Here is a 71,271-nt window from a genome sequence, read left to right on the forward strand (position 1 = left end):
AACACTTGACGTGCAACATATTGGTGACGCACTTCTCCTTCTGGAATTCTGGAAGTAGGGACTTGAGACCTTGATCCTTTGCGAAGCCTGCAGAATGCTGGCAACGCCTTTGGAGATGGCGTTGGCTGGGCCTCAAAGTCATCTTCTTCTTATTGCCGGGGTGGTGTGACTTGTGGTTGCTGTGGGTGATCAGCCCATGTTGTATCCTGAGCGATTGGCGTCAAGGGACGACCAATGCTGATGAGTTCGCTGTGCGTAAGCATAGGCGATGATACCTGTTGGTGCTCGATCTGAGGAAGGACTACATTATCTTCAACATTGTCATGGTGACCAATGTCTTCAGCAGCGGTGGGATCAGCTGCTGGAATGTCTTCAGCTTCATAAGCCTCTATGGAAGCAGGCTCATGGACAGTCAGTTGGCGCTCTTGACGTTCAGCGTCAGGGTGAACCATGGAGATAGGTTCAACAATTAAGGGCTCTTTGGGAGCAGCCCGTTCCTTCTTGGTCTTCCGCTTCTTCTTGGAGGGAGCAGCATCAGAGGCTTCAGGATATTTCCTCTTTCTGGCTTCAGCCTCAGCAGTCCTCGTCTTCTTTAGTTCTGAAGCGGTAGACCTGGCTTTTGGCTTCAAGTCAGTCATGCTAGTTGGGAAGACAATGGGATCTGCTTCCTGCCTTGGTGCGTTGGGTTCGGCCACAGTGGGCTTCTTATTCTTCTTAGCAGCCATCCTGGGATCAATTCCCAGACGCCCAAGGGCCTTGCGCTTCTCAGCCTCGTTGTAGCCTTGCACACATTTGTCAGCCAGGCTCTTCATGCGCTCACGAGAACCCTGAGCTTCTGCACGTTTCTTGAGAAAGGCTTCTTTGAGCTCGTGCAGCATAATCTTGAAGTTCTTCACCTCTTGCACGCTGAGCGTGGCCATATGCTTCTTGAACTGAGTTTTCTCAAAGTCAATCTTCTGCTTCAGTTCAACAATGCGCTCGGCGATAGCTAACTCTGAAGCAATGGCACCATGGAAGGCGACACTGAGGCCAATTGGAAGTTGCAGATCTTCGAAGCTGAGGTTGGGCGTGTCAAACCACTCATCAATGAAGTTGTGGATGATTGCCACGTCAAAGAGAGGCAGATCATTGAAGATTTCTGCTTCTTCTTTGCTCTTGATCAGTTGCTCAAGAGAATCATCTGCCAGATCTTCATCACTGGACAGATCAATGGCATCATTGCGCAGAATGGCAGCAGCAGTCAGTTCTTGGCTGGTGTGTGGCAGAGGCATCTTGACTCTCTGGGGCTTAGAGATGCATGACAGATCTTCAGACTGCACACTATCTTTAGGAGGTGCAGTAGCCAGTGGCTTCGCCCGTGAAATTTTCGGTGGAGCAGCTGATCTTGAAGCCTTAGCCTTCTTTGGCTTCTGCGGCTTTGGAGTAGGAGTTGGGGCTTCATCAGTGTCAGCATCATTAACAGAATGATCCACTTTGGCACCTAGAACAGAAATGTGAGTAATGAGGCCATCCAGGTTGTAGAACGTGAAAGTGCGTTATATCGACTAGAGGGGGGGTGAATAGGCGATTTTTATGAAAGTCTTCAAAACGTGGAAGTTATGAAGACAAACGATGAAAATAAACCTATTACCATGCAGCGGAAGGTAGACTACACTAGGCAAGCCATAGTCAAGCATTCAATAGAGTGAAAGCACAATGACTTAATAGCAGCAATGTAGTAAGGATCAGGTAGGAAGATGTTGTGAAGCCAAATAGAACACGCAGTCACTTAGTGAAGACAATAGATAGTGCAAACATACAATGACTTCACAAGGAGTAACAGTAAGTAAAGGGAAGGGAAGATGAAACCAGTGACTCGTTGAAGACAATGATTTGTTGGACCAGTTCCAGTTGCTGTGACAACTGTATGTCTGGTTGGAGCGGCTAGGTATTTAAACCTTAGGACACACAGTCCCGGACACCCAGTCATGAACACGCAGCTCAGGACACCCAGTCCTCATCGTATTCTCCTTGAGCTAAGGTCACACAAACCTCGCCCAATCACTCTGGTAAGTCTTCAAGGTAGACTCCCAAACCTTCACAGACTTCGTTCACCGGCAATCCACAATGTCTCTTGGATGCTCAGAACGCGACGCCTAACCGGCTGGAGGATGCACAGTCCTCAAGTGTAATAAGTCATCAGATCACACAGACAAGAAGACTTAAGTGATGCCCAATTCTCTTTGGCTCTGGGTGGTTAGGGCTTTATCCTCGCAAGGAATTCTCTCTCAAAGGCTTAGAGGTGGGTTGCTCTCAAACGACAAAAGTCGTACTCTCAATCTGAGCAGCCAACCGTTTATGGGTGTAGGGGGTGGGCTATTTATAGCCACTTGGCAACCTGACCTGATTTGTCCGAAATGACCCTGGGTCACTAAGGAACTGACATGTGTTCCAACGGTCAGATTTCAAACTCACACGGCAACTTTACTTGGGCTACAAGTAAAGCTGACTTGTCCGACTCTGGACAAGATTCGCTCTCATAGTCTTCACTCGAAGACATAGGTTTATGTTTAGGCATCACTTCAGTCATTCTGACTGGTTCTCTTGGACCCCACTTAACAGTATGGTGGTTCCTATGACTCAACACAAAAGGAAAAGAACTACGAAAGATCTAAGTCTTCGAGCTCCATAGGCTTCATGTGGTGTCTTCTCTTGTCATAGTCTTCAATGTGAATATCTTCATATACCACCTTTGACTTCAATGTCTTCATACATTTTAGGGGTCATCTCTGGTAGGAAAACCGAATCAATGAGGGACTTCTACCTGTGTTATCCTGCAATTCTCACAAACACATTAGTCCCTCAACTAGGTTTGTCATCAATACTCCAAAACCAACTAGGGGTGGCACTAGATGCACTTACAATCTCCCCCTTTTTGGTGATTGATGACAAACTAGTTGAAGTTTTCAACGGGGAATATAATCTGTGTAACTGTAAAGGATAAGGAATTGTCTTCATAAGTTGCAAGGGCTCCCCCTGAAGATGTGCATATAAGTAATTTGCTTTTGGAATGCAAATGCATATGGCAGGTTGTACTTGTGGAGATCCACTTCAACTTATGATGACAATCCACTATGCATGTGAAAGTATATGAAGATAATGACAATGCATAATGGGAAATGGACGTCTGCAGAATGATCTAAGTGCAGAATTTATCTTCGCACATGCGGAATTTATCATCGCAAAACAAAGTGGCAGATAAGTAGCAGACGACCATCGATTTTAAGTGTTGCAACTCAAAGAACCAAATGTAGCAAAACGAGAGTTGTAAGCACGAAGCAAAATATAAAGCACCTACCCATATGGACCCGCTTGAAGACTATCAACCTCATATGCTTCTCCCCCTTTTGTCAGGAAGGACCAAAAAGGTTTGAAGACATAGAGCATCTACTCGTTCCCATGCGGAGTAGGTGAAGTAGCAGGGTCGTTGGTGGTGTTTGGCGGTGCTGATGAGTTTGGAGCAGAGTTGACGCGTGTTGAAGGAGGTGGCGGTGAAGTAGCATCGTCTTCATCTTCGATAACTCTAGCAGTCACTGTTGCAGCAGATGAAGAGAACTCAGAGTCTTCAAGGGATGGAGTTCCTAGCAGCACAGCTCTTTGAGGGGGTGTGGAGTCAAACTTGAATCGCTCAGTGAAGCCATCCTCTTGAAGATCATCTTCAGAACACATCATCGTTAGCCCTTTCCATGTGCGGTGACAGGTTTCATGGGCAATGAAAGCATTCTTGGTGGCAAGATTGCGAATGCGATTAACATCCACCAAGAGGCTTTTCATCTGATGCTTCAGCCAGTCATGATGCCTATCCTGTTTCTGATGAAGAGCCACAAGAAGCTCTCGGTCGTTGAGAACATGAGTGCGCTTCATTGGTCTTGGAGCAGTTGTACTAGCAGTGGCTTCAGTGGAAGCAGGGTGTGGTGCACGTGTAGTGCCAGCCAGAGGATACCCGAGTGACTGCTTCAACTCCTTCAATGTTCTGTGAGAAACTCTGATGCTCTGCATTCTGAAGACTTAGAGGTTCCTTTGTAGGCTCAGGATAGATGGCTTCAGTAGAGATATCCACATCAGGCAGAAAATTCCTATGATTGCGAGCAGATGGCTGATATGAGATATCGGAATGAAGTTTAATTAGCCGCATTACCCATGGGGCGTAGAACTTCAAGCCAAACAGATCAGATCCTGATGCAGCAAGTTGGCGAATGAAGAAGTCCTGTGCATTGAAGCATTTGCCATGAAGTATATAGAAGACCAAAGTCTTCATTGCACCCTCAAGCTTGGCATTTGGAGAGTGCCCTTTGATGGGCCAGAGAGTTCGCCTGATGATGTGATAGATGGTTCTTGGCAGATACTCAAGGTCTTCAACGAAGAACTCTGTGGGATAAGCAGCATCTTGGGGCAATGGCTTCATCATGCTAAGCATCTGACTCATATCAGGTTCAGTCCTCTGAAAGATGCTCTCAATAGCTTCACTGTGCAGCTGACAGCCATGCTCATAGGGATCGCCAGGAGTGGGCAAGCCAGTGAGCTCAATGATGTCAAATGCATTGGCTTTGTGATGGACGTTTCCGGTCATCCACTCCAGGACCCAAGTCTTCGGATCTCTGCTATACCCGCGGATGTGAAGTGTGGCATAGAATTGGAGCAGCAGCTCTTCATTCCAATGCTCTTGGTCAGTAATGAACGGTAGCAGTCCAACTTCCTTGAAGCAATCCAAAGCTTCTTCCAGACAGGGCAGACCAGCTATAGCTTCAATGTCAAGGCGCTTGTGTGGGAAGATGCGACCTTGGTTGTAAAGAATGCATGAGTAATAGCTTCGCTGAGGATGGCTCCAGAACCGATCAGATGATATCTTTTCCCTGGAGTAGGGGTTCCTGGAGCTATTGAAGAATGTGTTGTCTGCCCTGAAGCCATTGATGTTGAAGGAGCCAGGTGCTGATGCAGGACCTAGGAACCTTGGCAATCTTGGGATTGGCTTCTGTACCTAAGGCATGTGCTCAACATGATAGTCGAACTGGGGACCGGCAGCAGACTCAGGAACAGAAGTGGCGGGATCAGTGGCTTCGCTGTCTTCTGATGCCTTTGTTGGGAAGGGCTCCACATTAGCTTCATTGGTGGTTGTGGCAGCCTCAAGATTTTCATCCTCCACTCGACGAGCTGGAGGGTCGGACACAAGCACGTTCTCCTGGAGAACTGCTTCTTGGTGGGACAGGGGAGTGGGAACTTGTGGGACTTCTTCTTCCGCGGCTGATGCAGCCGGAATGTCTTCAGCAGAGACTTGAGGCCTTGGACCTTTGCGAAGCCTGCATAACGTGGGTGACGCCTGTGGAGTTTGAGTGGGCTGGGACTCATAGTCTTCTTCCTCTTGTGGGCGATCCGCCCATGAAGCATCCTGTGCAATTGGCGTCAGCGGATGACCAATGCTGATGAGTTCGCTATTTTCAAGCTGAGGACTGCACCATCTTCTACATTGTCATGTTGACCAATGTATTCAGCAGCGATGGGATCAGCTGCTGGAATGTCTTCAGCTTCATGAGCCTCTGTGGAAGCAGGCACATGGATTGTCAGTTGGCGTTCAACTTCAGGATAGACCATAGAAATAGGTTCAACTATCAAGGGCTCTGTGGGAGCAGCCCGATCTTTCTTGGTCTTCCTCTTCTTCTTGGAGGCGGCAGTAGGAGAGGCTTTAGAGTGTTTCCTCTTCCTGGCTTCAGCCTCAGCAATCCTTGTCTTCTTGAGCTCTAAAGCGGTTAACCGGCTTTTTGGCTTCGAGCCAGTCAGTCTAGTTGGGAAGACAATCGGAACTGCTTCCTGCCTGGGTGCATCAGGTTCAGCCGTAGCAGGCTTCTTCTTCTTCTTTGCGGCCATCCTGGGGTCGATGCCAGGATGCCCAAGGGCCTTGCGCTTCTCAGCCTCATTATAGGCTTGCACACATCGGTCAGCCAGAGTCTTCATGCGCTCACGCGAACCCTGAGCTTCTGCATGTTTCTTTACAAAGGCTTCCTTGAGCTCGTGCATCATACTCTTGAAGTTCTTCACTTCATGCACGCTGAGCTTGGCCATATGCTTCTTGAACTGAGCCTTTTCATAGTCAATCTTTTGCTTCAGTTCAACAATGCGTTGGGCAATAGCGAGCTCTGAAGCAATGGCGCCTTGGAAGGCGACACTGAGGCCAATTGGTAGTTGCAGATCTTCAAAGCTGATGTTTGGCGTGTCAAACCACTCGTCAATGAAGTTGTGGATGATGGTTACATCAAAGAGAGGCAGGTCATTGAAGATTTCTGCTTCTTCTTTGCTCTTGATGAGTTGCTCAAGAGCGTCATCTGCAAGATCTTTATCACTTGATAGATCAATGTAATCATTGCGCAGAATGGCAGCAGCTGTTAGCTCTTGGACGGTGTGTGGCAGAGGCATCTTGACCTTCTGGGGCTTGGAGATGCGAGATAAGTCTTTGGATTGCACACTGTCTTCAGGAGGTGTAGTTGCCAGTGGCTTCGCCTGTGAGATTTTTGGTGAAGGGGCGGGCTTTGAAGCTTTAGGCTTCTTCAGCTTCTTTGTCGTCAGCGCTGCAGGAGCTTCTTCTGATTTAGCTTCAGCTGCAGGCTCATTCACTGCAGTCCCTTGAACTAAGATGCGGGTGATGAGGCCTTCAAGGTTGTAGAAGGGGCCGATGACATTGGGTTCTGCATCACGTGTGCCATCTGCCCTTGGTGCTGAGGGACCAGGGTTGAAGTCTAACCCAAAAGTCTTCTTGTTCTACTTCGCTGAGTTCTGAGCAAACTGGAAGTTGCGCTTGAACAGATTATCGTCACGACACCATAGTAGTGACGATGGGTGTGCATCAGCAGGCTGTGGCTCACGGACCATGCAGGGATAGAAGCCTTGTTCAATGGCTTCATCTCTGGACCTGGGTATAAGATTCTTGTATAGGATGTCTCCCCATGGTCTCTTGATGGCATTTTTCTCAGCATACTCCTGGGCTACAAATCTGTATTTGAACCATTGTTCTGCCCAATATCTTCGAATCCATTGGATTCGGGTCTTGCGCTGATTGTAATCCTCTTCAGGATCTGTCTTGTACATTTCTAAGAGTTCATCTGGCAGATCTCTGGATGTTTCACCATGACGCTTTCTGGCACCCTTCCTTGCTGCTTTCTCAAAAGCCATAAACTTTAACTTGAAAGGCTTCAAGATGTTTAAAGGCTTCAAAGGTTTTCGCTTGCTGGACCAACAGGAACTGGCTTCGGGAGAATTTATGTGATGCTGTAAGAATTCTGCAAATGAATGCAGACTATGAGAACCAAAGGATTCTCCCACGGACATGTACCTGTGACAGCATTAAGGTGCGAGGGAAGGGGAAGAGGTCATATGCATTCTCAGAAGATTTTGAAGATAAATCAGTTTAGAAGACATTGACCTCATCGTGCGAAGACATTCACTCATAGATAAGGAGTTGGTTCCAGATTTGTACGAATCCATAGATCAGTACAAGTGAGGAATCTAACTACTTTGTGAAGCATAAGTGAATATACTAGGCATGTTATGAGATGCAGTATGAGAGAGATCTAACTTGTGTGAATAGAAACTGCTTGTGGTAGAAAGTGACAAATCCATAGGATTAACGGTGCTGTAAAAAGGAAGTTTTATTTACCACACTAAGAACTGCTAGACGGAGTGGAAGATGAAGATGAGGCCGAGCAGTTCGATCTTCCGTGCCCTAACTTGGCAACGGAGAACACCTACGGCGACGACGGAGAGGACGATGTCCGCGGTTGGCGTGAAGACGGTGTCGGAGAGGTTGCGGCAGCGAGCGCTTCGTCGCCGGCGTCGTCGAGGGCTAGCGGTGGCGCTAGGGTTCGTGCGAGAGTGGAAGAAAAGATAATGACCACTGTGAGGTGTGTATTTATAGGTACATGGGCGGCACTGTGCTATTACACAGGTGCCCCTGGTGATTCGCATCTGAGGAACACGTGGCCATTATGCGGAATTTTGGGGTTTGTTCCACTTCCCACACACGCCTGGATTTTCGGGTGGTCGTTCCTACTTCTCCGGATTTCATGTGGAGGAATGAGCATTGAAAACGGACTTAATGGTTGTCTCTGTATCTTCTGCTGACAAGGACGCAGAGAAGACATTCGACAGTTTCAATAGAATGCATATGACTTGGAGAGATAGAATTTGAGATAGAAAGCATAGAGAGGTTAGGGCCGATCACATTCACTTAGTTCAAAAGATTCAACAAGAAGACATAGCTATAAGTGAATGTTGTAGAGGACAGAACACGAGTATATATATATCTATATAATCAACATAGTGAAGATAATCATGAAGACATGTTGAGATTGAAGCCAAACCAAATGTGAAGACATAGAAAATGTAACGCCATGAGTGAAACACTTCAAAATAGAATGTTTGGTGGTGGCTTTACCCACCGTATAGGAAGTATTAGACCCAGACACGGCGCACAATTATCGTGGCGCTCCGAAGTCAAATTCCACATTAATGTATTCACACTTAGAATGTATATCTTCATTGATTGAAGGTATACTTTACTTCGTGTGTTGCACATCTAAGTCATCAATATGCATAAGGGTTAGGATGTGTGCCTGATAACAGGACATTTGAGGATTCCAGGATATTTAGCTCACACCGTAACTTGCAAAATCTCTTCTCATCCAAGGGCTTGGTGAAGATATCTGCCAATTGCTCTTCAGTGTTGACGTGTATGATCTCAATGTCTTCCTTCACAACATGATCTCTGAGAAAGTGATGATGAATTTCAATGTGCTTTTTCTTCGAGTGCTGAACTGGGTTGTTGGCAATCTTGATGGCGCTTTCGTTGTCGCAGTAAAGTGGCACTTGCTTCAGATGAATGCCATAGTCTTTGAGTGTTTGCTTCATCCATAGAAGCTGAGTGCAGCAAGATCCAGCAGCAATGTATTCAGATTCAGCAGTGGAGAGAGATACACAGTTCTGCTTCTTTGAAGACCAACATACTAGTGATCGTCCCAGAAAGTGACATGTGCCTGATGTAGACTTGCGATCAACTTTGTCACCAGCATAATCAACATCTGAAAATCTAACCAGATCAAACTCCGAGCCCTTTGGATACCATAATCCTAGAGTTGGGGTGTGAGCCAAATATCGAAGAATTCGCTTCACAGCTAAGTGATGCGACTCCTTTGGTGCCGCTTGAAATCGAGCACACATGCAAACACTAAGCATAATATCTGGCCTAGATGCACATAGATAAAGTAAAGAACCAATCATGGAGCGGTATACCTTTTGATCGAACTCTTTACCATTGTCGTCGGGACCCAGATGATGTTTGGCTGGCATTGGTGTTGTGAAGCCTTTGCAGTCTTGCATACCAAACTTCTTCAGGCAATCTTTGAGATATTTCTCTTGAGATATGAAGATGTCGTTGCGTTGTTGTCGTATTTGAAGACCGAGGAAGAACTTCAGCTCCCCCATCATGGACATCTGATATTTCTCTTGCATCATATATTCAAACTCTTCACTGTACTTCTGATTGGTGCAGCCGAAGATAATGTCATCCACATATATTTAGCACACAAATAGGTTCAACATCATATGTCTTCGTGAAGAGAGTGGGGTCTAGGGAACCAGGTATGAAGCCTTTGCTCTTCAAGAAGTATTTGAGTGTGTCATACCAGGCTCGAGGGGCTTGTTTGAGGCCATACAGTGCCTTGTTGAGCTTGTATACCATGTCAGGATGTTTTGGATCTTCAAAGCCAGGCGGTTGTGCAACATACACTTCTTCTTCAATCTTGCCATTGAGAAAAGCACTCTTCACATCCATTTGATATAGAAGTATGTTCTGATGATTTGCATAGGCCAGCAGTATGCGTATGGCTTCAAGTCTAGCCACAGGAGCAAATCTTTCATCAAAGTCAATGCCTTCCACTTGAGTATATCCTTGAGCAACGAGACGAGCTTTGTTTCTGACAACTTGACCATGCTCATCTTGCTTCTTGCGGTATATCCATTTGGTGCCTATTATATTGTGCTTCCGTGGATCAGGACGCTTAACTAGTTCCCATACATTATTCAGCTCAAACTGTTGAAGCTCTTCTTGCATAGCTTGAATCCATCCAGGTTCCATGAAAGCTTCTTCAACTTTCTTGGGTTCTGTTATTGAGATGAATGTGAAGTGCCCACAGAAATTTGCTAGCTGAGTTACCCTTGAACGAGTGAGTGGACCGGGTGCATTGATGCTATCAATTATTCTTTCAATCTGCACTTCATTGGCAACGCGAGGATGTACAGGGCGAAGTCTTTGCTCTTGCTGATCATTGTCGTTGTTAGAAGGAATGTCTTCAGGCTGAGCATTGTCTTCATGTTGATCAGGTGCTGAGATGATAAGTTCTTCTTCAGGATGAGCTTCAGAAGGTATAATTTCTCCAGTTCCCATTAGCTTGATTGATTCACTGGGTGGAACTTCATCTAGCACATTTGGCAGTTGCTCTCTTTGTGAACCATTGGTCTCATCAAACCGCACATCCACTGTTTCAACCACTTTGTAATGAAAGAGATTGAAGACTCTGTAGGAGTGCGAATCCTTTCCATATCCAAGCATAAAACCCTCATGTGCTTTTGGTGCATACTTTGAGGTGTGATGTGGGTCCTTGATCCAGCACCTTGCGCCAAACACTCTGAAGTAACTGACATTTGGCTTCTTGCCAGTAAGGAGCTCATAAGATGTCTTGTTCAGAAGCTTGTGAAGATAAACACGATTGATTGTATGGCATGCAGTATCAATGGCTTCAGGCCAAAATTTTCTTGGGGTCTTGTATTCATCTAGCATCGTTCTGGCCATCTCAATGAGTGTTCTGTTCTTGCGTTCGACGACGCCATTCTGCTGTGGCGTGTACGGGACTGAGAATTCATGTGTGATGCCCAAGGTATCAAGATATGTATCAAGGCCAGTGTTCTTGAATTCAGTGCCATTGTCACTTCTGATGTGCTTTATCTTGGCGCCATAATTGTTCATAGCTCGATTGGCGAAGCGTCTGAAGACATCCTGCACTTCAGTCTTGTAGAGGATTATGTGCACCCAAGTATATCTAGAATAATCATCAACAATGACAAAGCCATAGAGACAAGCAGTAGTAGTAAGAGTTGAGTAATGAGTGGGACCGAAAAGATCCATGTGGAGCAGTCCGAAGGGTCGAGTTGTTGTCATGATTGTCTTCGAGGGATGCTTGGCCCTCGTCATCTTTCCTGCTTCACAGGCACCGCATAAGTGATCTTTCTTGAACTTGACGCCCTCGATGCCTATGACATGCTTCTTCTTTGCAAGGGTGTGGAGGTTCCTCATGCCAGCATGCCCTAGCCTCCGATGCCAGAGCCAACATTCTGAAGCTTTTGCCAGAAGACATACGGCAAGCTGTGGTCCTGCTGAGAAATCTACCACGTACAAATCATCTTTCCTATACCCTTCAAACACTAGAGACTTGTCAGATTCCATTAGAACAAGGCAACGATATTTTCCAAACATCACGATCATGTTTAAATCGCAAAGCATTGAGACAAACATTAAGTTGAAACCAAGGGATTCAACAAGCATGACTTTATCCATGTGTTGATCCTTTGAGATTGCAACTCTACCTAGACCCAATACCTTACTTTTACCAGTGTCAGCAAATGTGATGTGGCTCTTGTCGGATGGACGTAAGGTTTGAGTCCATGAGAAGACTTCTTTTGCCAGTCATGTGATTTGTACACCCACTATCAATAATCCATTCTGAAGACGCTGGTGTCGTACCCTACAGTGCAGTTAGGGGGATAGGCTTCACCAAGAGCATTGTGAAACAAAAACATTTGACGAACCAATGGGTTATGAAAGCTTAGATCCAGATTAGGACTAATAGGGAGAGTAGCAAGCGATTCAGGAACGAAGTACATAGTAAGACCATTCGGGCATTTGATCTTGCGCCCTACAAGATGTTTAAGGTCCCCAGCAATAGCGTCAGACGATTTTGGTTTTCTACTGGAGACCTTTCCTTGCAAAAGAGAGTTAAGCTTTCTTAGCCACCCACATCTTCAAGGGTGGCTTAGAAGCAATAAGTCTAAGTGCAGCATCTGAGAACTTTGGCTTTGGAGCCCTGGCAAAAAGTCTTGCAGGAGGACAATAGTACTCATAAGAATAAGCAGAGTAGTTCTTGGTCTTATGAACATGGCGGTTTGATGAACCGCTCTCATATTCATAGGCCTGAGTATGGCTTCCCTGCAAAACATTTGCGTTAGTGCGACTCAGGTGAGTCCTCTGTCTGTATGAAGCCTTTGGACCGTATGAAGCCTGTGGTCTGGGGTTTATCTTCTTCACCTGTGGTGTCATGATGACATTCACAGGAAGATTCTCCAAACACCTTTTCGGCACCCATATCTTCTTCATAGGCGGTCCATTCCTGCAGTTAGTACCAATATACCTGGCAAACACTTCACCATTCTGATTCTTAAACAGTTTATAGTTTGCATCAAAGGATTCATCAATAACGATGGGATTAGCACAAGTGAAGCCAGATAGGGTGGATGGATCCGCTGAGGGTTCCTTTGCAGCAACCCATGTGGTTTTGGGGTATTGCTCAGGTTTCCAGTAAGAGCCATCAGCATTCATTTTCCTTTCGAACCCAACACCCTCTTTCCTAGGGTTTTGGTTCAGGATCTGCCTTTTGAGGACATCACATAGTGTCTGATGCCCTTTGAGACTTTTGTACATCCCTGTTTCAAGCAGTGTCTTCAACCTAGCATTCTCATCAGCAATAGCAGTGGTATCCTCAGCGGAGGGGTTAGTTACCACATCAATAGTTGAAGATATTGCAATAGTAGCAGCAGCAGAACATTCAGCAACAGAGGTAGCGTTATCACGCTCAATGCATTTAAGACATGGTGGTTCAAATCCTTCCTAAGCGGAACTGATTTGTTTGGCGCGAAGTGACTCGTTTTCCTTTTGAAGATCTTCATGAGCCGCTCTCAATTTCTCAAGATCTTGCTTCCTTTGAAGATAATCATAGGAAAGCCTTTCATGAGTTGTTGAGAGCATTTCATGACGACTTTCAAGTTCCTCAAACTTAACATGAAGATTTTTTATGTCTTCAATTAAGGACTGAGATCGAGTCATTTCAGCGTCTAGCAGATCATCGCTTTTGTCTAACAGTTTTTGAATATGTTCCATAGTTTTCTGTTGTTCAGTTGCAATTTTAGCAAGTGTTTTGTAGCTGGTTTTGGAATCACAATCAGAGTCATCGTCACTAGATGTTTGATAGTGAGTAGTGTGTGTGTTTACCTTGGCACCGCGTGCCATGAAGCAGTAGGTAGAAGCGGAGTAGTCCTTGTCATTTGCATCGGTGTCGGTGATGAAGTCATTGTCTTCAGTGTTGAAGATGGACTTGGCAACGTATGCTGTAGCCAGACTTGCGACGCCTGAGTCGGACTCCTCCTCAGACTCCACCTCCGCCTCCTCAGAAGCAGACTCCTCCTCTGAATCCATTTCCTTGCCAACAAACGCACGTGCCTTGCCAGATGAGCTCTTCTTGTGTGATGAAGACTTTGAGGAAGACTTGGAAGAAGACTTTGAGTATTTCTTCTTCTTCTTCTTGTCGTCAGAGTCATATTCCTTGCTCTTCTTCTTCTTTTTGTTCTCATTGTCCCACTGTGGACACTCAGAGATGAAGTGGCCAAGTTTCTTGCACTTGTGACATGTTTTCTTCTTGTAGTCATGAGCAGAAGCTTCATCATTCCTTGAGCTTGATCGGGAAGACTTTCTGAAGCCTTTCTTCTTGGTGAATTTTTGGAACTTCTTCACAAGCATAGCAAGTTCCCTTCCAATGTCTTCAGGATCATCAGAACTGCTGTTAGATTCTTCTTTAGATGAGGAGACAGCTTTTTCCTTCAAGGCACGAGTTCGCCCATAGTTTGGACCGTAGATATCTCTTTTCTCAGAAAGCTGGAACTCATGTGTGTTGAGCCTCTCAAGTATGTCAGACAGATCCAGTGTCTTGAAATTAGGACGTTCTTGAATCATCAGGGCTACGATGTCAAACGAACTATCAAGTGATCTCAGCAGCGTCTTGACGACTTCATGTTTGGGGATCTCAGTAGCGCCGAGGGCTTGAAGCTCCTTTGTGATGTCGGTGAGTCGGTAAAATGTGTGTTGGACATTCTCATTGTCATTTCGCTTGAAGCGGTTGAAGAGGTTGCGAAGGACACTGATTCTCTGATCTCTCTGGGTTGAGATGCCTTCATTGACCTTGGAGAGCCAGTCCCAGCCCAGCTTAGATGTCTTCAAAGCACTCACACGGCCATACTGTCCTTTGGTCAGATGACCACAGATGATATTCTTGGCAGTAGAGTCCAGTTGAACGAATTTCTTGACATCAGCAGCAGTGACACCTTCTCCAGCCTTGGGAACGTTGTTTTCGACGACATACCATAGGTCGACGTCAATGGCTTCAAGATGCATGCGCATCTTATTCTTCCAGTAGGGATATTCAGTTCCATCGAAGACGGGGCATGCAGCGGAGACTTTAATTATCCCTGCAGTCGACATAGCTAAAACTCCAGGTGGTTAAACTGAATCACACAAAACAAGGGAGCACCTTGCTCTGATACCAATTGAAAGTGCATTATATCGACTAGAGGGGGGTGAATAGGCGATATTTATGAAAGTCTTCAAAACATGGAAGTTATGAAGTCAAACGATAGAAATAAACCTATTACCATGCAGCGGAAGGTAGACTACACTAGGCAAGCCATAGTCAAGTATTCAATAGAGTGAAAGCACAATGACTTAATAGCAGCAATGTAGTAAGGATCAGGTAGGAAGATGTTGTGAAGCCAAACAGAACACGCAGTCACTTAGTGAAGACAAAAGATAGTGCAAACATACAATGACTTCACAAGGAGTAACAGTAAGTAAAGGGAAGGGAAGATGAAACCAGTGACTCGTTGAAAACAATGATTTGTTGGACCAGTTCCAGTTGCTGTGACAACTGTACGTCTGGTTGGAGCGGCTAGGTATTTAAACCTTAGGACACACGGTCCCGGACACCCAGTCATGAACACGCAGCTCAGGACACCCAGTCCTCACCGTATTCTCCTTGAGCTAAGGTCACACAGACCTCGCCCAATCACTCTGGTAAGTCTTCAAGGTAGACTCCCAAACCTTCACATACTTCGTTCACCGGCAATCCACAATGTCTCTTGGATGCTCAGAACGCGACGCCTAACCGGCTGGAGGATGCACAGTCCTCAAGTGTAATAAGTCATCAGATCACACAGACAAGAAGACTTAAGTGATGCCCAATTCTCTTTGGCTCTGGGTGGTTAGGGCTTTATCCTCGCAAGGAATTCTCTCTCAAAGGCTTCGAGGTGGGTTGCTCTCAAACGACAAAAGTCGTACTCTCAATCTAAGTAGCCAACCGTTTATGGTTGTAGGGGGTGGGCTATTTATAGCCACTTGGCAACCCGACCTGATTTGTCCGAAATGACCCTGGGTCACTAAGGAACTGACACGTGATTTCAAACTCACACGGCAACTTTACTTGGGCTACAAGTAAAGCTGACTTGTCCGACTCTAGACAAGATTCACTCTCATAGTCTTCACTCGAAGACATAGGTTTATGTTTAGGCATCACTTAAGTCATTCTGAATGGTTCTCTTGGACCCCACTTAACAGTACGGTGGTTCCTATGACTCAACACAAAAGAAAAAGAACTACGAAAGATCTAAGTCTTCGAGCTCCATAGGCTTCATGTGGTGTCTTCTCTTGTCATAGTCTTCAATGTGAATATCTTCATATACCACCTTTGACTTCAATGTCTTCATACATTTTAGGGGTCATCTCTGGTAGGAAAATCGAATCAATGAGGGACTTCTACCTGTGTTATCCTGCAATTCTCACAAACACATTAGTCCCTCAACTAGGTTTGCCGTCAATACTCCAAAACCAACTAGGGGTGGCACTAGATGCACTTACAGAACGAACCGATGACATTGGGTTCTGCATCACGTGTGCCGTCAGTACAGGGAGCAGAGGGACCAGGGTTGAAGTCTAGTCCCAAAGACTTCTTGTTCTGCTTTGCTGAGTTCTTGGCAAACTGGAAGTTGCGCTTGAACAAATTGTCGTCACGACACCATAGTAGTGACGATGGGTGTGCATCTGCAGGCTGTGGTCCACGGACCATGCAGGGATAGAAGCCTTGTTCAATGGCTTCAGCTCTGGACCTGGGTTGAAGATTTTTGTATAGGATGTCTCCCCAAGGTTGCTTGATGGCATTTTTCTCAGCATATTCATGGGTCACAAACCGGTATTTGAACCATTGTTCTGCCCAATATCTTCGAATCCATTGGATTCGGGTCTTGCGCTGATTGTAATCCTCTTTAGGATCTGTCTTGTAAAGATCTGAGAGGTCATCAGGCAAATCTCTTGATGTTCCCCCACGATGCTGTCTGCCTCCCTTCCTTGCAGATATCTCTGTAGCCATGAACTTTAAACTGAATGGCTTCAACACGTTCAAAGGCTTCAGAGGCTTTCGCTTGCTGGACAAACAAGAACTGGCTTCGGGAGAATTTATATGATGCTGTAAGAATTCTGCAAATGAATGCAGACTATGAGAACCAAGGGATTCTCCCACGGACATGTACCTGTGACAGCATTAAGGTGCGAGGGAAGGGGAAGAGGTCATATGCATTCTCAGAACATTTTGAAGATAAATCAGTTTAGAAGACATTGACCTCATCGTGCGAAGACATTCACTCATAGATAAGGAGTTGGTTCCAGATTTGTACGAATCCAGAGATCAGTACAAGTGAGGAATCTAACTACTTTGTGAAGCATAAGTGAACATACTAGGCATAATATGAGATGCAGTATGAAGTGGATCCAACATGTGTGAACAGAAACTACTTGTGGTAGAAAGTGACGAATCTGTAGGATCAAAGGGGCCGTAAAAAGGAGGTTTTTATTTACCACACAAGGAACTGCTAGACGGAGTGGAAGAGGAGGGCGAGCAGTTCGATCGTCCGTGCCCTAACTTGGCGACGGAGGACACCTACGGCGACGGCGGAAAGGACGATGTCCGCGGTCGGCGTGAAGACGGCGTCAGAGAGGTTGCGGCAGCTAAGCGCTTCGTCGCCGGCGTCATCGAGGGCTAGCGGTGGCGCTAGGGTTCATGCGAGAGTGGAAGAAGAGATAATGACTATGGTGAGGCATGTATTTATAGGGACAGGGGCGGCTCAGTGTTATTATACAGGTGCCCCTGGCGATTTACATCTGAGGAACACGTGGCCATCATGCAGCATATCGGAGGTTGTTCCACGTCCCACGCACGCCTGGATTGTCGGGTGGTCGTTCCCACTTCTTCGGGTTTCAGGTGAAGGAATTAGCATTGAAAGCGGACTTAATGTTTGTCTCTGTATCTTCTGCTGACAAGGACGCAGAGAAGACATTTGACAGTTTCAAGAGAATGCATATGATTTGGAGAGTTAGAGTTTGAGATAGAAAGCATAGAGAGGTTAGGGTCCGATCACATTCACTTAGTTCAAAAGATTCAACAAGAAGACATAGCTATAAGTGAATGTTGTAGAGGACAGAACACTAGTATATATATATATATATATATAAACAACATAGTGAAGATAATCATGAAGACATGTTGAGATTGAAGCCAAACCGAATATGAAGACATAGCAAATGTAACACCGTGAGTGAAACACTTCAAACAGAACATTTGGTGGTGGCATTACCCACCGTATAGGAAGTGTTAGACCCAGACACGCCGCACAATTATCGTGGCGCTCCGAGGTCAAATTCCTCATTAATGTATTCACACTTAGAATGCATGTCTTCATTGATTGAAGATATACTTTGCTTCGTGTGTTGCACATCTAAGTCATCAATATGCATAAGTGTTAGGACGTGTGCCTGATCACAGGACATTTGAGGATTCCAAGATATTTAGCTCACACCGTAACTTGCAAAATCTCTTCTAATCCAAGGGCATGGTGAAGATATCTGCCAATTGCTCTTCAGTGTTGACGTGTATGATATCAATATCTTCCTTCACAACATGATCTCTGAGAAAGTGATGACGAATCTCAATGTGCTTTGTCTTCGAGTGCTGAACTGGGTTGTTGGCAATCTTGATGGCGCTTTCATTGTCGCAGTAGAGTGGCACTTGCTTCAGATGAATGCCATAGTCTTTGAGTGTTTGCTTCATCCACAGAAGCTGAGCGCAGCAAGATCCAGCAGCAATGTATTCAGATTCAGCAGTGGAGAGAGATACACAGTTCTGCTTCTTTGAAGACCAACATACAAGTGATCGTCCTAGAAAATGACATGTGCCTGATGTAGACTTGCAATCAACCTTGTCACCAGCATAATCAGCATCCGAGAATCCAACTAGATCAAACTCTGAGCCCTTTGGATACCATAATCCTAGAGTTGGGGTGTAAGCCAAATATCAAAGAATTTGCTTCACAACTAAGTGATGCGATTCCTTTGGTGCCGCTTGGAATCGAGCACACATGCAAACACCAAGCATAATATATGGCCTAGATGCACATAGAAAAAGTAAAGAACCAATCATGGAGCGGTATACCTTTTGATCAAACTCTTTACCATTGTCGTCGGGACCCAGATGATGTTTGGCTGGCATTGGCGTCGTGAAGCCTTTGCAGTCTTGCATACCGAACTTCTTCAGGCAATATTTGAGATACTTCTCTTGAGATATAAAGATGTCGTTGCGTTGCTGTCGTATTTGAAGACCAAGGAAGAACTTCGGCTCTCCCATCATGGACATCTGGTATTGCTCTTGCATCATATATCCAAACTCTTCACTGTATTTCTGTTTGGTGCAGCCGAAGATAATGTCATCACATATATTTGGCACACAAATAGTTCACCATAATATGTCTTCGTGAAGAGAGTGGGGTCGAGGGAACCAGGTGTGAAGCCTTTGCTTTTCAGGAAGTATTTGAGTGTGTCATACCAAGCCCGAGGGGCTTGTTTGAGGCCATACAGTGCCTTGTTGAGTTTGTATACCATGTCAGGATGCTTTGGATCTTCAAAGCCAGGCGGTTGTGCAACATACACTTCTTCTTCAATCTTGCCATTGAGAAAAGCGCTCTTCACATCCATTTGATATAGAAGTATGTTATGATGATTTGCATAGGCCAGCAGTATGCGTATGGCTTCAAGTCGAGCCACGGGAGCAAATGTTTCATCGAAGTCAATCCCTTCCACTTGAGTATATCCTTGAGCAACGAGACGAGCTTTGTTTCTGACAACTTGACCATGCTCATCTTGCTTGTTGCGGTATATCCATTTGGTGCCTATTATATTGTGCTTCCGAGGATCAGGATGCTTAACCAGTTCCCATACATTATTCAGCTCAAACTATTGAAGCTCTTCTTGCATAGCTTGAATCCATTCAGGTTCCATGAAGGCTTCTTCAACTTTCTTGGGTTCTGTTATTGAGACGAATGCGAAGTGCCCACGGAAATTTGCTAGCTGTGTTGCCCTTGAACGAGTGAGCGGACCGGGTGCATTGATGCTATCAATTATTCTCTCAATTTGCACTTCATTGGCAACACGAGGATGTACAGGGCGAAGATTTTGCTCTTGCTGATCATTCTCATTGTTAGAGGGATTGTCTTTAGGCTGAGCATTGTCTTCAGGTTGATCAGGTGCGGAGATGATAAGTTCCTCTTCAGGTTGAGCTTCAGAGGGTATGATTTCTATAGTTCCCATAAGTTTGATTGATTCACTGGATGGAACTTCATCTAGCACATTTGGCAGGTGCTCTCTTTGTGAATCGTTAGTCTCATCGAACCGCACATCCACTGTTTCAACCACTTTATAATGAAAGAGATTGAAGACTCTGTAGGAGTGTGAATCCTTTCCATATCCAAGCATAAAACCCTCATGTGCTTTTGGTGCAAATTTTGAAGTGTGATGTGGATCCTTGATCCAGCACCTGGCGCCAAATACTCTGAAGTAACTGACATTTGGCTTCTTGCCAGTAAGGAGCTCATAAGATGTCTTGTTCAGAAGCTTGTGAAGATAAACACGGTTGATTGTATGGCATGCAGTATCAATGGCTTTAGGCCAGAATTTTCTTGGAGTCTTGTATTCATCAAGCATCGTTTGGGCCATCTTAATGAGTGTTCTGTTCTTGCGTTCGACGACGCCATTCTGCTGTGGCGTGTATGGAGCTGAGAATTCATGTGTGATGTCCAAAGTATCAAGATATGTATCAAGGCCAGTGTTCTTGAATTCAGTGCCATTGTCACTTCTGATGTGCTTTATCTTGGTGCCATAGTTGTTCATTGCTCAATTGGCGAAGCGTCTGAAGACATCCTGCACTTCAGTCTTGTAGAGGATTATGTGCACCCAAGTATATCTAGAATAATCATCAACAATGACAAAGCCATAGAGACAAGCAGTAGTAGTAAGAGTTGAGTAATGAGTGGGACCGAAAAGATCCATGTGGAGCAGTCCGAAGGGTCGAGTTGTTGTCATGATTGTCTTTGAGGGATGCTTGGCCCTCGTCATCTTTCCTGCTTCACAGGCACCGCATAAGTGATCTTTCTTGAACTTGACGCCCTTGATGCCTATGACATGCTTCTTCTTTGCAAGGGTGTGGAGGTTCCTCATGCCAGCATGCCCTAGCCTCCGATGCCAGAGCCAACATTCTGAAGCTTTTGCCAGAAGACATACGGCAAGCTGTGGTCCTGCTGAGAAATCTACCACGTACAAATCATCTTTCCTATACCCTTCAAACACTAGAGACTTGTCAGATTCCATTAGAACAAGGCAACGATATTTTCCAAACATCACGATCATGTTTAAATCGCAAAGCATTGAGACAGACATTAAGTTGAAACCAAGGGATTCAACAAGCATGACTTTATCCATGTGTTGATCCTTTGAGATTGCAACTCTACCTAGACCCAATACCTTACTTTTACCAGTGTCACCAAATGTGATGTGACTCTTGTCGGATCGATGTAAGGTTGAGTCCATAAGAAGGCTTCTCTTGCCAGTCATGTGATTGGTACACCCACTATCAATAATCCATTCTAAAGCTGCTGGTGTCGTACCCTACAGTGCAGTTAGGGGGATAGGCTTCATGAAGAGAATTGTGAAGCAAAAACATTTGACGAACCAGTGGGTTATGAAAGCTTAGATCGAGATTTGGACTGATAGGGCGAGTAGCAAACGATTCAGGAACAAAGTACATAATAAGACCATTCGGGCATTTGATCTTGCGCCCTACAAGATGTTTAAGGTCCCCAGCAATAGCGTCAGACGATTTTGGTTTTCTGCTGGTGACCCTTCCCTGCAAAAGAGAGTTAAGCTTTCTTAGCCACCCACATCTTCAAGGGTGGCTTAGAAGCAATAAGTCTAAGTGCAGCATCTGAGAACTTTGGCTTTGGAGCCCTAGCAAAAAGTCTTGCAGGAGGACAATAGTACTCATAAGAATAAGCAGAATAGTTCTTGGTCTTATGAACATGGCGGTTTGATGAACCGCGCTCATATTCATAGGCCTGAGTATGGCTTCCCTGCAAAACATTTGCGTTAGTGCGACTCAGGTGAGTCCTCTGTCTGTATGAAGCCTTTGGACCGTATGAAGCCTGTGGTCTGGGGTTTATCTTCTTCACCTGTTGTGTCATGATGACATTCACGGGAAGATTCTCCAAACACCTTTTCGGCACCCAGATCTTCTTCATAGGCGGTCCATTCCTGCAGTTAGTACCAATATACCTGGCAAATACTTCACCATTTTGATTCTTAAACAGTTTATAGTTTGCATCAAAGGATTCATCAATAACGATGGGATTAGCACAAGTGAAGCCAGATAGGGTGGATGGATCCGCTGAGGGTTCCTTTGCAGCAACCCATGTGGTTTTGGGGTACTGCTCAGGTTTCCAGTAAGAGCCATCAGCATTCATTTTCCTTTCGAACCCAACACCCTCTTTCCTAGGGTTTTGGTTCAGGATCTACCTTTTGAGGACATCACATAGTGTCTGATGCCCTTTGAGACTTTTGTACATCCCTGTTTCAAGCAGTGTCTTCAACCTAGCATTCTCATCAGCAATAGCAGTGGTATCCTCAGCGGAGGGGTTAGTTACCACATCAATAGTTGAAGATATTGCAATAGTAGCAGCAGCAGAACATTCAACAACAGAGGTAGCGTTATCACGCTCAATGCATTTAAGACATGGTGGTTCAAATCCTTCCTGAGCGGAACTGATTTGTTTGGTGCGAAGTGACTCATTTTCCTTTTGAAGATCTTCATGAGCCGCTCTCAATTTCTCAAGATCTTGCTTCCTTTGAAGATAATCATAGGAAAGCCTTTCATGAGTTGTTGAGAGCGTTTCATGACGACTTTCAAGTTCCTCAAACTTAACATGAAGATTTTTTATGTCTTCAATTAAGGACTGAGATCGAGTCATTTCAGCGTCTAGCAGATCATCGCTTTTGTCTAACAATTTTTGAATATGTTCCATAGCTTTCTGTTGTTTAGTTGCAATTTTAGCAAGTGTTTTGTAGCTGGGTTTGGAATCACAATCAGAGTCATCTTCACTAGATGTTTGATAGTGAGTAGTGTGTGTGTTTACCTTGGCACTGCGTGCCATGAAGCAGTAGGTAGGAGCGGAGTAGTCCTTGTCATTTGCATCGGTGTCGGTGATGAAGTTGTTGTCTTCAGTGTTGAAGATGGACTTGGCAATGTATGTTGTAGCCAGACTCGCAACGCCAGAATCGGACTCCTCCTCAGACTCCACCTCCGCCTTCTCAGAAGCAGACTCCTCCTCTGAATCCATTTCCTTGCCAACAAACACACGTGCCTTGCCAGATGAGCTCTTCTTGTGTGATGAAGACTTGGAGGAAGACTTGGAAGAAGACTTTGAGTATTTCTTCTTGTTGTTGTTGTCGGAGTGATACTCCTTGCTCTTCTTCTTCTTGTTGTTCTCATTGTCCTACTGCGGACACTCAGAGATGTAGTGGCCAGGTTTCTTCCACTTGTGGCATGATCTTTTCTTGTAGTCATAAGTAGAAGCTTCATCATTCCTTGAGCTTGATCGTGAAGACTTTCTGAAGCCTTTCTTCTTGGTGAATTTTTGGAACTTCTTCACAAGCATAGCAAGCTCCTTTCCAATGTCTTCAGGATCATCAGAACTTCTGTCGGATTCTTCTTCAGATGTGGAGACAACTTTTGCCTTCAAGGCACGAGTTCGCCCATAGTTGGGACCGTAGATGTCTCTTTTCTCAGAAAGCTGAAACTCGTGTGTGTTGAGCCTCTCAAGTATGTCAGACAGATCGAGTGTCTTGAAGTCAGGACGTTCTTCAATCATCAGGGCTAGGGTGTCAAACGAGCTGTCAAGTGATCTCAGGAGTGTCTTGACGACTTCATGCTTGGTGATCTCAGTGGCGCCGAGAGCTTGAAGCTCATTTGTGATATCAGTGAGTCGATCAAATGTGAGCTGGACATTCTCATTGTCATTTCTCTTGAAGCAGTTGAAGAGGTTGCGAAGGACGCTGATTCTCTGATCTCTCTAGGTTGAGACGCCTTCATTGACCTTGGAGAGCCAGTCTCATACTAGCTTAGATATTTCCAAAGCACTTACACGGCCATACTGTCCTTTGGTCAGATGACCATAGATGATGTTCTTGGCAGTGGAGTCCAGTTGAACGAACTTCTTGACATCAGCAGCGGTGACACCTTCACCAGCCTTAGGAACGCCATTCTTGACGACATACCATAGGTCGACATCAATGGCTTCAAGATGCATGCGCATCTTATTCTTCCAGTAGGGATATTCAGTTCCATCGAAGACGGGACATGCAGTGGAGACTTTAATTATCCCTGTAGTTGACATAGCTAAAACTCCAGGTGGTTAAACCGAATCACATAAAACAAGGGAGTACCTTGCTCTGATACCAATTGAAAGTGCGTTATATCGACTAGAGGGGGGTGAATAGGCGATTTTTATGAAAGTCTTCAAAACGTGGAAGTTTCGAAGACAAACAATAGAAATAGACCTATTACCATGCAGCGGAAGGTAGACTACACTAGGAAAACCATAGTCAAGTATTCAATAGAGTGAAAGCACAATGACTTAATAGCAGCAATGTAGTAAGGATCAGGTAGGAAGATGTTGTGAAGCCAAACAGAACACGCAGTCACTTAGTGAAGACAAAAGATAGTGCAAACATACAATGACTTCACAAGGAGTAACAGTAAGTAAAGGGAAGGGAAGATGAAACCAGTGACTCATTGAAGACAATGATTTGTTGGACCAGTTCCAGTTGCTGTGACAACTGTACGTCTGGTTGGAGCGGCTAGGTATTTAAACCTTAGGACACACAGTCCCGAACACCCAGTCCTGAACACGCAGCTCAGGACACCCAGTCCTCACCGTATTCCCCTTGAGCTAAGGTCACACAGACCTCGCCCAACCACTCTGGTAAGTCTTCAAGGTAGACTCCCAAACCTTCACAGACTTCGTTCACCGGCGATCCACAATGACTCTTGGATGCTCAGAACGCGACGCCTAACCGGCTAGAGGATTCACAGTCCTCAAGTGTAATAAGTCTTCAGATCACACAGACAGGAAGACTTAAGTGATGCCTAACACTCTTTGGATCTGGGTGGTTAGGGCTTTATCCTCGCAAGGAATTCTCTCTCAAAGGCTTCGAGGTGGGTTGCTCTCAAACGACAAAAGTCGTACTCTAACTCTGAGCAGCCAACCGTTTATGGTTGTAGGTGGTGGGCTATTTATAGCCACTAGGCAACCCGACCTGATTTGTCCGAAATGACCCTGGGTCACTAAGGAACTAACACGTGTTCTAATGGTTATATTTCAAACACACACGACAACTTTACTTGGGATACAAGCAAAGCTGACTTGTCCGACTCTGGACAAGATTCGCTCTCATAGTCTTCACTCGAAGACATAGGTTTTGGTTAAGCATCACTTCAGTCATTCTGACTGGTTCTCTTGGACCCCACTTAACAGTACGGTGGTTCCTATGACTCAACAAAGAAGAAAAAGAACTACGAAAGATCTAAGTCTTCTAGCTCCATAAGCTTCATGCGATGTCTTCTCTTGTCATAGTCTTCAATGTGAATATATTCACATACCACCTTTGACATCAATGTCTTCATACATTTTTAGGGGTCATCTCTGGTAGGAAAATCGAATCAATGAGGGACTTCTACATGTGTTATCCTGCAATTCTCACAAACACATTAGTCCCTCAACTAGGTTTGTCATCAATACTCCAAAACCAACTAGGGGTGAGACTAGATGCACTTACAGAGGGGTTGAATGAATCTGTTCACGGTTGTACGAATAAGCTGCCTGTTGAGCCACTGCGGTCAGAAGAAGCTCGTCGGCCCTCCGCGTCTCCATTGCAGCTGGAGACTCGCCTTCAACGCGGAGAGCCGCCAATCATGTAGCTGCGGCAATCATATTGTCCAGAGGGTTAGAATAATGACCCAGTGGTGTTGGAACATGCTGAGGCGGAGTCAAATTCAAACGAGGCGGGTCTGCAACCCATGGTTGAACCGTCGCTCCGGTCCCGGGTGCATCGACAACCCGGTTTACCACGGGCGGGTCACTGGTTCCTGCCCCAGGTGTGTTGAAAAGGTTCCTAGCCTCAAACTTGTGGGTATACGGGTCTGGTGCCTCCTCCTCATAAAGGCATTTGAAGCGTTTTGATCCAAGGTAAGCCAGAAGGACTCTGCCTGAATCTGTCGTGTCTCAGCGTCCAAAGCAGCTCGTTCCGTTGCCATCCTAGCATTCTCAGCATTGAATTCCTCCTTGGCTTGAACTACCTCATCTCGCAATTTTGAAACATCCAACCTATGTTGTGCTTCATTCTCTGGTGTCACCTCCGCAGCCAATAAGGTCGCCAAAGCCTCCAAGAGCTCAGATAAGACTTGAGCCGGCGGGCGCAGAGCCGCTTGCACCAGCCGTCGCTGCAACCGTTGAACTGGAGATCATAGCCGCAGCAGTCGTCGATCCGAGCACCGGTTGCGTGCCGGCCATGAAGATCGTAACCCTGTTCGGCGTCTCATAGGGGTCCGGAATACTGTCACCATTGGAACCGTCCCCAAGCATGTCGTCCTGCAGTTCATACATTGAATCGGTCTCACCAGTTGAAGACTCACCATCAGAATATATTACCGTCTCTCCCCTGGACACAGATCATTCCTCAAGATCTGCCCCATGGATGAAACCAACAAAGGCATGCTTCGCGGTGGCTTGAACCTTGACAGGTCATGTGCGCTGAGCCGTCTCGACGATGTCGGTGCAGGTGTCCGGCTCAGGCTCTGACTCGCCGATCTTGCCGATGAAGACATGGATTCCGCTGAAGGGGACCCGGTACCTGTACTCGATTGAGTCGGCCTCGGGGCCCCAGCCTGCATCGTCGATGTAGAGCTTGCCCCCGCGGCTTTTAGTTATCCGGTCGATGGCGTATCCCTTGATCCCTGTGAAGTTGCCCTTCAAGAACTCGAAACCACCGTGCGCTGGCCCCACGGTGGGCGCCAACTGTCGTGGACTTAACACGGTAGATGCCCTAGCGAAAGGACTTAGGTGTGGAGCCATAGCAGCTAGGTTAGCTTGAAGGGGTTAAATGGAACAAAGGACACAGAGAGTTTACCCAGGTTCAACCCCTCTCAACGAGGTAAAAGCCTGCTCCTGCTTTAGGTTGTATTGTATGCGTTTCGATTACCAGGGAGCGAATACGCTTGACCTAATTCTCAATGAGTTGTTTCTTGAGTTAACCCGTCACCGGGTCACCCCTTTATATATAGGTTGATGCCCGGCGGCTTACAAAGTCCCGACCGGCTCATACAAAACTTGTCCGGCTCGGTATCTAATTAAGCTTGCCTTACAATACAAGTTAAACATATGGCTACTCACTCCCGTAGGCCTCAAGCCGTCCCCGGGTCTTGGGCCCTCAATAAGCTTGCTCTATGAACTGCCATCTTCATATATTCTTGGGCCTCTTCATCTTAAGCCGCCAGTGGCATGACCCGGCCCCTCCTGAGCGGGTCATAACCAGTAGTTATATCCTCAACAAGTGTGCTTATCGAAAACAAAAAAACACGTGTTTTCTATTTTTTTTCCTTTCGCGAGAGTCACGGTTTTGCTTCTGCGAGAGGCACGGTATGCTTTAGCGAGAGTCACAGTCGTGCTTCTTGGAAACAGAAAAAATGTGTTTTCTAATTATTTTTCTTTCGCGAGAGTCACGGTTTTGCTTCCGGGAGAGGCACGGTTGTGCTTCCGCGAGAGTCACAGCAGTGCCTCTAGGAAACGGAAAAAAGCATTTTATGTTTTTTTCTTTCGTGAGAGTCACGGTTTTTCTTCCGCGAGAGGCACGGTTGTGCTTTCACGAGAGTCACGGCCGTGCCTCCTCGAAAACGAAAAAAATGTGTTTTCTCTTCTTTTCCTTTCGCGAGAGTCACGGTTTTGCTTCCGTGAGAGGCACGGTTGTGATTTCATGAGAGGCATGGGTGTGCCTCTTTCGAAAAGGGAAAAAATCCGTGCTCCCAGTTCGCTTTTTTTGTCCAATTTTTTTGCGTGAAGAAAATTTTCATCAAAACCTATCAACATGGGATCTAGTTTTGAAGATCTCGATGCGAGGAATCCAACAGTGAAAGCGGTTTGAGATTTGGACGCACGATTTGAGAGATAAAATGTTTTGAATAAACGGATCTACGAAAAAAAGGAAAACTCCCAGGTTGCGACAAGTGACGCGTTGCATGTGCGCCACTTGTTGCAGCCTGGGGAGTTGGAGTAATCTTTGCAACAAGTACTCCGTAACTAGTGATTTCGCCATTTATAGCTCTTCCCGCAAACTGGCGCAAACCCCCTTTTCATCTTAGGCTTGGCCCATTTAGCTTTATTTCTTTCTCGATTGCAACATATCGCGCTTCCAGATCGAGCAGTCCGTTTTTTTTCTCACTTGTTTCAGGGATAGCAACTAATTGAGGAGCGTCTGTTCGGAAGCCTCCTCAAAGGTAACTTGGGATGGCCTAAGAGTGTGCTGCTCTCAGCCACCATCACGTGTCACGCTCTGGGCGCTTCCTTTGAATTTTTTTTCTATTTATTTTCATGTGCTTTTGGCTTTTAAAATGGGCTTTTTCGGTTTTTCGGTTTTCAGTGGTCTTTCTTAGCTTTTGAAAAAAAGAAAAAAAATGTGTGAAAAAATGCGTTTTCTTTTTTTCTTCCGCGAAAGGCATGGTTTTTCTTCGACGAGAGGCACGAATTTGCTACCACCAAAGGTCGTCCCTCTCGAAAATAATAATAAAAGTGTTTTCTTTTTTCCTTCCGCGAGAGGCACGCTCGAAAACGGAAAAAATACGCGTTTTCTCCTTTTTCCTTCTGCAAGAGGCACGGTTGTGCCTCTCGTAAGCAGAAAAAAAAATGTTTTTTTGCTTCGCGAGAGCCACGGCCATGCCTCTCGAAAACGGAAAAGACATGATTTCTTTTTTATTTTCACGAGAGGCACGGTATTGCTTCTGCGAGAGGTCCGGATTAGCTTCCATGAGAGACACAGCCGTGCCTCTCGGAAACAGGAAAAAAACATGATTTTTTTTTGCTTCCGCGAGAGGCATGGGTTTACGTCTCATGAGGGCATGGATTTGTTTTCGCGATAGGGACAGTCATGTCTCTTTCATAAAGGGAAAAAGCGTGCTCCTGGTTTGGTTTTCTCGTGAAAAAACAGTTTGTTAAAACTTATCAACATGGGGTCTACTTTTGAAAATGTTGACACGGGGAATCCAATGGTGAAAACGGTTCAAGATTTGAACGCATGCTTTAAGGGATAAAATATTTTGAACAAACGGATCTAAAAAAACTCCCAGGTTACGACAAGTGATGAGCAACCCGAGGAGATGAGAGTGACCTTTACAAGAAGTGCTCCTTAATTAGCGATTTCGTGTTTTAGAAACTTTCTAAAAGGTTCCACCGGGTTTTTTTGAGTAGTTGTCCCTCATGTTTTTCCATGACAATTTTTGCACGATTTTTCTCCTTTTTTATTTTATAAAATTCGTGAACTTTTTTCAAATTTGTGAACTTTTTCCAAATAACAAGCTTTATAAAAATATTTTGTGAACTTTTTCCAAATTCATCAAAAAAAATCATTTTTGCGAACTTTCTTCAAATTACGAATTTTCCAAGTCTTCAATTTTTTTCAAATTCATTAAATTTTCTCACATTAACAAACTTTTCCCCATGTTGCATAAACCTTTTCCAGATTTGTTGAACACTTCCACAAAAAATTGAACTTTTTTCATTTTTGTGATTTTCCTCCTTTTCAGAAAAGTCAACAACCAACTCTTTGTTGTTAATGGTTGACTGGTCAACGATCAATGGTCGCCATTTAACTAAAATGCAGTTGGGACAGCCCATAAGCTTTCACGCATGAGCGTCAGTTAGCTTAGCTGGCGCTCTATAGGAGTTATAAAAATGTGTAATGTATTTTCTCTTTTTTCTGTTTTCTAGCGTACCGTGGAGCATCGCGTGTGTGTGTATTAGAGCTTCTATAGTCGGACCTATCTAATCTAGGCCCCCAAACATTTGCGGATGTGTTCGCGAACAATGATCGATCACCCCTCGTTTAGTTGTCTCCACGGTCGTCACCCTCGTATCCGGCCCTTCAAAATTATGCTACACATGCAACATACTAGTGACTACGTAGATTAACACACTTAGCAACAAAGATATCTTAGTCTTCTCAAAAATTATGCTACACATGCAACATACTAGTGACTACGTAGATTAACATACTAGTGACTAAATGGACATAGTTCATATTAGCAAACAGACATAGTTCATACAACCAAAAGATATCTTAGTCGTGATCGCATAGGACAAGACGTGATTAGTTTCATAAAAGAAGCTAAAGATAAAGTGATACAAACAAGGGCGGAGGATATCACCATTTCCTTGCCAGAACCTTCCTCTTGCGGTCACCGGTGTGGTTGTACCTCTCCGTATAGTCATCGACAGCTGGAGGGACGGAGTCACCGTCGTCACACCCATCAGAGACATCGGAGGAGGAGATGATTTCAGCCACCGCATCCTCCACTGCCTCGAGCTCTGACAGCTTGATAGCGAGCCGGAGCGCCCTTGGCGTTCTTGCGGTGGAGACTCCATGAGTTGGTTTGCGATGTGGTGAGCGAGCAGCGGAGGACAACCACGAGGAGCTGGTTGTCCCGATCAACCCGTGCGGACATGCGAGACTGATATTGATGACTAGTTTGTTAGGTTTTATGTAATATTTGGCTTAGCTTCTTTTAATGTTATGTAAAATAATTTATGCTAGTGGTTGCATCGAATTTGTGTTTACTTTTTTTAACGAGTTAAGTTTAGGGGTTCAGTTAGAAGTTTTAAGAGGAGCAAATATACTCCTCTAGAATGTAATATAATGTTGTACTTCTCAAAATTAAGCAATGATTAAAGATACTCTTAATATCTTCTACTCTTCCTGGACGCCACGTGTAGTTCCTCCAGCCACCTAGCGTCATTGTTGTACATATAGATTATTAGCATCTGCATCAATTAGTGTTGGACATTTTTTTTTCTTTTCTTTTTGCTAGCAACAGCTTCATGCTTTCTGCGACGCTGTTCCGGATAATTGTGTGTGCTAGCACTAGTGCCGGACGTCCTGAAAAACAGTCCTTTTTGCTAGCCACGGTTTCAGGCTTTTCAGGCCATCAATTGGATGATTAGCTTTTGAGAGCAAGTACAATAGAGCTGAGTCAGCGAGCTATAAAGAATAAACTAGTATATTTGTGCTTAGTTGGAGGAAAGAGAAAAGGAGAGAGAAGGCAAGCGGGCTTTTCGTGAAGAAGAGTCAGCTCTAGCACGTGCTCTTAGACACTTTGTGAGAATGAAAGGTGGGTCACATAACAAAAAAGTAGTACACTCTTTTGATCTACTATTGTACATGTTGGATGTAAGATGGGTTGTAGATGACATGGCACTAGCTTATAGCCAGCAGCTGGCTATAAGTAGATTCTGAGAAGACGTAGATCCATTTCTTCGCTTGCCTTGTTGATTAGTACAGGCGAAATACCGAGACCGAGACGGCGGTAGTAGTTTTTTTTCAAACAAGAGTATCGTCCTAGCCTCTGCATCGAAACGATGCATACGGCCAATATTATTAATAAACAAAAGGTTTAACAAAAGTCTCCAAGTCTCGAACAAAGAAATACAAAAAAAGGCTCACGAAGAGCTAAGCAGTAAAAGAAAGGCCACAACCGGCTGGCAAAAGGTAGGAGCACTACATGCCTATCCTATTAGATGACCGTCATCCAAACCGATTGAAAATATTCCGTGCTGCCATCTCTCATCGGGTAGACCCAGTAACCAAACACTCCCTGGCCTCCATCGAGTGAGTAGCGACCACATACGGATCAATGCAGTGGTTCTGAAGATAACCTGCAAAAAATGAATGTTTGTTGTTCTGTTAAAGACCAAATCATTTCTGCAGTTCCAGACTGCCCACAATAAAGCACATACTCCCACATGAATGTGTCTCGCTGTAGCAGTATCTATCCCATCAAGCCACGTCCCAAATAACGTGTTGATAGAAGTCGGTGGAGTAATGTTGAAAGTTATGTGAACCGACCGTCACATAATTTTTGCCAGAGGACAATCGAGAAAGAGGTGTTTGATTGATTCATGTTGGTCACAAAAACTACATCTTGTAGATCATGTCCAATTGCGTTTTACCAAATTATTCTTTATTAAAATAACTTGTTTATGCACAAACCACATAAACACTTTGATTTTCAAAGGTACTTTAACTTTCCAAACATGTTTCGATCTAGGAATCACGCTAGAGTTAATCACATCCAAATACATGGATTTAACCAAGAACTCTCCATTCTTAGTTAGTTTTCAGTATAATTTATCGGGTTGTTGAGACAACTGGATGTCCATCAATCTTCTCACAAGATTGAGCCAGGCTTCCCAACGGTTTCCCACTAGCGCCCTTCAAAATTGAATATTGAGTGGAGTGGATTGAAGTACTGTTGGAACATAAGTGTCTTTAGCTGAACAATGTTATACAAAGAAGGATATTGGAGTGCGAGGGGCGTCTCCCCCAGCCACGTATCGTCCCAGAATCTCGTAGCAGTACTGTTTCCAACGATGAACCTTGTCCTATTAAAAAAGAGTGACTTAACTCTCATTAGTATTTTCCAAAAAGGCGAATCAGTCGGCCTCACTGTCACCTGGGCCAGGGTTCTAGAGTGGGGGTATTTGTTTCGCAAAATTTGAGCCCACGTGGCCTCCGTTTCGACAGAAAGCTTAAACAGCCACTTGCTAAGGAGACATCTGTTCTTCACTTCCAGGTTCTCAATACCTAGACCCCCTTGGTCTTTTGGCCTACAAATGATATCACATTTAGCAAGTCTGTATTTTCGCTTCAGTTCATCACTCTGCCAGAAGAAGTGTGATCGATAAAAGTCTAACCTCTTCTGGACTCCAACCGGTACCTCAAAAAAGGAGAGAAAAAACATGGGCATACTCGTGAGGACCGAATTAATAAGAATTAGTCGTCCTCCGTATGACATCAGATTGCCTTTCCAGCAACTCAATTTCTTCTCAAAATGGTCCTCAATGCACTTCCATTCTCTGTTGGTCAGCTTACGATGGTGAATTGGTATACCTAGATACGTGAAAGGTAAAGCCCCCAATTCACATCCGAACAATTGTTTGTACGCATCTTGGTCATCATTAGCTCTCCCGAAACAGAACAGTTCGCTCTTATGGAAATTAATCTTTAACCCGGTCAATTGTTCGAATAAGCATAACACTAGCTTCATGTTTTGCGCTTTTGCTAAATCGTGCTCCATGAAGATGATAGTATCATCGGCATACTGTAGAATGGATACACCTCCATCAACTAAGTGCGGGACGAGGCCACCTACCTGACCCGCATCCTTAGCCCTTCCTATGAGAATTGTCAACATATCGACCACTATGTTGAAGAGGATAGGTGACATCAGATCTCCTTGCCTCAACCCTTTGTGTGTTTGGAAATAGTGACCTATATCATCATTCACTTTAATCTCAACACTCCCTTTTTGCGTAAAAGAGTCTACCTGGTGTCTTCAGGCCTGATCAAAACCTTTCATACACAAAGCCTGTTGAAGGAAGGCCCATTTGACCTTATCGTATGCTTTCTCAAAGTCCACTTTGAAAACAACTCTGTCCAGTTTTTTCGTGTGGATTTCATGGGGTGTTTCATGCAGGATGACAACCCCTTCTAGGATGCTTCTGTCCGACATGAAAGTGGTTTGGGACGGCTGCACCACAGAGTGCGCAATTTGCGTAAACCTATTAGTCCCAACCTTGGTGAAAATTTTGAAACTGACATTAGGAAGACATATGGGCCGGAACTGCTCAATACGAACGGCCTCTGTTTTCTTAGGGAGTAGAGTTACCGTTCCAAAATTAAGTTGAAACAACTGAAGCTGTCCAGAGAATAGATCATGGAACATCGGAAGCAAATCCCCTTTGATAATATGCCAGCATTATTTATAAAACTCCGCCGGAAAACCATCCGGCCCTGGAGCCTTATTTTTTTCATTTGTAAAATGGCCTCAAACACCTCTTTCTCCGTAAATGGGGCAGTCAAAATCTCATTCTCGTCTGATGCAAGTTGAGGGACATCCTCAACCCTGGACTCATCTAAGGACACAAAGTTATCCTCCGGAGGCCCAGGCAGCTGCTTATAGTAATTGGTGATATGCACTTTCAGATTCTCTTGTCCTAAAATCGTCCCCTCGTCCCGCTCTAGCTGAAATATCCTCTTCTTGTGGTGTTTTCCATTTGCAATCATATGGAAGAACTAAGTGTTATCATCCCCTTGGACGATTTTGCGAACCTTAGCTCGCAACACCCACTTCAATTCCTCCTCCCGAAGAGGTTCTTTCAGTCTCAACTCCGCCTCCACCTTAGTTTCCAGCTCTCCGGTATCTAAGATAGTGGACTCGGCTTTTAAATCTAGGGATCGAAAAAGAAAAAGGAGCCTTTCCTTCTCAGCCTTATAAATCCCATGCGTGTGTTTAGCCCATCCATGAAGGTATCTTCGCAAATGCCTAATCTTATTCTGCCACCTTTCAACAGGAGACCTTCCTCCTGAATTTTTTTCCCATTCTCTAGCAATCAAATCAAGGAACCCTTCTCTATCAAACCACGATAATTCGAAAGAAAAGGTGTCCTTATTTCCCACATGGGTAGGATCTCCAGAGTTAACAAGCAACGGGGTGTGGTCCGAAATTGCGCGTGATAACGCCTGGACTGTTACGAGGGGGAACTTCTGTTCCCATTCAACTGTAGCAAGGACATGGTCCAGCTTCTCAAAAGTCGGATTAGGTAGCGAATTGGCCCAAGTGAATTTCCTACCAGACAGCTCGATCTCTCTAAGATCCAAGCTTTCAATTATATATTGAACATAAACGGCCATCTGCCATCAAAATTCTCATTATTCTTTTCCTCCTTCCTTCGAATAATGTTGAAATCGCCCCCAACGAGGATAGGGAGCTGTTCGCTACCACAGATGCGGACAAGATCGGTCAAAAAATCTGGCTTGAGTTCTGGCTGTGCGGCACCATATACCGCCACCAAAGCCCAATTAAACCCATCGGCCTTTGATTTGACCCGAAACTTAACCACAAACTCTCCCATGACCACACTCCGAACTTCCAACGAGTCACACTTAACCCCGAGTAGAACCCCTCCTTACCTTCCTCTCAGAGGTAGGCAGTGCCAGTCGAAGTCGATACCCCCCGATAACATGCTAAGAAATTGGGGGGTGAAATTATCCCTTCCAGTCTCGGACAGGCCAATAAAATCCGGCTGATATTCAATAGATGCTTCCGCTAGAAACCTTGTTTTAGCCAAGTCTTTAAGACCTCTGCTATTCGAAAAAATTCCTCTCATATTTCATCATGAAATTTTTTAGAGGTACGGATCCTATCACTTCTACGCACAGCCGAAACTGGATAAACCTTCTGTTTCCATTTCCGCTTAGGCTTATTCTGATCCTCCCGCCGGTCCTTAGAAACGGGCTCTGGGGAGGTAACCTCTGGAATATCAACATGGCTCGAGGCCGTAGGGGACCCGACTCCCTCTACTTCCTCTGTCTCAGGAAGTGAAGGGGCAAGATCCGCACAAAAACTATCAAGAGCCCTGACACCCAACGCATCTATCTCAGCATCATTCATGGGTTTAACAGCTGCTATGTTGCGAATCATTTCCAAAGCGCGCTCCGCTTCAAGATCAAGAATATCATTAACTGATTTAGTGATTTCACTACCATTATTACCTAGTGAAACCCCTAATTGATTTGCATTGTGAATAATCTCATCATTGGAAAAATGAAGAATGGAATTTGATGTATTGACTGACATACCAATAGTGACCTCAATGTCACAAAGCTTGGCCGCCCGCATAGCGCACCTTAGCTGCATGTCATCCACATCTGGCTGCTCCTGGAGACGACTACTCACTCGCCGCCCCTGAGAAACAGGATCCGGTATCCCTCCATAAGCAATGACCTCCTCCCACGTAGCCCTGTTTGGGGTAGGGCCTCCTGCCCGCCCCCAACCGAGCTCAACTGAATTGGAGCAACCGAAGAGTCACCAAGAGGCCTCGAAGCCTCCCGCGGCATCAGCCGATGCCCGGATCCCGGGGACGCCACGGGAGCCCCACCAGCCACGGGCGGAACCGTAGCACCTGAGATGTAGTGCAAGCAGGGCCCCTGGCTGCCAACCCCAGGCAACCATCCCACCAGGGTTGTCGTCACCGGTGTCGGTGCCACCAGAGGCGTCAGCGGGTGCATCGCCTGAGGGGTAGAAAGGGGTGCGCAGGCCTCCTGCCCGCATGCCCCTGCGAGGTCCTCCGGTCCCCCGCGGGAACCCATGGCCGCCGATCCTTCCTTGGGCCCCTTCAGCGGAGATGAAGAAGTCGAGGAAGAGGGCCGGGCCATCTGCCCACCTCCTCCCGACACGGCGTCCAAAGCAGGTGCCACCTCCATCGTACACAATGGTGAAGATGGGGCAATGGCGTCCTCCTGTCCACCGACTCAAGCCTGTCCATCTAGCACAAACAAAGACTCACACCGCACAACCATCGGTGGAAGATGTTCAGTCGGATCGTCCAAATTAACTCGATCACTCCAAAGACGAGGAGGCGCGGAGAACGCCCCCAAGGATCCTAGCTGCAGCATGTTGGTCGAAGTAGAAACCGGAGACTTGTCATTACCCGGCTCTCCTGCTTTACATGAAGTGGAAGGCCCTCTAGCCTTGTCAACATTTTTCTGTGCATTATCCTCCTGGTTCCTGGAGTCATCTCCACCCTCAGAAGTATCCATATGTTGTACCTCCTCAAAGTCCTGAAACAAGTTTGGATCCTCATACTCAACATCCAACAAGTACACCATGCCCTCATGAGTCCATCTTACCACATCCGGCAAGAACTCGATGTTAGCCACACTAACAAGCAAACGTGCCACCCCATGAGCGCGTGTGAAGGGCATATCCACCTGTTCCGTCTTGCCAAGCAGGGATCCCAGGCTCCATGTGACCAAGAAATTATCCAGTGGTTCAGATGGCGCCCTCGAGAAACGGACCCAAATCTAATTCAACAGCATACCCTGAGGCTCCTTCTTTTTCCACGCATCAAATTGCAACACAAAACTTGTTCCAGTGACTCTACACATACCAAATTTGAGGATTCTCAACTGATCCTCTTTAGAAGGAAACTCCACTTTGTAAGTCTGATCTGATAACTGAAGGAAATATGCCCTAGAGGCAATAATAAAGTTATTATTTATTTCCTTATAATCATGATAAATGTTTATTATTCATGCTAGAATTGTATTAACCGGAAACATAATACATGTGTGAATACATAGACAAACAAAGTGTCACTAGTATGCCTCTACTTGACTAGCTCGTTAATCAAAGATGGTTATGTTTCCTGACCATAAACAATGAGTTGTTATTTGATTAACGAGGTCACATCATTAGTAGAATGATCTGATTGACATGACCCATTCCATTAGCTTAGCACCCGATCGTTTAGTATGCTGCTATTGCTTTCTTCATGACTTATACATGTTCCTATGACTATGAGATTATGCAACTCCCGTTTGCCGGAGGAACATTTTGGGTGCTACCAAACGTCACAACGTAACTGGGTGATTATAAAGGAGCATTACAGGTGTCTCCAAAGGTAGATGTTGGGTTGGCGTATTTCGAGATTAGGATTTGTCACTCCGATTGTCGGAGAGGTATCTCTGGGCCCTCTCGGTAATACACATCACATAAGCCTTGCAAGCATTACAATTAATATGTTAGTTGTGAGATGATGTATTACGGAACGAGTAAAGAGACTTGCCGGTAACGAGATTGAACTAGGTATTGGATACCGACGATCGAATCTCGTTCAAGTAACATACCGATGACAAAGGGAACAACGTATGTTGTTATGCGGTCTGACCGATAAAGATCTTCGTAGAATATATAGGAGCCAATATGGGCATCCAGGTCCCGCTATTGGTTATTGACCGGAGACGTGTCTCGGTCATGTCTACATTGTTCTCGAACCCGTAGGGTCCGCACGCTTAAGGTTACGATGACAGTTACATTATGAGTTTATGCATTTTGATGTACCGAAGGTTGTTCGGAGTCCCGGATGTGATCACGGACATGACGAGGAGTCTCGAAATGGTCGAGACGTAAAGATTGATATATTGGAAGCCTATGTTTGGACATCGAAAGTGTTCCGGGTGAAATCGGGATTTTACCGGGTTACCGGGAGGTTACCGGAACCCCCCGGGAGCCATATGGGCCTTCATGGGCCTTAGTGGAAAGATGAAAGGGCTGCCCACAAGGGCTGCGCGCCTCCCCCCTTCCCCTAGTCCTATTAGGACTAGGAGAAGGTGGCCGGCCCCCCTCTCTCTCTTTCCCCCCTTGGGGAATCCTAGTTGGAATAGGATTGGGGGGGGGAGTCCTACTCCCAGAAGGAGTAGGACTCCTCCTGCGCCTCTCTCCCTGGCCGGCGCCCCTCTCCCCCCTTGGCTCCTTTATATACTGAGGTAGAGGCACTCTAGAACACACAAGTTGATCCACGTGATCTATTCCTTAGCCGTGTGCGGTGCCCCCTGCCACCATATTCCTCAATAATACTGTAGCGGAGTTTAGGCGAAGCCCTGCTGCTGTAGTACATCAAGATCGTCACCACGCCGTCGTGCTGACGGAACTCTTCCCCGACACTTTGCTGGATCGGAGTCCGGGGATCGTCATCGAGCTGAACGTGTGCTCGAACTCAGAGGTGCCGTAGTTTCGGTGCTTGATCGGTTGGATCGTGAAGACGTACGACTACTTCCTCTACGTCGTGTCAGTGCTTCCGCAGTCGGTCTGCGTTGGGTACGTAGACAACGCGCTCCCCTCTCGTTGCTATGCATCACATGATCTTGCGTGTGCGTAGGAAATTTTTTGAAATTACTACGAAACCCAACAATAACTGCAGCAAAGACCACTAAAAATTACCCAGTGCCAACTCCCGTAACTGCTGAATAATCTGAGCTTCAGTCAGAGGGCCATGAACCACCTTCACCACACCTGGGAAGGAGGTTTCAATCACGGGTGTCACAGGAGCCACATTTGGTGACTCGAAGAACATCAACTCTGAGCAACAGACCCCATAGATGTTAACCGAGGGCTTGGGCCCTAAAAGAAGCGGACACTCAGTCGCCGTATGCTTCAGTTTCCGGCATAAATCACATAACTCAGCAGAGCATTCAGCCATAATGTGTCCCGGTTCACCGCAACGAAAACAGGTCAACTTTTTCTTCTTAACCGCCCACTTGGACGGTTTGTCACCATCGGACTTTTTCATACCTTTGTCAGACGCAGTATCACCATGCTGAATGGGCTCCGGCACCGTCACATCGGCCAAGGCCCGAACAGTCTCCACCGCAACCGTGGGTAATACCGAACCATGAGTAGGCATCTCCTCTAGGCTCGTCTCTGAACCTGTAGCAGCGGGCAGAGGACGCGGAGGAGGAGGGCGCCAGTAGCCGCCACGACCTCCACGGAAGTGGCCCCGGAAACGGTTATTGGGGCCAACCGCTCCCTCCACAAAGTTTCCCGGCGGTTCTTGAAAACCTCTACCACCAGCCCCGCGAACTGTCCAAGCATAGCCGCGCCCACCACCGGTAGACGACGAACCTCAATGAAGGCCTTTTCCGTAGCATTAAAACCATCGTCTCCCCACTGTCCACGAGGAGTATTACGGCTGTCTCCCGCGAAAGCTCCCGTACCGCGGCCACCCGCCCCATGATCAGAACCACCCCGCCCACCGGCCATCTGCCTAGGCCAAGTGTGTTGCGGCGGGGGGGCGCAGCCCTGGGGGCACCGCGGCCCGCGCGTGCGCCGGCGCGGCCGGAGCCGAAGCATGCACCGGAACAGCTGCCGAAGCCCTGGCAGCAGGCACCGCGGCCCGCGCGGGCACCAGCGCGGCCGGACCATGCATCGGAGCAGCTCCAGCAGCCCCCGAGGCCGTCTTCATCACAGGCGCAGTCTTTGCCGGTGGCGGAGCCTTTGCCGCATCACGAACCCGCCGACCGGCAACACCGCGAAATCGCCGGACGGGCCAGGAATCTTCCTCGCACGCCCAACGGCAATAGCAAGGAAGCCTTGTCTCTCGCGGCGGCGAACCCTAGAAAAAGCGCCGCTGCAGAATAGAGGAGACGCTCGTGCATGCGACTGGACTCGATCTGATGCCTCCTCATGCACGTCGGCCTCCTCAGGCAGATCGCAGGGAGCCGGTTTTGCCTGGGCCACAGACCCCACTAATCCAAGCCCACCCGCCAACATCTCTCCCAGGCCCAACGGCCCAAGCGCAGGCACGGCCACGTCGCGGCCCGCCGCTTCCATCCCATCAGAGCCCAGCAACATATTCAAACGTGTGGTCCGCTTCGCTCGGATCACGCACGATCGATCGATCGCCGGCGCCGGCGCCTGCGCCGCCGACGGCCGCCGTTGCTTCTTCCTCTTCACTATCTTCCACGACCCTTCCGTAATGAAATCTGATAAAATCGGTTTTGGAAGACTCACCTTAGGGCCCCTTCCACGGCGATATAGCCGCCGTCCGTCGATGAACCACGCGTCTAACGATTTCGATCTTGTCCTCTGCCCGCAAGCCACTCCTCGCCGGATCGTCGGACGGAATCGCCATGTCCACCAGCAGAGCCACCTCTTCCTCAGGATATCCCACCCGCAGGGCTTGCAAATCGCATCAGATGGGGTGGGGGACGACGTGCCCTCAGGCCCGCCATCCGAATCGCCATCGTCGTCGTCAGAGTCGCCGGTGCCAGCCTCGGCCAGCGCCCAAAACCGGCCGGCGGAGTTAGCAGCGGCGATCCCCGGAGTCAGCCCCGAAGTCGCCCCCCGAGTCGCCATCCCTCCGACGATCTCGCCACCTGAACACGTTTCTGCCTATACGCTTCAGACGGCGGTAGTAGGTTGCCGACCAAATTCTAACCCTGACCTCCAACAACCACGACTCCATTCCTCCAACGTACCAATGCAATTCAATTAGGCTCCACAAATAATCCGCTCTAATTCGTCGACACCTGCTATATCTCGTGGCAAGAATACAGCGACAACGATGGCCAGAAAGAACAAAAGAAGAGGAGAAAAAGATGTGATAGTGCCCTTAAACTAATTCGAACCAGTGGTTTCGATTTCTTTAGTTCCCCGTTGATTACAGATTAGACGAAAATTATGCTCTGATTAATCCGTTGTCGTCTTCAACAGCCGACCGCTGCGCTAAACATGCCGGCCTCACTGCAACTAACCCGGCAGGGCCCGAGAAGCAATCGTCGGCAGATCGAAGATGGATCGGTCTCTCTCCATCCAAATGGCACTTTTTTGGACTTGCAATCCAAGGATGGATTACTTCGGCCTGCTGCAGTTAGTTAGGGTTTCAAAATGCCCCCGGAAAAAAGACAAAGGATATAGGATAGAACTTTATGTTGTATGGTCAGAGCGTACTGCGTAGAGCACACAACACGCCTGGGCACCATTTTGGAACTGCAAAATATTTTTGGGAAGGATCAAAGTTGGCACAAGAAATTCATATGTTCAAATTCGAAACAAAATGTAGAACTTTGGTTGGCTGGTTCCGAACCTAACCATCAAAGCTAGGGATATGAGTTGCCATCTGTCTTTTTCAATCAACTAGTCGGATGATTGAAAATCAACCTTTTGAAAAACAATAAACTCAACTACCTTGGTTTCATATTTCTAACACAAAAGTATTCCCACGTATTGACATATGGTGCTACAAATGGTGGCATACGGACGGACATCGACATTGAAAGGGTATGGTAGATATTTGTCCCATCTCGTCCAATCACACGTCTCCGGCATTGAACAGGCGCAGACATCGGAGACGCGTCGCGGACGGGTCCTCGACCGGTGCGCCGCTTCAATGGCAGAGGCAGTGAGAGGTCGCGTTCGCCCTGAGCCGTCTTCAAACGTTGAGCGGCACGCACTACAGCGGCATGATTGCGGGGAGCTGTCACCGGACGGGCACGTGCGTGGGCGAGGGAGGAGGGGTTTTGGTGGGCCAAGGGTGTCAAAAGTTGACGTGGAATTGGTCCAAACTCCGGTAAAGCACCTCGTGTTTGTCTCCAGTTTGCGAGAGAAATCGCGTCCGGACCATTTTGAATGACTTTTGCTGTCCGGACAGCACGGTCCGGACACATGCGGGAGGTTTGCGGGTTGGCATTGAAGATGCCCTTAGTCCACATATGATACTACAAATATGATGATTTCTTAAAAAGATCATAATACGCTAGGCTTACCACTGGTCAAATTATGATATTGCAGTCCAATAGAAACTTACGAGAGCCGTGGGTTTATGTCTGACTAATTTAGATGCGGCTGTCAAAGAGATGCACCCGCAATGTGTTTATGTCTTGGTCTCGCCCTGGTACCTGGATTGAACTTTGGTTTAAGCACCAACGACAGGCTCCGTCTCTGCTCGGGCGAGTCGCCAAAATCCGGGCGTCCACTACGAGCCATTTTAATACTACTACTGACCAGCCACCGTCCGCTCCTCCGGTACGCCTCGCCGTAGATTGCTCGCCTCACTCTCTCTCGCACACACCTGCGCGTCGTCTCCCTCTCCCTGATCGTCTCGGAAAAAAATACTTTTGTTTAGCGTTTCTGCGTGGCAGACTGGCAGGCAGCGCCCGTTATGCGGCCTCGTGCTCCTCACGATCATGGGGGTTGGATCAACGAGTCGTGTTCGTAAATTTGCCACCTAGGACAAAGTGATGATGTGGCATGTAATAAATGTGGAGAGAGAGCAAAATTGTATATAGAATAATCAACAACCTTTGCACAAACTCTAAGATGAAATAGAGAGCAATCACATTTATTTTCTCATCATCTATTGGATACCTTAGATACAACCCATTGAAGTAGTTGTATGATAGCTTATTGGTTGATGACTGGACATTTTATCAATAAGACTAACATACAACCTGTTGAAGATGCCCTAAACAACGGTTTGACCCCACCCCGTATAGATTGAAGGCGCTGGCTAGGTTATTCTTTCGAGTTCAAGCCGTTGAAAAAAGTTGAGGCATTGGGATGATCCATATAGTGAAGGGCTAGAGGCTAATTAAAGATGAGTTTAGTTTACCCGCAAAAGAAGAGAAGATGATGAGTTTAGTTGACACTAGCCCGGCCCTCGTTTTGCATTTGAATATATGAGTTTTCATTCTGGATTAAGATATTACCATTTTGCGAAAAAAATCTCCAAACTTTTCATATAAGTGTAACAATGGTTGTACACAGATTCTCATTGGTAACAAAAATTACAACTAGGTTCTTAGACCATCTAGCGACGACTTCATGCAGTGGGATGATCTGAAGGCGTCATCGTCATCATCCCTTCTTTATCAAAGCCGTGCAATCTTTGTTGTAATAAACAATCGAAATATTATTGTGTTAAAATCTTAAAGAACCGACGCATAAGAACATTAACCGCCCCTGACGATGAGAAGCATGGATTGGAATAGCCATACTTGCAAACACACCAATGAAAACAAGGGTTAGCCGAATCCAGGCAGGCCCGCTAGAGATGGATGTCAATCGGACCCATGAAGATTCACTGGGGACCAGCACTGACCGGATGATCGCGGAGGGCAAGGAATTCGTCGAATTCTACCGCCGAGAGTTCTTGTGGTCATGGGAGAGCACTGGTGCATATTTTTCATGCTTTGCCTATATGGCTTCACTCACATATTAATTCTTTGCAAACCTCCCAAACGCAACATGACTCATGTTGTAAAGCACTCATCATGCAAATCTTTGAGCGCAACATGGCTCATGATGCAAATCTCCTAAGCACAACATGACCCATGTTGTAAACCTTCGAGCACATCATGACCCATGTTGCATACCTCGTTAGGTGGATCAGACCGAGCGCAAACATAACATGTGTTCCAAACCTTCAAGCGTAACATGGTTACAAGCCTCGTCAGGATCTCACGATGGATCCAACGGCTGGCGCCCCAGTCGATCATTTGAAAACATCAGTCGACCGACCGGTAGGATGAAAAAACAGGTGGTTCTACTTGACCAAAGCCCCACGAAGCCACGTACCAAGACACGCAACCCCGCCGTTACATATACCGCCCGCTGCCCCTCCACGATCGGTCCTCCCCCGTCAGTCTCGTCTCGCCGGCTCGGCCCCTCGCCTTCGCCGGAAAACCTCAGACGGCGCACTGCCGGCGTCGATCGAAATGCAGGGCCACGCTGACAGCGAGAGCGGCCTCGCCACCGCGCCTTCCAGCCCCACACGCTACCTCTGCTCCGGGCGAGACGGTGAGTGTGACGAAGACGGCGGAGGCATCCATTACTTCTTCAGCGCCCCGGCCAGCCCCGTGCACTACATCCTCCGTTCGCCGCCAGCGTCCTCCGCGTCGGTCCACTACGCTCCCTCCACGGATGGAGACTTCTGCACGGCCCCCGGCGACTTCGAGTTCGCCGCGCGCCACCGCGGTATCGACGGCGCCGGCGCCACCACCACCATGAGCTCCGCCGAGGAGCTGTTCCTATCCGGCCGCATCCGCGTAGGTGGCCTCTCCCCCATCCGCCAAGAAACGGATTGCAGGGAGCAGCAGGGGGAGGACGGTGAAGACGAGGGCGGCGTCGAAGGCCGCTCGCCGCGGCCTCGCCGGACCAGGTCGGCTTCGCCGCCCCGGAGCCCGCGGCTCGCCAAGACTGCAGAGCCTGCCGACTTCTTGGCATCAGCGTCGTCGTCATCCTCCTCCTCCTCTTCCTCTGCCAAGACCATGCGGCGGAGGATATCGCTGCGGGACCTCCTCGGCCGCACCTGCAGCGATCCCTCGATGAGGCCGCCGGCCCCTATTACCACCGCCGCCGAGAGGTCAGGATCCTGGCTGCCATCTATCTGGCCGGCGCGGGCCAAGAAAGCTCTGCCCTCCCCGGCGCCGCAGCCTGCTCGCCGGTCAGTTTCGTCGGTCAGGGCAGCACCGGGCGGCGCGGGGCGCGATGAGGCGCCGCGGCGGCGCACAACGTCTCTGCCGTACCGGCAAGGCCTGGTTCTTGGATGCCTCGGCCTAGGAGCCCGGAGCTACGGGCTCGCAAAGTCCATGCACCCCCTCTCCACGCGGTGATCTCGGCACGTCTGGCAAGTGGCGAGGCATAGTTTCAGGGCTTATCTGAAAAATATTTGATGCGCTTTTATCCCCAGTGCAAAATGGAAACAATGTTATGTATACATCGCAAATACAGTATGATTTTGTTCAGCCGGCTCAATCTTTGCTATGTGAGAGTCCTTTTATTTGATTGAAGGATAATTGTTACCCATATCAATTCCTTACTTCATATTGTAAGGAATAAACATCTTTGTCCTGAATTTCATTCTCCACTATTCGTTGTGTTTCGTGTTACTCTCTCCGACCCATATTACTTGTCTTAGATTTATCTATGATACAAATCAGATTGAGTACATTTTTTTCTTACTCCATCCGTCCAAATGTAATGTGCATTTTCCCTATTTGTTATAAAGGCTCTGACAAACAATCCTGCAAACAAAAACAATTACTGGATCAATACTGCAATCTCATGTATGCGGCTTTTAATACTACTACAAGTTTAATGCCATTAATATTATTCACATAAATCATATATTAACAAAGTAAATCACAATTAAAACCTTGTTTTAACGAACTAAAATGCACCTTACATTTTAAATAGAAGGAAGTTACTGAGGTCAGCAACAAAAAGATAGAAGAAGGGAGTTACTACATATCTAAAGCGCGTACCTCTATTTTTTGCGAGTCCCGTTGTCACACACCATCAAGAGAAGTGACAAATGGCGTAATTCAAAATCGTAGGCATCTTCTTTCGAAAACCAAATGGCGATGCTATTTTTTCTCTGTGCATCATGATGGGGACTGTACTTGTTCTCAAAGTTTTAGTGGCATTGAAGCCTTTGGCCTCTTTGGCTTGTGGACGATTTAAGAGGTTTTCTTCTAAATCCCTATTGTCCCTTTCCATAAGTAGTTCCACAAAGAGCTGGTTTTTCCTTCTGTTCTGTCTCTTTGATTTTGTTATTATGTTTCCTAGTGCAATCATGATCCATTGAATCCATGGTTTCAGTACACCTTTTATTGGGGTAGGAGAGTGGCATCATTTTTCAGTTTTACATCACGAGTGGTTACCTTGCTGTCAAGTTGGTGTCGGCAGGGGCTTCTTGATCAATTTTTCTCTCAGTTCAAAGGAATGATTCACATGTAGTCTAGTTAGTGAGTCGCAAGTTCATTTTCTTGGCTTCAGGAGTGAGCCTGCCTGCTGAAGGCGACAGGCTGTTTGGTGGAACGGTGAAAAGTACTCAAGAATGCTACGAATTGCAGGGAAAGGATTGATACTCCCTCTGCAAACAAATATAAGACTTTTTAGATCACCACTTGATTAGATCATAAAATTGGTCTTGTGCTACACTGAACCTGGAGGAAATTTCAACTGATAATCCAACACCAACCAAAAAAGCTCGCTTGAATTCACCACCATCAGTTTTGTGTGGCTTCAGACATTCAGTATAGAGTTCACAAATCATGTTCAACAGGACCTGTTTGATCAACGGATATATTTTCCAGCAAAGCATTCAGCTTGGAAGTAGTCTGGACTATGATTCTATGAAGGATTCATCAGAAATCATCAAGGTGCATTCGGGATCATCACACACCATCTGCAAGATAGTAACATAAACCTTCCAGGGTCCAAATCCATGTGATAGCAACATAAAGCTTTGGTTTACTTTGCTTAGAAGCAGCAAAAGCTATAGGCTCTCCAACTGCAAGGGGCGCACACACACTTGCCCTCATACAGCTACTACATAGATTAGGTTAACATGTCCTGATAAGTGCGCAAAGTTGACCCTAAGTAACAGATTACTGATGCGAGTGAAGTAACATTTGAACAGATCTTAAAGCGGCAAACACATCATCGATGACGAGCATGCTTGATTTTCCAAACATCTTCTGTGTGATGCTGAATTCTACAGGAACAGGTAATTGTACTTGTCGTTCACAAGCTTGCATAGCCCGTTGAATGCCACACCATCTGCAAGATTAACATGGTTGGGAGATCAATGAGGTTCTGAAAAGAGATAGATAATGTTGGATCACAAACAAAGATGTTGACTCAAGAAAAAGAAGGTCTAAGTAGAATTATTTCTGTGTGTCAGAAGTGCAGAATAAAATAATACAAAAGGCAGAAATGCCCTTGTTAATGAAGATGTCTTGGAAAGCTGTCATAAGAAATGCTGCACTGGTGAGCTAAATAAGTAAATAATCCTACTTATTCAGAATGATTGCTCATAAGCTACAATAAATTCTCTTCCCATGATAAATAATGTTTGCTGTCACCTTGACATCAATCCAAATATGATGGTCAAGTAATAAATGAGGCACCATTTCAAGGATGAAGCTAAGTTAATTAGAGCATCTCAAGAAAAATAACTAGGCGGATACTCGTCCTGCCCAATAGATTAAGTCAGTTTTGGCTTTACGGTTTTGGTTGTTCCAGAGAATAAAGGGAAACAGCTTCTAAACTTAGAATTTAGGTAAACACAAGTAGTCACCTGGGTTCCTCCGATGCTCTCAAACAAAATTAGATTTGAACGAGACATGTATTAATATATGTTGACGTAAACAAAGAATAACAAAGCCATGCGGTAAGTAGCAACCGGTTCAGGAACAAAGCTCATTCATAGAGTACTGAAAATGTATGCTTCATATTCATTCACCTTCTCCTCACTGATCTAAGGTGGTAATGGAACATCAATATAGGTACAGCTCCTCTTATGTCTATGGAATTATGTAAAAGAAAACAAAGTTGAATTTTGAAAAATTGAAAGTCAAACCTCATTGCAGCAAGAAGAATTAACCAACAATCACATTAATTGTAGTGAAGTGCAAAGAAAGACACTATAATCCAAAGACACATCAAATCTCACCAAAGTTTTCACCAAAATCAGTGCAAGATTCAGCACGAATGGACAGGCTGCTGTCAGCGATCCCAATAACCTCGATGTAGTGTGGTGGTTCAGGGGCACCAGAAGCACCTCTGATAGTCAACTGATGCCCATCAGTGGACAGCCCGAGAAGAACTCCACCTTCATTGTGTTGGACTTGAACCACTGTGCGCACTCGTCGCCCAAGAAACGTCTTCAGAGTCTCTCCATTGACAAATGGCGAAGGAGCTGAAGTATCCATCTCTGCATGGTGTGGCATCAAACTTATCAACTCAATTCAGCATTGTCATCAGATAGCATGGAGAATAAGTAAATTGACACATCTCATAGTCATTCCATCATGCCAAGCAACCACATGGAAGAAGATTACACATAGTGCCCTGGCAGTGTAGCTAAAGCTGTGGTACTGATAAGATGTAACCATGCTACAGAGTATCAGCCACATAAAACTTTTAGGGATGAGCTACATGCTGATTAACCAAACAGTTTGGCGGCTATCATAAATCATAGCAGAACCACTACGGCCAGTGACAGCATCCACAACTTGTGTTATCAAAATCTGCTCATATATAGCTGACAGAATGACCTCTCTAAATCACATGCTTGTTCATAGCCCTGCATTTCATTGGTTTCCGACGAGGGCCATATGCACATCAGATCCCTACGCTACCGTGGATCGATCTCGCACTTTCTGTAGAAGTAACTCAATCATATCGATCAATTGATAGATGTATTAACAAGGTCATGCCAGAAACAAATCCGGTAAGGAGCGAGAGCTCCGATGGAAGAAAGGAATCACCGCCACCGAATGAGACCACCCACAAAATTGTGTTTCCGGATTCGATTGGTCACGGCAAGCGAGGACCGATTTAAACTGGATGCGACTCGGTCGGATCTATCCAAGCAAGCTGCGCTAGGGGCTTCCATGCCACGGCAGAAGAAATCGATGGGGACACACCGATCCCGTAGACCCGTAGGGAACGTGAGGCAGGAGAAGGAGAGGGGGGTTCGAGATGTCGTACCCGCCTTGGTGAGAGCAGTCGGCGGGTTCGGCGGCGCTGAAGGGTCCGGCGCTTCGGCTTGGCGGCGGCTATGGAAACTGGGAGGTTTGGGAGAGAGAGCGAGGGGGCTGGGCGGGCTCGAGATGAGTACTTGCCAGCGGGAGCCGCGGGCGTGAAATGGGCTGGTTGGATGGCGCCAACGCCGGCCCTGCCAAAGCTGAGCGCGCCAATTTTTGGCGCGCGATTTCGCCGCCGCGGGCTCGGCAGGCTCTGGACGACGTGTGAACACTTTTTTTTTCGTGTATGTATTGTTTTATCTTGCTCATCCACAAAGCCCAACAGCCAACATACAAACCATTCAACCCAAAACTGATTCTTTACATGCTTCTACAATAGTCATGTATTCTGCTTCGGTGCTACATATGGGAGAAACTACTGGCTATAATGTTGACTTCCAGCTCACAGCACAATCATCAATAATGAAAACATAACCTGTAAGGACCTCCTCTCATCTAGATCACTAGAAGCAAAATCTAAATCCATGTAGCCAACAAGTCCCTCGCTAGCCTCGTTGAACTTCTAATAAGCATCGGAAGTGTCACGAACGTACCTAAAAATTTAGTAAACAATCTTCCAGTGTTCTTTACCAGGATTAGACATGTATCTATTGACCAAACTCATCGCGTATGATAAATCAGGACGAGGTCATGCTCGAGCTCAAGGTCATGCATAGCCACAATACAGAAAACTATACGAATAGTTTGCTCCCCCCTCGGATGATCATGACCACCACCATCTTTAAATCATCGTCATCATTTTCTTTGTGTACCTCCTCGGGAAAAGAGTCTTTGAAAAATGTTTCCCACAACATCTTCATCTACACTATGCAACGGGCTAGTACTCAAATTGAGCCCATATATGAAGAAAACCCGAGAAAATGAAAAAATGCATTGGGGCAAATCGTCAAACACCTCACGAGTGGAGAGAGGTGACTATCGCGCTACCGGAGTTGGTGCATCGGCGAGGTTGCTGGAGATAAGATGGGATGGGGAGAGGCATGGGCACAAGGGGAACCAATTCCGGCCTTGCAATCAACCTACGCATTGCTGACGAAGTCTGCGACGGCTCAACTTTGACGGCGGGGTCGATCGACAAGGGGATGCGGGTTGGACACCAAGAATTCGCGCGTAGGTCGCATGTGGGCTCTGCTGCTCCGATGGATGTGTGGACGTGAAATCGAGGCATCGTAGTGGCCGACGAAGGGGTGGAGCTCGAGATGGCAGTGGAAGGCAATGGTGACGAAGCCCACGGTGCTTTCGCTCTTGTGTCAGGGTCGATCTATGAGGGGCATACAAATTGGACATTGAGAGCTCGCGGGTGGGCTCTCGGTTGCCTTCTTTTCCTCTAGTGGATGTTTGTGCGAGAAATCGGGGCATTGAAAAAAGACGTTAGAGGGGTGGTACTCGCGATGTTAGGGGCGGTCGAGAAGGGGAGACGAGTTGGACGATGGGAGCTTGCGCCCAGAGCGCCGGTGGCCTCCCTGCTCCTGCGATGAATGCTTGGGCACAAAACCCGAGGCGTCGCGGTGGTGGGTGGGACTTGGGACGGCGGTGGAGGGTAGCAGAGTTGGTTTCAGTCGCGGTGTTGGCGGATAAGGAGAAGGCGTGGCGAGTCTGGCAGTGGGGTTTTGTCAAAGGTAAGCGGTGTCGCGGAAGGAGATAAAAGGATTGAGAAACCTCCTCAAACTGCTTAATTTTGGGAAGGAAGGAGGTGTTTTGAGGAGCAACCCCTATTTCTTGTGAGAAGTTAACGGTTTTGAGGGAAGATCTACAAAATGTTTAACTCTCAAACATAAAATTTTCAGGGGGTGGAAAGAAGATTTGAGGAAAGGGTTGGAGATGCTCTTACTGAAAATCGGATAACCCACTTATCATGGTGCAAGCTTTTTATATATAGTGATTTTTTTTGAATTTTTATATATAGTGATATTCAGATGGTTCAAATGCGTCTAGGAGACCGTGGGGTTAGCTTTGACTTTTTCCCTCTTCTTTCACACTGAAGATGCCCTTAGGTACACTCCAATTTGTACTCTGCTTAATCCACAAAAGCTCTTGAACAAAGCAAATCAACGTGGTCGTTGGGGCGTGCGTGAAATTTTATAACTGCCATAGCCGGTGCTTGGTCGCTAAACTGGCCCATAAGTATGCACGGATGGCGAATGAAAGGCAGAGTGCTCCTTCACACTGCTAGCTACGTACAACATAGTACTCGTACAACTTTACGCCTGCACTGGCAGGTCGAGAAGCACCCGAGCTGGGCCATGGCGTTCCTCGGTAGCTACAGGGCGAGCGTTTTGCTGCTCCTGACATGCGCTAGTTGCATTTTGATGCCGGCGGCAGCCGACTATGCCAAGTACAAGGACCCGAAGCAGCTGCTCAACAGGCGGATCAGCGACCTGCTGGCGCGGATGACCGTCGCCGAGAAGATCGGCCAGATGTCTCAGATCGAGCGGGAGAACGCCACCGCCGACGTCGTCAAGGAGTTCTTCATAGGTACTCCGTGTCGTATATGCATTTCACGTGCATTTTTCTTAGGGTGCGTTCAATTTATCAACGGCCCGCCCTGGCTGCAGGCAGCGTGCTGAGCGGCGGGGGCAGCGTCCCGGCGACGAACGCGACGCCGGAGGCGTGGGTGAGGATGGTGAACGAGATGCAGAGGGGCGCGCTCTCCACGCGCCTCGGCATCCCCATGCTCTACGGCATCGACGCCGTCCACGGCCACGGCAACGTCTACAGGGCCACCATCTTCCCGCACAACGTCGGCCTCGGCTGCACCAGGTACCTAGGTCAATAACGTTAATCGATCAGATCGATGGGTTCTCTAATAGTACATGATCAGATCGATGCACTAGTTAATCATCTTAAATTGAACGGCTAGCTTATATAATGTTCAAGTCTGTCGCTCATATACTAGCTGCAAGACCTAGCTACCCCAAGTTGTTTTTTGTGTTCGATGTTGCATTATAAAAGTAAAAGAAAATTCAAACGAGGAGCTCGCTCACATCTAGCACTACTACGTTGCACTTGCACGGAACCCACTTGCACCTACGTACACATAGATTCAAAATCATAAGTGCAGTGTTGTACCGATGGTGAGTCCAAACAACAGTTGGTTTGACACGAGTACTTCTGTTCACCACGGCGGTCTACTCTGAGGTGAACTCGGTCTTAATGCAACGTTTGGTCCAGGGACCCGGAGCTAGCGAAGAAGATCGGGGCGGCGGTGGCGCTGGAGGTGAGAGCCACGGGGATACCGTACGTGTTCGCTCCGTGCATGGCGGTGTGCAGGGACCCCAGGTGGGGCCGCTGCTACGAGAGCTTCAGCGAGGACACTAAGCTGGTGCAGCAGATGGCCTCCGTCATCTCTGGCTTCCAGGGCGAGATCCCGGCCGGCGGCCGCCGCGGCGCGCCCTACGTCGCCGCCGGGCAGCGCAACGTCGCGGCGTGCTCCAAGCACTACGTCGGCGACGGCGGCACGGCCGGCGGCGCCAACGAGGGCGACACGGCGGCCACTTTCCACGACCTGCTCAGCGTCCACATGCCGCCCTACTACAGCGCCGTCGCCCAGGGCGTCTCCACCGTGATGGTCTCCTTCTCCAGCTGGAACGGCGCCAAGATGCACGCCAACCGTTTCCTCATCACCGACTTCCTCAAAACCACGCTCAGATTCAGGGTCTCCGATCGACTTCTTCGCCGTGCATTTCTCTCTTGTAAACATGGTTCCTCTCACTCATCTATGTGTGTTTCTTCAGGGTTTTGTGATTTCGGATTGGGGAGGGATTGAAAGGATAACGACACCTAAAGGTGCCGACTACATGCTGTCCGTCAAGCTGGCAATCATGGCCGGCATCGACATGGTGAGTGAAGGAGTGCACTGCTACTGTTACTGTCAGTGTACACAACAAATCAACATCATTCATCCGGTCGCGCCTTTTCTTTTCAGATCATGATCCCGTACACATACACGGAGTTCATCGACGACCTCAGCACCTTGGTGCAGAACGGAACCATTCCGATGAGCAGGATCGACGACGCCGTCCGGCGGATCCTCCGTGTCAAGTTCACCATGGGTCTGTTCGAGAACCCCTACGCCGACTTCAGCCTCGCCGGCGAGCTCGGCAAACAGGAGCACCGCGACCTGGCGCGGGAGGCCGTGAGGAAGTCCCTCGTCCTGCTCAAGAACGGCAAGGCCGGCGAGAAGCCGCTGCTGCCGCTGCCCAAGAACGCGGGGAGCATCCTGGTCGCCGGCAGCCACGCCCACGACCTCGGCAACCAGTGCGGTGGCTGGACCATCACCTGGCAGGGCGTCGCCGGCAACAACCTCACCACCGGTAATGCACAATGATAGCGCGCCGTGCCATGCCAAGCGGCAACCGATCAACTGAATGAAACTAACAACGTGAACGCGCGCAGGGACTACGATCCTGGATGGCATCAAGCACGCCGTGGGGCACGGCACGGACGTGGTCTACTCCGAGAACCCCGACGCCGGCTTCATGCGGCAGAACAAGGCCCGCTTCGACTACGCCGTCGTCGTCGTCGGCGAGCTGCCCTACGCCGAGTCCTTCGGCGACAACCTCAACCTGACCGTGCCGGCGCCCGGCCCCAGCGTGATCCGGGACGTGTGCGGCAGCGTCAGGTGCGCCGTGGTGCTGGTCTCCGGCAGGCCGCTTGTCGTAGAGCCGTACATGGACGCGATCGACGCGCTGGTTGCGGCGTGGCTGCCGGGGACGGAGGGGCAGGGCGTATTAGACTGTATAGCTCCTGTATATGTGTACGTATATGAATACGTACGATGTAACGTTGTACCCTTGTTATATATATATGAGATAGACCACCCCTAAAGGGTTGAGCCAGTTCCCTAAACCTACTGTCTTACGTGGTATTAAATTAGGTCTACGCTTCCGCTACACCCCAAGCCGCCGCCGCCCCACGTCGCGCCGTCGCCATCTTCGATCGCGCCACCGCCACCATGTCGGGATCCGTCGCCTCGGGCTCCTCCACGGCCAGCTACCTGCCGGCCTCCCTGGCGGCCCTCCTCTCCCGGCCCCTCGACTCCGCCGCGGCTGCTTCACTCCCGATCGGGACGAGGAGCGTCGGCTCCTTCTTCTCCTCGTCGCCGGGAACCACGCTGGTGGTCCGCACTTCCAGCGCCACGACGGACGACTCCCTTGTTGGAAATATGCCCTAGAGGCAATAATAAAAGTGTTATTGTTATATTTCTTAGTTCATGATAATAGTCTTTTATTCATGCTATAACTGTATTATCCGGAAATCGTAATACACGTGTGAATACATAAACCACAATATGTCCCTAGTGAGCCTCTAGTTGACTAGCTCGTTGTGATCAACAGATAGTCATGGTTTCCTGGCTATGGACATTGGATGTCGTTGATAACGGGATCACATCATTAGGAGAATGATGTGATGGACAAGACCCAATCCTAAGACTAGCACAAAGATCGTGTAGTTCGTTTGCTAGAGCTTTGCAAATGTCAAGTATCTCTTCCTTTGACCATGAGATCGTGTAACTCCTGGATACCGTAGGAGTGCTTTGAGTGTATCAAACGTCACAACGTAACTGGGTGACTATAAAGGTGCACTACAGGTATCTCCGAAAGTATCTATTGTTTTATGCGGATCGAGACTGGGATTTGTCACTCCGTGTAAACGGAGAGGTATCTCTGGGCCCACTCGGTAGGACATCATCATATGCGCAATGTGACCAAGGAGTTGATCACGGGATGATGTGTTACGGAACGAGTAAAGTGACTTGCCGGTAACGAGATTGAACAAGGTATCGGTATACCGACGATCAAATCTCGGGCAAGTAAAATACCGCTAGACAAAGGGAATTGTATACGGGATCGATTGAGTCCTTGACATCGTGGTTCATCCGATGAGATCATCGTGGAACATGTGGGAGCCAACATGGGTATCCAGATCCCACTGTTGGTTATTGACCGGAGAAGGTCTCGGTCATGTCTGCATGTCTCCCGAACCCGTAGGGTCTACACACTTAAGGTTCGATGACGCTAGGGTTATAAAGGAAGCTTGTATGTGGTAACCGAATGTTGTTCGGAGTCCCGGATGAGATCCCGGACGTCACGAGGAGTTCCGGAATGGTCCGGGGGTAAAGATTTATATATAGGAAGTCCTGTTTCGGCCATCGGGACAAGTTTCGGGGTCATCGGTATTGTACCGGGACCACCGAAAGGGTCCCGGGGGCCCACCGGGTGGGGCCACCTGCCCCGGGGGGCCACATGGGCTGTAGGGGGTGCGCCTTGGCCTACATGGGCCAAGGGCATCAGCCCCAAGAGGCCCATGCGCCTAGGGAACCCTAGAGGGAAGAGTCCTCGAAGGGGAAGGCACCTCCGAGGTGCCTTAGGGAGGATGGACTCCTCCCCTCCCTCTTGGCCGCCGCACCAGATGCCATCTAGGGCTGGCCGCCGCCCCTAGGGGGTGGGAAACCCTAAAGGGGGTGCAGCCCTCCCCTTCCCCTATATATATGAGGCCTAGGGGCTGCCCATAACACATGATTTGATCTCTCGTTGGTGCAGCCCTGCCTCTCTCCCTCCTCCTCCTCTCCCATGGTGCTTGGCGAAGCCCTGCTGATTGCCACGCTCCTCCACCACCACCACGCCGTTGTGCTGCTGTTGGATGGAGTCTTCCTCAACCTCTCCCTCTCTCCTTACTGGATCAAGGCGTGGGAGACGTCACCGGACTGTACGTGTGTTGAACGCGGAGGTGCCGTCCGTTCGGCACTTGATCATCGGTGATCTGAATCACGACGAGTACGGCTCCATCAACCCCGTTCACTTGAACGCTTCCGCTTAGCGATCTACAAGGGTATGTAGATGCACTCCCCTTTCTACTCGTTGCTGGTCTCTCCATAGATAGATCTTGGTGATTCGTAGGAAAATTTTTGAATTTCTGCTACGTTCCCCAACAGTGGTATCAGAGCCAGGTTTATTGCGTAGATTCTTTGCACGAGTAGAACACAAAGTAGTTGTGGGCGTTGATGTTGTTCAATATGCTTACCGTTACTAGTCCAATCTTGTTTCGACGGTATTGTGGGATGAAGCGGCCCGGACCGACCTTACACGTACTCTTACGTGAGACAGGTTCCACCGATTGACATGCACTTGGTGCATAAGGTGGCTAGCGGGTGCCAGTCTCTCCCACTTTAGTCGGAACGGATTCGATGAAAAGGGTCCTTATGAAGGGTAAATAGCAATTGGCATATCACGTTGTGGTGTTGCGTAGGTAAGAAACGTTCTTGCAAGAAACCCATAGCAGCCACGTAAAACATGCAACAACAATTAGAGGACGTCTAACTTGTTTTTGCAGGGTATGCTATGTGATGTGATATGGCCAAAAGGATGTGATGAATGATATATGTGATGTATGAGATTGATCATGTTCTTGTAATAGGATTCACGACTTGCATGTCGATGAGTATGACAACCGGCAGGAGCCATAGGAGTTGTCTTTATTTTTTGTATGACCTGCGTGTCATTGAAGAACGCCATGTAACTTACTTTACTTTATTGCTAAACGCGTTAGCCATAGAAGTAGAAGTAGTCGTTGGCGTGACAACTTCATGAAGACACGATGATGGAGATCATGATGATGGAGATCATAGTGTCATGCCGGTGACGATGATGATCATGGAGCCCCGAAGATGAAGATCAAAGGAGCTATATGATATTGGCCATATCATGTCACTAGTCTATTTGATTGCATGTGATGTTTATCATGTTTATGCATCTTGTTTGCTTAGAACGACGGTAGTAAATAAGATGATCCCTCACAAATTTCAAGAAGTGTTCCCCCCTAACTGTGCACCATTGCTACAGTTCGTCGCTTCTAAGCACCACGTGATGATCGGGTGTGATGGATTCTTACGTTCACATACAACGGGTGTAAGACAGTTTTACACAGCGAAAACACTTAGGGTTAACTTGACGAGCCTAGCATGTGCAGACATGGCCTCGGAACACGGAGACCGAAAGGTCGAGCATGAGTCGTATAGTAGATACGATCAACATGAAGATGTTCACCGACGTTAACTAGTCCGTCTCACGTGATGATCGGACACGGCCTAGTTGACTCGGATCATGTGATCACTTAGATGACCAGAGGGATGTCTATCTGAGTGGGAGTTCATAAGATGAACTTAATTATCCTGAACATAGTCAAAAGACCTTTTGCAAATTATGTCGTAGTTCACGCTATAGTTCTACTGTTTTAGATATGTTCCTAGAGAAAATATAGTTGAAAGTTGACAGTAGCGATTATGCGGACACTAGAACGCTTATGTCCTTAATGCACTGCTCAGTGTGCTGAACCCCAAACGTCGTTTGTGGATGTTGTGAACATCGGACATACACGTTTTGATAACTACGTGATAGTTCAGTTAAACGGTTTAGAGTTGAGGCACTAAAGACGTTTTCGAAACGTCGCGGAACATATGAGATGTTTCGAGGGCTGAAATTGGGATTTCAGGCTCGTGCCCACGTCAAGAGGTATGAGACCTCCGACAATTTTCTTAGCCTACAAACTAAGGGAGAAAAGCTCAATCGTTGAGCTTGTGCTCAGATTGTCTGAGTGCAACAATCACTTGAATCAAGTGGGAGTTAATCTTCCAGATGAGATAGTGATGTTTCCCCAAAGTCATTGCCACCGAGCTGCTAGAGCTTCGTGATGAACTATAACATATCAGGGATAAATAAGATGATCCTTGAGATATTCACGATGTTTGACACCGCGAAAGTAGAAATCAAGAAGGAGCATCAATTGTTGATGGTTGGTGAAACCACTAGTTTCAAGAAGGGCAAGGGCAAGAAGGGATACTTCATGAAACGGCAAATCAGCTGCTGCTCCAGTGAAGAAACCCAAGGTTGAACCCAAACCCGAGACTAAGTGCTTCTGTAATAAGGGGAACAGTCACTAGAGCAGAATTACCCTAGATACTTGGTAGATGAGAAGGCTGGCAAGGTCGATAGAAGTATATTGGATATACATTATGTTAATGTGTACTTTACTAGTACTCCTAGTAGCACCAGGGTATAAGATACCGATTCGGTTGCTAAGTGTTAGTACCTCGAAATAAAAGGCTACGGAATAAACGGAGACTAGCTAAAGGTGAGCTGACGATATATGTTGGAAGTGTTCCCAAGGTTGATATGATCAAGCATCGCACGCTCCCTCTACCCACCGAGATTGGTGTTTGCGTTGAGCATAGACATGATTGGATTATGTCTATCGCAATACGGTTATTCATTTAAGGAGAATAATGGTTACTCTGTTTATTTGAATAATACCTTCAATGGTCTTACACCTAAAATGAATGGTTTATTGAATCTCGATCGTAGTGATACACATTTTCATGCCAAAAGATATAAGATAGTAATGATAGTACCACTTACTTGTGGCACTGCCATGTAAGTCATAATGGTATAAAACACATGAAGAAGCTCCATATTGATGGATCTTTGGACTCACTCGTTTTGAAAAGTTTGAGACATGCGAACCATGTCTATTGGTGTATATGCATGAAGAAACTCCATGCAAATGGACCGTTCGGACTCACTTGATTTTGAATCACTTGAGATATGCAAATCATACCACATAGGCAAGATGACTGAAAAGCCTCGGTTTCAATAAGATGGAACAAGATAGCAACTTGTTGGAAGTAACACATTTTGATGTGTGCAGTCCAATAAGTGATGAGGCATGCAGTGAATATCGTTATGTTCTTACTTCACAGATGATTCGAGTAGATGTTGAGAATATTTACTTGATGAAACACAAGTCTGAATTATTGAATGGTTCAAGTAATTTCAGAGTGAAGTAGAAGATCATTGTGATAAGAGGATAAAATGTCTATGATACGATCATAGAGATGAATATCTGAGTTACGAGTTTTGGCACACAATTAAGACATTGTGGAAAATGTTTCACAATTAATACCGCCTGGAACACCATAGTGTGATGGTGTGTCCGAACATCATAGTTGCACCCTATTGGATATGGTGCGTACCATGATGTCTCTTATCGAATTACCACTATCGTTCATGGGTTAGGCATTAGAGACAACCACATTCACTTTAAATAGGGCACCACGTAATTCCGATGAGATGACACCGTATGAATTATGGTTTAGAGAAACCTAAGTTATCGTTTCTTAAAAGTTTGGGGCTGCGACGCTTATATGAAAAAGTTTCAGGTTGATAAGCTCGAACCCAAAGCGGATAAAATGCATCTTCATAGAAAACCCAAAACAGTTGGGTATACCTCCTAATTCAGATCCGAAAGCAATATGGATTGTTTCTAGAATCGGGTCCTTTCTCGAGGAAAAGTTTCTCTCGAAAGAATTGAGTGGGAGGATGGTGGAGACTTGATGAGGTTATTGAACCATCTCTTCAACTAGTGTGTGGCAGGGCACAGGAAGTTGTTCCTGTGGCACCTACACCAATTGAAGTGGAAGCTTATGATATTGATCATGAAACTTCGGATCAAGTCACTACCAAACCTCGTGGGATGACAAGGATGCGTACTACTTCAGAGTGGTACGTAATCCTGTCTTGAAAGTCATGTTGCTAGACAACAATGAACCTACGAGCTATGGAGAAACGATGGTGGGCCCGGATTCCGATAAATGGCTTGAGGCCATAAAATCCGAGAGAGGATCCATGTATGACTACAGATGGATTTCAAAACGAAGACGGACAATGATGGTAAATGTCACCATTAAGAAAGCTCGACTTGTCGTTAAGATGTTTTCCGACAAGTTCAAGGAGTTGACTACGATGAGATTTTCTCACTCGTAGCGATGCTAAGAGTCTGTTGGAATTATATTAGCGATTACTGCATTATTTATGAAATCTTGCAGATAGGATGTCAAAACATTGTTTCCTCGACGATTTTCTTGAGGAAAGGTTGTATGTGATACAACCGGAAGGTTTTGTCAATCCCGAAAGATGCTAATAAGTATGCAAAGCTCCAGCAATCCTTCTAAGGACTGGAGTGAGCATCTCGGAGTTGGAATGTATGCTTTCATGATGATCAAAGATTTTGGGTTTGTACAAAGTTTATGAGAAACTTGTATTTCCAAAGAAGTGAGTGGGAGCACTATAGAATTTCTGATGAGTATATGTTGTTGACATATTGATGATCAGAAATGATGTAGAATTTCTAGAAAGCATATAGGGTTATTTTGAAAGCGTTTTTCAATGGAAAGCCTGGATTAAGCTACTTGAACATTGAGCATCAAGATCTATAAGGATAGATCAAAATGCTTAATAATACTTTCAAATGAGCACATACCTTGACATGATCTTGAAGGTGTTCAAGATGGACCAGTCAAAGAAGGAGTTCTTGCCTGAGTTGTAAGGTACGAAGTTAAGACTTAAAGCTCGACCACGGCAGAATAGAGAGAAAGGACGAAGGTCGTCCCCTATGCTTAAGACGTAGGATCTTCAGTATGCTATGCTGTGTACCGCACCTGAAGTGTGCCTTGCCATGAGACAGTCAAGGGGTACAAGAGTGATCCAAGAATGGCTCACAGTACAGCGGTCAAAGTTATCCTTAGTAACTAGTGGACTAAGGAATTTTCTCGATTATGGAGGTGGTAAAAGAGTTCGTCGTAAAGGTTACGACGATGCAAGCTTGACACCTATCCGGATAGCTCTGAGTAGAGAGACCGGATACATATAATGGAGCAATAATTTAGAATAGCTCCAAGTAGAACAATTGTTTGGAATAGCTCCAAATAGAGCGTGGTAGCTGCATCTAGGAGATGACATAGAGATTTGTAAAGCACACACGGATCTGAAAGGTTCGGACCCGTTGACTAAAACCTCTCTCACAAGCAACATGATCAAACATAAAACTCATTGAGTGTTAATCACATAGTGATGTGAACTAGACTACTGACTCTAGTAAACTCTTGGGTATTAGTCACATGGCGATGTGACCTGTGAGTGTTAATCACATGGCGATGTGAACTAGATTATTGACTCTAGTGCAAGTGGGAGACTGTTGGAAATATGCCCTAGAGGCAATAATAAAAGTGTTATTATTATATTTCTTAGTTCATGATAATAGTCTTTTATTCATGCTATAACTGTATTATCCGGAAATCGTAATACACGTGTGAATACATAGACCACAATATGTCCCTAGTGAGCCTCTAGTTGACTAGCTCGTTGTGATCAACAGATAGTCATGGTTTCCTGGCTATGGACATTGGATGTCGTTGATAATGGGATCACATCATTAGGAGAATGATGTGATGGACAAGACCCAATCCTAAGACTAGCACAAAGATCGTGTAGTTCGTTTGCTAGAGCTTTGCAAATGTCAAGTATCTCTTCCTTTGACCATGAGATCGTGTAACTCCTGGATACCGTAGGAGTGCTTTGAGTGTATCAAACGTCACAACGTAACTGGGTGACTATAAAGGTGCACTACAGGTATCTCCGAAAGTATCTATTGTTTTATGCGGATCGAGACTCGGATTTGTCACTCCGTGTAAACGGAGAGGTATCTCTGGGCCCACTCGGTAGGACATCATCATATGCGCAATGTGACCAAGGAGTTGATCACGGGATGATGTGTTACGGAACGAGTAAAGTGACTTGCCGGTAACGAGATTGAACAAGGTATCGGTATACCGACGATCGAATCTCGGGCAAGTAAAATACCGCTAGACAAAGGGAATTGTATACGGGATCGATTGAGTCCTTGACATCGTGGTTCATCCAATGAGATCATCGTGGAACATGTGGGAGCCAACATGGGTATCCATATCTCGCTGTTGGTTATTAACCGGAGAACGTCTCGGTCATGTCTGCATGTCTCCCGAACCCGTAGGGTCTACACACTTAAGGTTCGATGACGCTAGGGTTATAAAGAAAGCTTGTATGTGGTAACCGAATGTTGTTCGGAGTCCCGGATGAGATCCCGGACGTCACGAGGAGTTCCGGAATGGTCCGGAGGTAAAGATTTATATATAGGAAGTCCTGTTTCGGCCATCGGGACAAGTTTCGGGGTCATCGGTATTGTACCGGGACCACCGGAAGGGTCCCGGGGGCCCACCGGGTGGGGCCACCTGCCCCGGGGGGCCACATGGGCTGTAGGGGGTGCGCCTTGGCCTACATGGGCCAAGGGCACCAGCCCCAAGAGGCCCATGCGCCTAGGGAACCCTAGAGGGAAGAGTCCTCGAAGGGGAAGGCACCTCCGAGGTGCCTTAGGGAGGATGGACTCCTCCCCTCCCTCTTGGCCGCCGCACCAGATGCCATCTAGGGCTGGCCGCCGCCCCTAGGGGGTGGGAAACCCTAAAGGGGGCGCAGCCCTCCCCTTCCCCTATATATATGAGGCCTAGGGGCTGCCCATAACACATGATTTGATCTCTCGTTGGTGCAGCCCTGCCTCTCTCCCTCCTCCTCCTCTCCCATGGTGCTTGGCGAAGCCCTGCCGATTGCCACGCTCCTCCACCACCACCACGCCGTTGTGCTGCTGTTGGATGGAGTCTTCCTCAACCTCTCCCTCTCTCCTTACTGGATCAAGGCGTGGGAGACGTCACCGGGCTGTACGTGTGTTGAACGCGGAGGTGCCGTCCGTTCGGCACTTGATCATCGGTGATCTGAATCACGACGAGTACGACTCCATCAACCCCGTTCACTTGAACGCTTCCGCTTAGCGATCTACAAGGGTATGTAGATGCACTCCCCTTTCTACTCGTTGCTGGTCTCTCCATAGATAGATCTTGGTGATTCGTAGGAAAATTTTTGAATTTCTGCTACGTTCCCCAACATCCCTGCCCGCCTTCGCCAGTGCCAACGCTGCTGCCCCGATGGAGGCCTCTGCCTCGGCCCTGATGGCCGGTCTCGCCGCGTCGGGCGCGACTCCTGCGCCATCGATCTCCGCGGCTGGGCCTGTCGCCACTGCCCCTATGGCGCCTTTGCCTCTGGCAGTCTCCACGGGTTCTCTACCGCCGCCGCCATTTCACTTCGGAAACCTTATCACCATCAAGTTGTCGGCGGACAACTACATCTTCTGGCGTGCGCAGGTCCTCCCGCTTCTTGGGAGTCATTACCTGCTTGGCTACGTCGACGGTTCTCTCCCTTGTCCTCCTGCGCTTATTGACAGCGTGCACGGCCCGGTCTACAATCCGGCGCACCGTGTTTGGATGGGGCAGGACCAAGAGAACCTCTCCTCCATCCAGGGGTCGCTCACTCCGGCCGTTGCCGGTCTTGTTGTCTTCGCCAAGACGTCTCATGAGGCTTGGACCATCCTTGAGCGCTCCTTTGCAGCACAGTCGCAGGCTCGTGTCTCTTCGCTCCGTCGTCAACTTGGGGAGTGTCAGAAACTTGACTCCACTGCCACCGAGTTCTACAACAAGTTCAAGGGCCTCGCTGACACGCTGGCTTCTATTGGACAGCCCCTTACTGACTCCGAGTTCAACTCGTTTATTGTCAATGGTCTTGATGAGGAGTATGATGCCTTAGTCGAGATCATTAACGAGCGGGGCAACTCCACACCCATGATGGCGCACGAGGTCTTTTCCCGTCTCCTTCTCACTGAGCAACGGGTTGAAACGCGTCGCTCCAGGAGCAGCGGCTCCCTCTCGGCCCACACCGCCACGAAGGGTGGCCGCGCATCTTCATCATCTCGGGCCCCTTCGGGGCTGCCACCACCGCCCACTTCGCCCCCCCTCCTACTGCAACATTACCGGGGGCTGGCGGTCCTCGTGTGTGTCAGCTTTGTGGTCGTGATGGACACTGGGCCTCTAAGTGTCACAAGCGCTTTCAGAAGAGTTTTCTGGGCCTCGGCAATGATGGCAAGGACACACGCAACTTTGCGCGCCAAGTGGCCATGGCAGAAAAACCGATGGCCACAAAGCAGCAAGGGCACACTCAGTCCTACTCTGTTGATCCTCACTGGTACATGGACTCCGGGGCAACGGAGCATCTGACGAGTGAGATGGGCAAGCTCCATACTCGCGAACCCTACCATGGCTCCGACAAAATATCCACCGCCAATGAAGCAGGTATGCATATATCTCATATTGGTCAAGCATCTATTCTTACTAGGCATGCAAATAGGAGTCTTCAGCTTCGTAATGTGCTTAGAGTTCCCTCTGTGACACGTAATCTTCTTTCTGTTCCTAAACTCACACGTGATAATAATGTGCTTTGTGAATTTCATCCTTTTGATCTTTTTATTAAGGATCGGGGCACGAGGGACATTCTTCTTAGCGGGCGGTTGTGCCAGGGCCTCTATCGTTTGGAGCATCCTGGTGTCGCTCGCGTGTTCAGTGGAGTTCGGGTATCTCCGTCACAGTGGCATGCTCGTCTTGGTCACCCGGCCACACCTATCGTTCGTCATGTTTTGCGTCGTCATGAGCTTCCTAGCATGTCTAGTAATAAAGATGTAGCAGTGTGTGATGCTTGTCAGCAAGGGAAAAGTCATCAACTTCCTTTTTCAGAGTCCAGTCGTGAGGTTAAACATCCTTTAGAACTTGTTTTCTCTGATGTATGGGGTCCTTCTCAGACTTCTGTCAGTGGTCACAATTATTATATCAGTTTCGTTGATGCTTATAGTCGCTTTACCTGGCTTTACCTTATTAAACGAAAATCTGATGTGTTTGACATTGTTGTCCAGTTCCAAAAACATGTTGAACGCCTTCTCAAGCACAAAATTGTTCATGTCCAGTCGGACTGGGGGGGTGAGTATCGCAACCTCAACTCCTTCTTTCAGTCGCTTGGGATCGCTCACCGTTTAGCATGTCCACATACACATCAACAGAACGGTTCTGTGGAACGTAAGCATCGTCACATTGTTGAAACTGGTCTGACTCTTTTGGCCCATGCATCGGTTCCGTTTCGGTTCTGGAGTGATGCCCTTACCACTGCATGTTTTCTCATAAACCGCACTCCCACTCGTGTTTTGAACATGAAGACTCCACTCGAAGTTCTCCTTAACGAACAACCTGATTATACCTTCTTTAAGGTTTTTGGGTGTGCTTGTTGGCCACATCTCCGTCCTTATAACAAACGCAAGCTTGAGTTTCGTTCCAAGAAGTGTGTTTTTCTTGGTTATAGCTCTCTTCATAAAGGTTACAAATGTCTTCATGTTCCCACAAATCGTGTCTACATATCTCGGGATGTTGTGTTTGATGAGCAAGTCTTTCCTTTTGCGAAGCTTCCTATGTCCACTGCTGAACCATTGCCTTTGCATTCATCCTCCGTTGCATCTGACCAATTTGATGATATTGCATACTCTCTTATTTTGCTGCCTAACCATGGTGCAGGCACTGGACGTGGGGCTCGGTTGGAGATTTTGGAGGAGCCATCGTCTCCTCTTGATGATCGTGAGGTGTCCCTGCATGGCCTCGGCGATCGTGCTCATGCACATCAGGCCGAACCTCCGCCTACGATGACTGCTTCAGCGCCCCCGGCCTCTGGACCGGCGCCCTTGATCACCGGGCCATCTTCGTCGCCCATGGGCCCGGAGTCAGTTTCTGCCCCGGCCTCGTTGTTTCGCCAGGAGGTTTCGTCGTCTCGGCCTGTCACCACGTCTGCTGAGCCGGCCTCGCCGCTTCGCCAGGAGGCCTCGCCGTTCTCTCGGCCCACCATCACGCCGACCTCGTCACCCACTCGGTCTGGTGCGGCTGGGCCGTGCTCGCCTGGGCCGTGCTCGCCTGCCCCTGGAGTCCAGTCGCCGTTGCTCCTTGAGGCATCCCCATCGGTGGTCGAGGCCTCTCCATCATCGTCATCGCCTGCTTCGCCGTCTGTACACTCTGAGGCGTCGCCATCACCGCCACCTGTGCCTCCTGTGGCTCCTCAACGACCACATACACGGAGTCGCAGTGGAGTATTTCAGCCCAAACAGCGTACTGATGGTACGGGTGCCTGGTTGGCTGCATGCCTGGCTGCCATCCGTGCGGATCCTACCTCTGAGCCTCGTACGTATCAAGCTGCTCTCAGCATACCTCATTGGCGAGAGGCTATGGAACAGGAGTATCATGCTCTTCTTCGTAACAAGACATGGACCCTTGTTCCTCCACCACCCCGAGTTAATGTCATCGATTCCAAATGGGTTTTCAAAGTGAAGAAGCATTCTGATGGTTCTATTGAGCGCTACAAGGCGCGGCTGGTTGCTCGAGGATTTCGGCAGCGTTATGGTCTTGATTATGATGACACCTTCAGCCCAGTTGTTAAACCGACTACCATCAGGCTTCTTCTCTCTCTTGCAGTTACTCGGGGATGGTTTCTTCGTCAGCTTGATGTGCAGAATGCTTTTCTGCATGGTGTCCTGGAGGAGGAGGTCTATATGCGGCAGCCACCAGGGTTCTCTGATCCTGATCGTCCTGATTATCTGTGTCGTCTTACGAAAGCACTCTATGGTCTGAAGCAGGCTCCCCGTGCTTGGCATGCTCGTCTTGCGACAGCTCTCCGTGCTCATGGTTTTGCATCCTCGGCTGCTGACTCTTCGTTATTTCTTCTCCAACGGCCCCAAGTTATCATGTATCTGCTGGTCTATGTGGATGATATTATACTTGTCAGTTCTTCTCAGTCGGCTGCTTCTGCTCTTGTTCGGTCCCTTGGTGCTGATTTTGCAGTCAAAGATCTTGGGAAGCTTCACTACTTTCTTGGTGTGGAAGTCGCTTCTCTCTCTGATGGTCTTGTTATGACACAAAAGAAGTACTGTTTGGACTTGCTGCAGCGAGCTGGAATGCTTAAGTGCAAACCAACTACTACACCTATGTCTGCTACTGACATGATTACTGCTATAGATGGTGAGCTCCTTCCCTCTGCTGATGCGGCACAGTACAAAAGTATTGTTGGTGGGTTGCAGTACTTGACGATCACCCGTCCAGATATTTCATTTGCTGTCAACAGAGTATGCCAGTATCTCCGTGCACCACGTGATGCTCATTGGTCTGCAGTTAAGCGCATCTTGCGTTACATTCGTTTCACATTGTCCTATGGATTACACATTCGGCCGAATCCCTCTGGGATCATTTCAGCATATTCTGATGCGGATTGGGCTGGCAGTCCGGATGACAGGCGATCCACGGGGGGCTATGCTGTGTTCTTTGGCTCTACTTTGATCGCCTGGAGTGCTCGGAAACAAGCTACTGTTTCACGTAGCAGTACTGAAGCTGAGTATAAGGCTGTGGCTAATGCAACTGCAGAGATTATCTGGGTGCAGTCTTTACTTCAGGAGTTGGGTATATCTCAATCACAGTCTCCTATTCTTTGGTGTGATAACATCGGTGCTACATACCTATCTGCTAATCCAGTATTTCATGCCCGAACGAAACACATCGAAGTGGACTATCATTTTGTACTGGAACGGGTATCTCAGAAGCAACTACAGATCAAGTTCATCTCCTCCAAAGATCAACTTGCAGACATCTTCACCAAGCCGTTACCTCTTCCACAGTTTGAGCATTGTCGGGGCAATCTTACCCTTCTAGATTCTTTAGGAAGTGGCTAAGATTGAGGGAGGGTATTAGACTGTATAGCTCCTGTATATGTGTACGTATATGAATACGTACGATGTAACGTTGTACCCCCTTGTTATATATATATGAGATAGGCCATCCCTAGAGGGTTGAGCCAGTTCCCTAAACCTATTGTCTTACAGGGCGTGAGCGACGTGCTGTTCGGCGACTACGGGTTCAGTGGGAAGCTGGCGCGGACGTAGTTCCGCTCGGTGGAGCAGCTGCCGATGAACGTCGGCGACGCGCAGCACGATCCCCTGTTCCCCTTCGGGTTCGGGCTCCAGACACGCGCGGCTGCTGACATGGAAGCTCTGAACTGATAGATGCGCCTGCCGCTAACTGAGGGAAACTCCGCTCGCAGTGGTTTAAGAGAATTAGCTACTCCTGTGGCAACTAATTTATTATTCATCAGATGATCAGAACTAAAATTTTCGTGTAAACTGTTTGCTGTGTGTCAGTGTCGGGCGCGACCATCAGAACTAGACGTTTCCCCTAAAAAAAACTGCTCTAGACGTCTCCCGTACGGATTCCCAATTAGCAATCGCCTACGGGGCAACGACTACTTTTTTTTTGAGGGGCAAAAGGGATTTTATTAACAATGTGCGGAATACAAATGATATGGGCAATATCCCTAGCCACAAGTGGCGCCCGACTGCAAGAGAAGTAGCAGCTTTAACCAAAGCATGAGCTTCATAGTTCGACTCATGAAATTCAAAAAAAATATATTAACAAACTCTAGTTCCTCCATGCGGTCCTTTATCTCGTGCAGGTCCGGTTAGTGCAGTTTGCTGGTTGCGCGGTGTAGGTTCGTTCTGCTCCGATTTTACTCATCTCTAAAAACATGCACCCATTTTCTTTCTATTTCATTTCATTTTGCTTATTTATTTACATTTATTTTGTATCTTTTTAAATTTTGCACTGTTTTTTTCATCGTTCTACATTAGTTTTCTTCTTTTTTCGGTTTTCTCTGTTCTTATGTCTTTTTTTCTTTTCCTTTGTTTCTTTGTTAGTTATTATCGCTTTTTTAACACATATTTACTTTTATCATGGTAACCAATGTACATTTGTAGAGCACACAAGAATTTTTTTTATACACTGCTAGAAATTTATGACGCACATTTTTTTAAATATATGCTTTTAACACTTTTTCGATTAAATGGTAACATTTTCCAAATACATATTATATACTTTATAATGGAAATAGAAAATTTTAAATAACACATACATTTTTTACATTGTGTACACATTTTTAAATTGAATTTTTTTAGAAACACCTGAATATTTATTTAAAATGTCGCATACAATTTTTAGTGGAAATGAACATTTATTAACCTATGCGAACATTTTTTTACATTGTCTGTAATATTTTATTAAATGAGATGAACCTTTTTTTTGAAATGTGGGAATATTTTCATAAAATGGCATGTATATTTTTTAGTGTTGCAGATCATTTTTCACATTATGCAAACAATTATTTACATTGTATACACATTTTAGAAAAATCACGTACATTTGTTGAAACACAAGAACATTTTTGAAATTTTCAGGAACATTTTAAGAACTGCACTAACAAATTTTATACTATGTTAACCTTTTAAATTCGTATTTTAAAATTTATGAAATACATTTAAAATTTTAGTACATATATGCATTTAACTTAAGATAAATAAATAAAATAGGGAAAATAATTCGAGTGTCGTTAGCATGACTAGCCACGTTGTACTGGCCGGCCCACCGCCAACGCACCGGTAACAGCGCAGGGAACGGTCGGTCAGTTGGATTGGATCAAATACCCCCCAAAATTCTAAAACCTTGACCATATTTGTGGGCAAAAAATTATACTTTTCTGGAGAGCAGTGTTACTGATATGGGCGGCATCTGAACATGTTATCTTGATGGTACGTCCAGCTATAGAGATTAGCGCTAGTGGGTCTGTGGCAGGAAATACGCGTGGAAGAAATTGATGTCGACTGGCGATATACGAGGATGAACAATGATGTACGCCAGCGCCCGGGCTCATTTTTTTGAAATGCACGTTACGCTTGATGAGCCGAGCCGTGAATCGGGTCCGTTATGAGAACCTGACCCAAGGATCAGAAACGTAATCGTGCCGTCTGCTGCTGCGTAGCCGAGCCGAATTTACACAATATCTTTTTTCCTTGCCTTATCCAGCGGACTGCTGCTGTTCCACACTCCATAGCCACTCCTTGTATAACTCCGTTGAATAATCCGAGACATTTCATCAATCTATTGAAGACCAAGCAATCACACGAGGCATGACACCGAGATTTGTTAACGAGGTTCACCGATATGGCTACATCCTCGGGGCATGACTACGGGTGCTCCTTCCTATGACACCGTCACAATACCGCACCCCGACCGCCAGGGCGCCGGCACACGCCGCCGGCTCCCCCGCGTGCCCGTGCTATTATGTTGGCATATGTTACATCGTGTGTCTACGCCCGCTATATATGTAAGGCCTAGGATACAAGTGTCCTACTTGGACACGACTCCTACTCTGTCTACACACCATACGACTTCAATTCCAACTGTAACCTAACTTGTACAATAATATTCGACACAACTTTAACAAACTCCACCCCTTGACGAATATTCTCCACCACCTTAAATTCATCTGTGTGTCAAACCTCCATGTACATTGAACTTGAGATACACCATGAGCACCGCTGCTACTCCCAGACTCCATGTGACTCCACCTGCAACTGTAGTCCCTTCTCGTCTTCTTCACAATCAATATTTGAGCAAAATTAAGTTCCTCATTACTTTACGTTGTACTCCCAACTTCCGGAGAATCCGTTCAACGCTATCACACATCGATCATTAACCTGCGTGAAAGTGAACAACTCATATATTGGATGCCACACATAAGAGTTACCTGAACTCAACATCATCGCTCTTTCTTGACCGCTTGTCTGAAACTTGAAGGAATTGCACCGTCGCCCTGTGTCACTCTGAGTCAAATTCGCAGTTGTCTCACCCTTCTTTCGGATAGCCTCTGACATGTCCCACCGCTATAGCACTCCGCCTCCTTCTGTATTTGTCATCCGCACTTTGTCATGTGCACTGAACACCACAGAATATGCAGCCATGTACTCTCTCAACTTTCGACAATTTCAGACCCTGCGCCACTTTCTCAGATTCTCCATGGTCAACTCTTGTCCATCAACCGACACCGATAGACCCAGCCATCAACTCGAATATGGTACTCGTCAACACTGCTTGAGCACCACCCCGCACAATTTGTCTTACCATATGTCTGACCACCAGTGCCTTGGCCTGTCGCTGTGTCCCGTGCTTACCGCATGCCTCGCCGCTATTACCGCGTCGAGCCTCTGCTGTCCTGGCCGAGTCTCCCGGGTAGCTAGCCCCCACTGCCTCAACCCCCACTGCAGAGAACCACCGATCATCACCAACCGATGCCGAGTATCACGTCTCCATCATACCACTGGTACCCAGTCCAATGTTGGGGAACGCAGTAATTTCAAAAAAAATTCCTACGCACACGCAAGATCATGCTGATGCATAGCAACGAGAGGGGGAGTATGATCTACATACCTAGTAGATCGACAACGGAAGCGTTTGGTTGATGTAGTCGTACGTCTTCACGATCCGACCGATCAAGCACCGAAACTACGGCACCTCCGAGTTCTAGCACACATTCAGCTCGATGACGATCCCCGGACTCCGATCCAGCAAAGTGTCGGGGAAGAGTTCCGTCAGCACGACGGCGTGGTGACGATCTTGATGTACTACTGCAGCAGGGCTTCACCTAAACTCCGCTACAATATTATCGAGGACTATGGTGGAAGGGGCCACCGCACACGGCTAGGGAATAGATCACGTGGATCAACTTGTGTGTCTCTGGGGTGTCCCTGCCTCTGTATATAAAGGACTAAAGGGGGGAGGCTGGACTTGCCCGAGATTCGATCGTCAATATTCCAATACCTAGTTCAATCTCATTGTTGGCAAGTCTCTTTACTCGTTCTGT

The 71,271-nt window shown here is 47.0% G+C and overlaps 4 protein-coding genes across 5 annotated transcripts; 2 read left to right on the forward strand and 2 right to left on the reverse strand.

Annotated features, from left to right (window-relative positions):
• Nucleotides 1-31,339: 31,339 nt before the first annotated feature.
• LOC119271476 lies at nt 31,340-40,617 on the reverse strand. Its single transcript, XM_037553297.1, has 2 exons — nt 40,218-40,617; nt 31,340-31,521 (listed from the first exon to the last, which is right to left on the reverse strand). The coding sequence occupies exons 1-2, from the start codon at nt 40,560-40,562 to the stop codon at nt 31,372-31,374; spliced, it is 495 nt and encodes a 164-aa protein (XP_037409194.1). The 5' UTR covers nt 40,563-40,617; the 3' UTR covers nt 31,340-31,371.
• Nucleotides 40,618-43,843: 3,226 nt separating this feature from the next.
• LOC119271477 (trinucleotide repeat-containing gene 18 protein-like) lies at nt 43,844-45,139 on the forward strand. Its single transcript, XM_037553299.1, has one exon. The coding sequence runs from the start codon at nt 43,922-43,924 to the stop codon at nt 44,816-44,818; it is 897 nt and encodes a 298-aa protein (XP_037409196.1). The 5' UTR covers nt 43,844-43,921; the 3' UTR covers nt 44,819-45,139.
• Nucleotides 45,140-46,396: 1,257 nt separating this feature from the next.
• On the reverse strand, nt 46,397-48,860 carry LOC119267835 (replication protein A 14 kDa subunit-like). 2 transcript variants are annotated; one of them, XM_037549272.1, is made up of 3 exons: nt 48,705-48,860; nt 47,665-47,925; nt 46,397-46,769 (listed from the first exon to the last, which is right to left on the reverse strand). In XM_037549272.1, exons 2-3 carry the CDS (start codon nt 47,921-47,923, stop codon nt 46,705-46,707), a joined length of 324 nt encoding a protein of 107 aa, XP_037405169.1. In that variant the 5' UTR covers nt 47,924-47,925; nt 48,705-48,860; the 3' UTR covers nt 46,397-46,704. The 2 variants fall into 2 exon arrangements, with proteins under 2 accessions (XP_037405169.1, XP_037405170.1); XM_037549273.1 differs by having other exon boundaries at nt 48,709-48,855.
• A 2,111-nt stretch (nt 48,861-50,971) lies between these two features.
• On the forward strand, nt 50,972-53,933 carry LOC119272142 (beta-glucosidase BoGH3B-like). The gene is made up of 7 exons (XM_037553708.1): nt 50,972-51,235; nt 51,316-51,520; nt 51,932-52,415; nt 52,495-52,599; nt 52,686-53,073; nt 53,156-53,508; nt 53,637-53,933. Exons 1-7 carry the CDS (start codon nt 51,004-51,006, stop codon nt 53,931-53,933), a joined length of 2,064 nt encoding a protein of 687 aa, XP_037409605.1. The 5' UTR covers nt 50,972-51,003.
• Nucleotides 53,934-71,271: the final 17,338 nt, after the last annotated feature.

This window comes from Triticum dicoccoides, chromosome 3A (genome assembly GCF_002162155.2).
Source record: "Triticum dicoccoides isolate Atlit2015 ecotype Zavitan chromosome 3A, WEW_v2.0, whole genome shotgun sequence".
NCBI lineage: Eukaryota > Viridiplantae > Streptophyta > Magnoliopsida > Poales > Poaceae > Triticum > Triticum dicoccoides.

Excerpts from the sequence above, each read along its gene's own strand:
- LOC119271476 (XM_037553297.1), bottom strand. The coding sequence starts at position 40,562 with ATGGCGACTCGGGGGGCGACTTCGGGGCTGACTCCGGGGATCGCCGCT. Across the intron at positions 31,522-40,217 it reads GCCGTGGAAGGGGCCCTAAG|GTTATCTTCAGAACCACTGC; the intron begins GTGAGTCTTCCA and ends CATTTTTTGCAG.
- LOC119271477 (XM_037553299.1), top strand. The coding sequence starts at position 43,922 with ATGCAGGGCCACGCTGACAGCGAGAGCGGCCTCGCCACCGCGCCTTCC.
- LOC119267835 (XM_037549272.1), bottom strand. The coding sequence starts at position 47,923 with ATGGATACTTCAGCTCCTTCGCCATTTGTCAATGGAGAGACTCTGAAG. Across the intron at positions 46,770-47,664 it reads TGATTTTGGTGAAAACTTTG|ATGGTGTGGCATTCAACGGG; the intron begins GTGAGATTTGAT and ends TTAATCTTGCAG.
- LOC119272142 (XM_037553708.1), top strand. The coding sequence starts at position 51,004 with ATGGCGTTCCTCGGTAGCTACAGGGCGAGCGTTTTGCTGCTCCTGACA. Across the intron at positions 53,074-53,155 it reads CGGCAACAACCTCACCACCG|GGACTACGATCCTGGATGGC; the intron begins GTAATGCACAAT and ends GAACGCGCGCAG. Across the intron at positions 53,509-53,636 it reads TATTAGACTGTATAGCTCCT|GTCTACGCTTCCGCTACACC; the intron begins GTATATGTGTAC and ends GTATTAAATTAG.